This window comes from Hemitrygon akajei, unplaced genomic scaffold (genome assembly GCF_048418815.1).
Source record: "Hemitrygon akajei unplaced genomic scaffold, sHemAka1.3 Scf000124, whole genome shotgun sequence".
Lineage (NCBI taxonomy): Eukaryota > Metazoa > Chordata > Chondrichthyes > Myliobatiformes > Dasyatidae > Hemitrygon > Hemitrygon akajei.
Genome location: NW_027332010.1, coordinates 1,621,810 through 1,693,898, shown reverse-complemented (window position 1 = coordinate 1,693,898; position 72,089 = coordinate 1,621,810). Strand labels below are relative to the sequence as shown.

The 72,089-nt window shown below is 46.0% G+C and overlaps 1 protein-coding gene and 1 long non-coding RNA gene across 2 annotated transcripts; both read right to left on the bottom strand.

Annotated features, from left to right (window-relative positions):
• Positions 1 to 13,248: 13,248 nt before the first annotated feature.
• Positions 13,249 to 20,716, bottom strand: LOC140723674 (uncharacterized). Its single transcript, XR_012097945.1, has 2 exons — positions 20,614 to 20,716; positions 13,249 to 13,599 (listed from the first exon to the last, which is right to left on the bottom strand). It is a non-coding gene; the product is annotated as an uncharacterized lncRNA (long non-coding RNA).
• Positions 20,717 to 27,137: 6,421 nt separating this feature from the next.
• Positions 27,138 to 57,761, bottom strand: LOC140723672 (zinc-binding protein A33-like). The gene is made up of 8 exons (XM_073038238.1): positions 57,728 to 57,761; positions 37,564 to 37,625; positions 36,780 to 36,875; positions 36,136 to 36,369; positions 34,874 to 34,896; positions 34,668 to 34,786; positions 28,133 to 28,355; positions 27,138 to 27,144 (listed from the first exon to the last, which is right to left on the bottom strand). The coding sequence occupies exons 1-8, from the start codon at positions 57,759 to 57,761 to the stop codon at positions 27,138 to 27,140; spliced, it is 798 nt and encodes a 265-aa protein (XP_072894339.1).
• Positions 57,762 to 72,089: the final 14,328 nt, after the last annotated feature.

The following is a 72,089-nucleotide window of genomic DNA, read 5'->3' as shown; positions in this document are numbered from 1 at the left end:
TCGCTCCGAGGAGTAAAGGCCGAGTTCACTCAACCTGCGCTCATAAGGAATGATACCCAATCCAGGCAGCATCCTTGTGAATCTCCTCTGCACCCTTTCTATGGTTTCCACATCCTTCCCGTAGTGAGGCGTCCAGAACTGAGCACAGTACTCCAGGTGGGGTCTGATCAGGGTCCCATATAGCTGCAACATTACCTCATGGCTCCAAAACTCAATCTCACGGATGATTAAGGTCAATGCACCACTTGCCTTCCTGACCACAGAGTCAACCTGCGGAGCAGCTTTGAGTGTCCTATGGACTCGGACGCCAAGATCCCTCTGATCCTCCACACTGTCAATAGTCTTACAATTAATACTCTATCCGCCATTATATTTAACCTACCAAAATGAACCACTTCACAATTATCTGGTTTGTACTCGATCTGCCACTGCTCAGCCCAGTTTCGCATCCTATCAATGTCCCGCTGTAACCTCTGACAGCCCTCCACACTATACACAGCTCTTTGACACATACGGGGTGAGATGAATAGAACACACTCACCCCACCCCCCACCACTAGACTGCTGAGTTTGATGGCCACGCATTAGGGTTAGGGGTGGACCTGGACGAGCCCCCTGATGTTCTGCCTGTGACTGTCACTGAAGAAACTGGAGGGTTTATTCAATATGAAAATGTTTATTCATCACCACAGGCAGACATTTTCTTGGGGACCCTCTCATTAGAATGCGCCAAGCACAAACTACATCGAGAGTTTATATTCTTGAGGAGAGTGGCATCAGTAGGTGATTCAGTACAATTTCACAAGCTACAATGACACAATTTACTTCAATATTCAGTGTCTGACAAATGCTTCTGTCACAACCACGGATTCAGCAGCGCGGCAGATTCGGCAATTGCGCTCGCGAATATGCACGTGGCAGCCAATTATTATTTCATTGTGATCGTATTTAACTATATTCGTCCCGTCGTAGTTTTTGTCCGGACTTGAACCTAGGACACAGCAACACTTCCCTTTCAGCCTTGCCTGTGAAATTGGACTGTTGAGTCACCTGAATCTGAAGACTAGCGATCTTCGTTTAATTCTCACTTGTTCTTTTCAGCCGCGGTGTCGGCTTCGTTTTCCATTTGAGAGTTTTAGTTCACGGCCTGTTTGGCGAGCGTTTTTGTTTGCTTTTCCCTTTGATATTGTTGGCGTTAAAGTCTGTGCGCTGTCGAACTGTTTCAGTGTCTCTCGCTGCGCACTCTGGCCATGTCCGCACCGCTGTGACAGGTTCCTTTGAAGTTCATATTTACAGTGGAGCACAATTAATTGATAAGATAGCTGTCAGGTTCGGTCACCTTTGTTGGGACAAACTATCTCCTACCAATGGTCTAAATATTAAATCTTTAATTTAATCACATTCTGTCACCGCGGGGATTTCACGTGTCTGACGTAAATGGTTTGTAAATAATTACAACATGTTTATTTTTAAATCTGTTGAAACCTGTCCCTGTGGAGTCGCTAAATGGTTTTAAAAACCCCAGACAAGTGCTGCCTCAACATGTCATTCCGAGAGATCACCTGTGGCACAGACGGATCATTGGACAGAGACAATGTCTGCAATGTTGGATAGGTACCTGAGTGTGCAGAAAATATTGTTCGTGTTCATCGCCGTCATTGGAGTTCCTGGTGAGTGAGCAGAGCAATTCATGTTCGGTATTTCTGAGTGTTTACTGGTGTGAAGTTGTTTATGATCATTTAACAAGCTTTTAACTTGATGATCATTGTGTACATCTCCGTCAGAGGTATCGATCCTGTCAGTTCCATATTCTGATATTTTCTATTTAACGACAAGCGGAACTAAACCGCTGCGTGTCCTCTAACTCACGGGACCGACTCGAATGTTGTTCTTGCCTTTAACGGGACGTTGTACAGAGTTTCTCCAGTGCTGGGGGCAAGCAGCTCTCCGGGAGGGTGTGACGGGGAGGATTTCAGTGGAGCCTTTTCCAGAGCAGTCCCATTGCTGGGTACAGGCAGCTCCATAGAAAGGTGTGACAGGGTGGGTTTAAATGGGAATTTGTCCAGATTTTTCCCAGTGCTGGGGGCAGCACCTTCCAGGGAAGTTGTACCTCGGAGGGTTTTACATCGTGAAGTTCCCAGTTCCTGAGCTATTGATCAGAGAGAAACCCTGGTCCTGTGTTTTACGTCTCGTTACGAAGTCTGTCACAGTCCGATCCTACAGTCTGTTGGTCAATGATTGGGTCTGATCACCTGAACCAGTGTTGACGGATCTGCTAACGTGTGATATCGAACTGAACTGCGCTGTAGAATTAACCCATTAACACAGCCTCAGGTTACTAGCTTGTTCCTGCTTTCCCTCTGAGACCCGTCGGGAATCGGGGTCCCGCTTCGTCCGGACGAGGGATCTCGGACCGAAACTAGAGTTTGTTCAATTCCATGGAAGCTGCCTGACCTGCTGAGTTCCTCCAGTATTTTATGTGCGTTGCTCCCTTCTGTATCGCTTCTCGGCCCCGTCAGATGCTGAGTTTCCAGAGGCCTGGTCAGTCACGGTTAAATCAGTGAAACCGGCTCCATCAGCGACTGGAATCGGGATCAGCACCGATTGTGTTGATCGTGCAGTTCGTTTTTATCGCCGACGTTTGCCTACACAGCGACTTAACTCCACACTGAAGAGGGCAGTTTTAAGGGCAAGTTAGAGACAGTGTGACCCCTGTCTGATGTTGAATTAGAAACGGTTCACAGACTCTAGTACTCCTGATCTTCAGATGAAAACCGATCCGTTGTTAATTTCCGCAGAATGTGTTCAGTAATGTACAGTGTCTGTTCTTTGTCTCTCTCTCTCTCTCCAGTGAATTTATTGGCGATTGTGATCCTGTCCCGGGGAAAGTGCGGCCTCTCTACCTGCACCACTCGCTACCTGGTGGCCATGGCAGCGGCCGATCTGCTGACGGTTGTTACCGAGATCATTTTTTTTGAAATCAGTTGGTATTATTTCCGGTGGAGTTTTCTGGACATCACCCCTGTGTGCAGTGTTACCGAGGTACTGAGGTTCGCAGCCACACACTGTTCTGTCTGGTTCACCGTCACTTTCACCTTTGATCGGTTTGTCGCCATTTGCTGCCAGAAACTGAAAACAAAATATTGCACCGGGAAAACTGCGGCTGTGGTTCTAACAACAACCGGCGTACTGTTTTGTCTGAGAAACGTTCCCCGATACTTCACGCTGGAACCCAGAGTGATAATCGACAATGTACCGTGGCTCTGTGATCTCGTGGACAATGTTTTCACTGACCCCGGGTGGGTCGGATATGACTGGCTCGATGCGGTTTTCACCCCGTTCCTCCCTTTCGCTGTGATCCTGCTGCTCAACGCTCTGACAGTCAGGCACATTTTAGTGGCCAGTCGGGTCCGTAAGGGGCTGAAGGGTCAGAGCAAGGGGGAGAACCGCAGTGACCCGGAGATGAAGAGCAGGAGGAGGTCTGTGGTTTTACTCTTCACCCTCTCCGGCAGCTTCATCCTCCTGTGGATGACACGGTTTGTAAATGTCGTATATTATCAGGTCTCAGGAAAAGGATTCAATTTCAATGGCTCAGAATGGATCTTTCATTTATTTACGCGGTGACTCAGTCGAAATTCAGGGAGCAGGTGATCAGCGCGGTGAAATATCCGGTTACCTGGGTGTTGCAGTTCATTAATAAAGCCGCGTCCTGAGCACAAGCCGGAGGCGGCTGCAGTGTTTCCAGTCCGTGTCCAGCCCCTCACATTCACCGCGTGATCTCCCAGGTGTTATTCCCAGGCCGATTATCCCATCGTCCGGCAGCTGTGGGACATCAGCATATTTTGTGTGTGGGGTGGGGCAAATCGTCGTCCTGCAGGATCAGTATCTCATTGGACCTGGAAGATGAGAGTCGAAGAACTGTTCCGGAAGGCGCAAACCCATTGGTCATTGGATATTTGCATCTATTTCCATTCCCTTCTGCCATCCTCACAGTCCGACGTTCCACCATGTCTGCGGCGTATAGTACGATGCTAGTTGGCTATTCCAATATTATCACAACAGTCTCCGCTCTCCCTTGAATGATGGGCTAACGTGAAGAAATAGGGCGTGATTTGGACAAACGACGTTCGACACTCCCACTTCAAGGCGCTGATGCCGCCACCATCTGGACTGGAGTGTGGTGCGGAGAATTGGGAAATAAAACCCTCACCGATTCTATTGTTTTTCCATTTGAAAGGTAAGTTACCCCAGAGTCCCAGAGATCGTACGGAATGAAACGCAATATTGTGAATTAAATTAAAGTCACTCCCATTACTTCAGTAAGTTTTTAAATAAAATCTAACTACCCCCGAAGATTGTAATGAAAACTCCATTTGATTTATTTCTTTCTGATACGCTTCACACTGAATTAAAATGTGTTCAACTGTTTCATAATGATAAAACGTACACGGCCCAGAATGCTGTTTACCAACACGACAGGAGGTATGGTATTGTCAATTGGAAGACGAATCTTGTTTTAATCCCTTCTCCCATAAATCAAACACTTTTAAGCATTCTGTAATGGTGTCCCCCCTTGTGACCATTATCCCACTAGTCCCTTCATAAGCCTACAATTATTAACACTAAAACCCCCTTACCTGCTGATTTCCTAGGTGGAAGCTCTTTACCGACAGTTGAACTTTTTACAGCTTTTATACCTAAACAGTCAACCCGTTCACTCCCCTCAACCCCTCTATGTGCAGAGAGCCTTAAGAATTAGACATATAAACTAATACATTGAATAGGAAATAATGTTTAATGAGTTCCAACAGTAAATCTGATCTATTACTGAAGTAACCTGTTTTAAGACTCATCAAAACCGAAAAGGAATCTGAACGAATTATTAATTTATCTGGACAAATTTGCTTCATCCACTCTAAGCCGAAAACAGGTGGCAACCAATTTTGCCGTATGTTCTGATAAATTATAGGTAAGTCATTTCTCTGTCCTTTCCTGTAATTCAGTCAGAAAAAAAGGCTCCACCAACATTCCCGGTTAAATTATCTTTCGATCCGTCTGCAAAAATGGTTAAAATGACCGACCTTGTTAATGATGAATGGTTCACATATCATAATAATATTCCTTATTATACTGATGAGCTAACAGAATCTCAAACATGACAGCATCCTTGAACATTATTAAACTGTCCAACACAAAATCAACTGAAGTCATTAGTAAAACAGGGCGGGGTTACCGAGAACGCGACAGTGGGACATATTGCGTGAACCAACAAACCCATATTCCGAGCGTGATAAGAGCTCAGCCACCCAACACTAAAAACACTCTTCGTGACGTCACCACAGTCCACCAACACGCCTTTAACAGGATGATCTTTTCCTTGCCCCATCAAATTAATCCATGTTATCATCAAGTTCAGCCGCCGCAGTTGTCAGGGTGATTGTACAATTTCAAGCAGTGAGGCCTGATAGGACACGAATCTACTGCACCACAACACAATTTCAAAGCCCGTGTTCTGAATCACACAGAAGCATTTTAAAGTAGAAGATGAAGCTGATCCAATTAAACAAATATAAATGATCCAGAAAGATGTTCGTGTAACACCTCAAGAATACAGACATAGATACCTGAGAATATTTAATGCTCCTTTACATTTAACAATTATTTTACTGATATGGTGCCTCCGTGTCGGTTTATTATCCACCCACGACTAGAAGTCTCAGCACGGACTCGTCTTCAAGAGTTTGATCTTATAATTTCAGATCAATGGCAGGTCCACTAGTCCTGTTTGTAAAACACATAACTTGTGTTTAGCTACCGAAAGCTATTTGCCTATTGTGTAAATATACTAATTGTTAAATGCAGCCTCCATACACTTAAATTCAATTGTCTACCTCTAATCCAGAAAGCTCCTTCAACTGTACATAGTAATTTAACCACGCTATCTCAGAGAAAACAGCATCAATCAAAATATTATACAATAAAGAATTGCAAATACTGCCTTGTGGGATACCATTCTCGATCCCATAGAAACTAGAATGAATCTTTCCTACCTTTACTTGCAGAGACCGTCCAAATTAAAATAAACTCGGAAAAGATGATACAATCTCCCCTCCTGATGTCCATAATTTAATCAAAAGCCCTTCCTTCCGTAAATATCATCTGCCTTTTCAATATTAAAAACACTGCTATTACAACTTTATTTAACAGCACTTCAACAGTATCAGCATCGCCTTCCAAACATCAAACTCTACTTAATGTCATTCTACCCTTCCTAAATCCACTCTGATAAAACGATACATCACCTCTCTCTTCCAAAACATAATGCTAGATTAACAAACGTCCCGTAAGTTTACGTAATTGAGACGTTAACGATACAGGTCCATAACTACCAGGATCAGCGGGGAGCTATATCGTTAACGTCTCATATATGTGGTTAAAATTAAACACTTTAATGCCCCTACACATTGAATGAATTAATTCTGCTACAGATCCCACATATGTTCCATTCACATTCAAAAGTGGGACCTGTGCTGTCGGAGGGGGGAATCAGTGTTTCATCACCCTCCGTCTCTATCCAGTCTCCTTCGGATACGAGTCCTCCAGTCCAGGAAACAAAAGTCGTTAATCTTTACTGCTCCTTTCCAGGTTCATCACGTCCTTCCTGTGGCGGCGACCCGAGATACACACAGTACTCCGGCCGTGATTTCACCGGCATGGGACATTACCGCAGGGGAACAGGTCGTTCCGCTCACTGCGCTGTTCCGATCCAATTGAACTAGCGTTTCATGTTTTACTAATTTTGCAACACACATCTCCTTGAACCATTCTGAGACAGGTTTAGCATTACATAAGTGAATTGTTCTACAGTAGCAGTGTCGGGAAAAGGTAGAAAAGTACACGGAATTACAAACTAAATAAATAGTACATAAACAAGGACTAATGAGGCCGTGTTCCTCTGTTCACCTTAAACGCTCGCCCTCTAGTGTTAGACATTTGCTCCTCAGGCTGTCTACGCTGTTTGTGCCTCTCATATTCCTATAAACCTCGGCCCGCGTCCCTCAGCCTTTATCATTGCCGAGAAAATATCTCCAAATTGTCCAATCTCTCATTACCCTGCCGTGTCCTCGTAAACCTCTTCTAATCACCGTTCAAAACCTCCACATTTTCCCAACAGTGGAATGCAATACTCCAGAAGCTGTTCAGCTAGAGATTTATAAAACTGTAAAACAACTACCTGATACTGGAACTGTGCGCTTCCACTATAAAAGACAAGGAGGCCTTACATCGCCTTGAACAACCCACCATCGTGTGTACCCATTTCAGGGAGTTATAAATTAAGATCCCAAGATCCATCTGTATACCCAGAGAACAATCTCATCCCATGGCACAAGACCCTCAAACTCTCCCACCAAATACTGAATCTCTTATGCAGTTTTCCAGCGTAAAATATAATTTTGTATATAACTCTGACCAGAACTGAACATCTTCCTTCCCTTTCAGAATTGACATTGGCCCTTAGGCCCAACTCTTCCATACCTACCTGATGCCCACCTAAACTAATTCCACCTGCCGGCGTTTGACCCATCTCCTGCGGGACAGGAATTAGCTTGAATGTACGTCGCTGTCACATGACACATGGGTTGAAGGGTCCTTTCCCTGCTGTAAGTGTCAATGACTAAACCTCTCCCGTCCTGTTCTTATCCACAATATCTTTTCAGTTTGTATAAGTACAGGACCACTAAGGAGGTCGTGTTTAGTCAGCTAACGGGGGATATTTCCGGACAGCCTGGCGGGGTATAATTCAGATTATTCGGAGAGGCAGGGAATGAAATTACAGTGGACTTTACCAACATGTTTGTGTTGTATCTAGCCACAATGAAGATACCCGGAGAGCGGGAATAAATGTTATTCTCTTATTTAAGACCTGAAATGGATAATACTGGAGTAATGTAGACTGGTGAGTCTCATGTCTGGGGTAGGCAAGTTACTGCAGAGGATTCTTAGCGATAGAATATAGACTTAGTGAAACCCACAACAATAAGCAGTTCCGATTATCGTTAAGAACCCTCTGGCACTTCCAATTGTCTGGCCTAGTTTTCCTGTTTTCTGGCCTAGTCTCATCGACCTGCACCAGGACCAGAGCCTTTCATACCCCTCCCATCCATGTACCTATCCAAATGTCTGATTAAATATACTTACTCAGTTCGCCCGGCATTACCTCGTGCCTCACCTCTCCAGGACCAGAGCTGTTCATACCCCTCCCATCCATGTACCTATCCAAATGTCTGATTCAATATCCTTACTCAGTTCGCCCGGCATTACCTCGTGCCCCACCTCTCCAGCATCATTTTCCAGTGGTCCGGTATCGGCTCCCGCTTCTATTTTAAACATAGAACCGTATAGCTCAATACAGGCCCTTTGGCCCACAATTCTGTGCCGACCCTTAAACCTTGCCTCCCATATAACTCCTCACCTTAAATTCCTCCATATACCTCTATAGTAGGCTACTAAATTTCACTACAGACTCAGGCAGTGCATTCTACGCACCAAACACCTTCTGGGTAAAAAAAAACTTTTTTCTAATATTCCCCTTGAACTTCCCATCGCTTACCTTAAAGCCATGTCCTCTTGTATTGAGCAGTGGTGCCCTGGGGAAGAGCTGCTGGTTGTCCACTGTATCTATTTCTCTCAATATCTTGTTAACTCTATCATGTCTCCTCTCATCCTCCTTCTCTCCAAAGAGTAAAGCCCAGCTCCCTTAATCTCTGATCGTAATCTATACTCTCTAAACCAGGCAGCATCCTGGCAAATCACCTCTGTACCCTTTCCAATGCTTCGACATCCTCCCTATAGTGAGGCGACCAGAACTGGACACAGTACTCCAGGTGTGGCCTAACCAGAGTTTTATAGAACAGCATCATTACCCCATGACTCTTAAACTCTATCCCCCGTTTTATGAAAGCTTACACTCTCTAAGCTTTCTTAACTACGCTATCTACCTGTGATGCAACTTTCAGGGATCTATGGACACCGTAATTACCTTATTGAATAGACAGGTTGTGATGTGAAGTTAAAGTTGTATCGGGCATTAGGGAGGATACACTTGGTGTATTGTGTGCAGTTCTGGTCACCTATCAACAGGAAAATATCAGAGAGGTTGAAAATTGTAGCGAATCTTTATGATGATGCTCCCAGGGCTTGCGGATCTGAGTTTCACTGAAAGATTCAATCGGTCCAGTCACACCCAAACAGAGGCTTTTCACCCTCAGGGGCAAATTAAAGGTGTGAAGGTGGATCAATCACCTGGACCAGGTGGTGTACACTGCAGGGTTCTGAAAGAGGTGGCTGAAGAGACTGTGGAGGAATTAGTAATGGTATTTCAGGAATCAAGTGATTCTGGCATGTGTCAGAAGGAATGGAAAATTGGAAATATTCCTGCACTCTTCAGGAAGGGAAAGAATAAGAACAAAAGAAATTATAGGCCTGTTAGTCTGCCCGAGGTAGTTGGGGAGATGTTGGAGTCGTGGAGAATAAAGGGAACCATTTCTGGTTGGTGCCGGTAAATAGTGGTGTTCCACAGGGTCTCTGTTGGGACCGATTCTTTTCACGTTATATGTCAATGAGTTGGATGACAGAATTGATATCTTTGTGGACAAGTTTTCTGGATATTTGAAAGTTAAGTGGAGAGGCAGATAGTTTTGAGGAAGTAGCGAGGCTACAGAAAGAGTCAGACAGATTAGAAGAATGGGCAAAAAGTGACAGATGGAATATATTGTCAAAACTGTGTAGTCATTGTTAAAATAAATAGAAGGGAAGACTATATACCTGATGGACAGAAAATTATTAAAAAAAAATATGAGGCGCAATGAAATTTAGGAGTCCTTATGCAAGATTCTATGAAGGTTAATTTGTAGGTTGAGTCGGTGGTCAGGAAGGCAAATACGGTGTTAACATTCACTTAGAGAGGACGAGAATATAAAACCATGGATGTAATATTGAAGCTTCTTAAAGCACTGGCGAGGCCTCACTTGGAGTATTCTGATCAGTTTTAGATCTCATCTTAGAAAGGGTGTGCTGACATTGGAGAGGGTTCACAAGAGGTTCGCATAAATGATTCGTGGATTGAAAGCCTTGTCATATTAAGAGCCAATGGGGCTCTTCATTTGGTTTAAATCATGTGTAGAATCGCGTGATCTTGTGAACACAAACACACACACACACACACACACACACACACACACACACACACACACACACACACACACACACACACACACACACACACACACACACACACACACACACACACACACACACACACACACTGTCCACTGTCACATCTGCCTCCCCAGGTCTCCACTCTGTTCTGTGTTAGTTCAATATTCGGTTGGTTTCAATATGATTTCTTCCTCATTTTTCTAAACTTAACGAGTACAGGCCGAGAGTCATAAAACGCTCCTCATATGTTCACTCTTTTATTCCCTGTTCAATCTCCTCAAATGTATTGAGCAGTGTTACTAAATGTAACGTTTAAGAAACGAACCAGCAGCAATAGATTACACCTGGAGTCTGGTTTTGATGTTAAAACCACTATCTTTATTAGTAACTACTTGTAATATAGTAACTTAACCAAGATAAACAAAAGTTCACAATGTTCTGTGTGTATATGTGTAAATATAACTCCCAACTATTGAGCATGGGGGAATAAGGCTCAGAGTCTTGAGATGGTAAAGTAGGAAAGTTCAGTCATCCACGGAATAAATGATGGGGAAGAGATATTCGCAATGCACGTTGAACTGGAGAGAGAAGGCAAGTACCAAGTATTCCACAGGTTCCACGCTGGGAAAACGAGATAACAGCCGCCGTAGATCTTGTCCGTCATCGTTCCAAATCCACATACGAATTATCACCGAAAACGACCTGTCACAGGAATACCGTCTTCCAGAGGTCACCACACAACATACCCAGGTAAGGGTTAACACGTAAGTGGTCCCACAAGAGATCCCAAAATCCACTCCTGTGGATTATACGAAGTGACAATCACACATTCTGGAGCAAACTTGCTCCGGTAGTTCTTGTTCAAGTCTTGCGAAGACTGCCAGAGTAACTGTGTTCTCTCTCTCTCTCTCTCTCTCTCTCTCTCTCTCTCTCTCTCTCTCTCTCTCTCTCTCTCTCTCTCTCTCTCTCTCTCTCTCTCTCTCTCTCTCTCTCTCTCTCTCTCTCCCTCCCCCCTCTCCCTCCCTCCCTCCCTCCCTCTCTCTCCCTCCCTCTCTCTCTCTCTGCGTCTCTGTATTTTAATCTGCACACACCGCGACAGCCTGTCACTGACGTCATAGTCCCGCCTCACTCAGGCGCTTAAAGCGACAGTCCACAATAAACGGAACCTGCGGGTTGGTAACAGCAGAGACTCTCCGAGATCTCCCCTCTTCAGAATAAATCCCATGATATTGTGTATCCCTTACAAACAATGCAATGTTGTATAATTCCCTCAATTACACAACATTTATTGTATTGTGTTTCACACAGCTTGTTGTCCAGGGACTGGGTTCTAATCACGCTGGGAATATGGGTTTGTTGGATTATGCAATATGTCCCACTGTCGCGTTCTTGGTAACCCCACATTGATTTTCTCAATGCCTTTAGTTGATTTAAGGATACACAATTCAATGAAGTCTAAGGATTCTATACTGGTTGAGAATCTTGATTCGTCAATATATTGTGGAAAATTATGATGAAATCAAAACCGAACAGGCATCTGAACAAATTACAACTTTACATCAACAGATTTCCACCACCCACTGTAAGCCTAAATTGCGGGAAACAGATTCTACTATATATACTGATAAATGGTTGGTAAGTTGTTTCTTTATCATTACCTGTAATTCATGCACAAAAACAATCCCAGTTAAGTTGTAATTTGTTCAGATGCCTGTTCGGTTTTGATGAGTCTTAAAACAGGTAATTCTTGCAGTGGGACAGATTTATTGTTGGAAACTCATCAAACATTATTTCATACGCAGAGTATTTGTTGATATGTCCAATTCCTATGGGTCCCTGCACACAGCGGTTCAGTTACAAAAGCTGTTAAAATTTCAACTAGCACATCAGAAGCTAAGCTGTTGGTGGGTTAATAATTATATCGAGACTGGTGGGATAAAGGACATCAAATGAGACACCTTTACAGAATACATACCTGTTGGGTTTATGGGAGATCGGGGGTAAAACAAGAAGGCAAGTAATCACGTTGACACGACTTAGAATTTGGCATATTATGCATCGTTATTCCTTCGTTCGTGTTGGAAAACATTACTCTCTGTCGTTTAGTTTTCATTTTAAAAGCTTTCTTAAGTAATGGCAGTAATTTTAATTTAATTCACGGTGTTGTGTCTCGTTACGTACAATCTATAGGACTTTTGAGGGGTTATTTAGGTTTCATTTGAAAAAGGAAGCAGTGAGGGATTTATGTCCCAATTCTCTACACCACACTCCAGTACAGTTAGTGGAGTGTCCACCGTCATTTATACAAACCCCGGCCCTCGTTCTTCACGTTAGCCAATCATTCAAGGGGAAGGCGGAGACTGTTGTGATTGACAGTGGATTAGCCAACCAGCATCCGAATAGACCGTCGCCATTTTGTGGCGTCAGGCAGTTAGTTCGGTGGGCGGGAAATGGAATAGATGGACATATGTACAGACTAATGAGCGAGGGGAATCCGGAGTAGTTGTTTGACTGACATCTGACGGACCCAGTGAGGTTTCGACACTCCAGGACAATCCATTTACACTCCCCACCCCCTCCACCCACACTATCCTAATGTCCCGCCACTGCCGGTCAAAGGGACAATCCGCCCGGGAATAACACCTGGGAGATGAGGCGGTGAATGTGAGGAGCTGGAGCCCGGACCGGAGACACTGCGGCCGCCACTGCCGTGTGCTCAGGACGCGGCTTTATTAATGACCTGAAGCCCCGAGGTGACCAGATATTTCATCGGCTCATCACCTGATAACGTCTGACCGGCGCAATCCCCACGGAGACAGATTGTGATTACATTAATGAGTTAATATTTAGACCATATGTGGGAGTCAGTTGTTTCAACAAAGGTTGGGATCAATTGAATATGCTGCCAGTGTAAATTTGCCTTGAGACTCGTCACAGCTCCAAATCAGCACACAGCCCCACATATACATTAAGTGCAAGAATCATTTCAGGAAATGGCTGTCTCCATTAATAAAAATCAAAAACAGAGGTCAAAGTTCATATTGCATTTATTATTGAAGTCTGTATAAAGGGAAAAACCATGAGATTTGTAACACCTCGAAATCCACCGGTTCCCCCAAGTCAGTGTTCAGCCCCGAATCCGCCAACACACCCACTCTTCACATATCTGCAAATCGGTGTGCACCCACAAATCTGTGCTCACCGAAAAACCCACATTCAACCCTCCAGTCAGTGTGCACCCCAAAGCAACCGACACACCTGTTACCAGCTCCTGTTTCCTTAACTCTGAGTGTCACTTTCAGAGGCTGGAGCTGGTTTCTGAGTGACAGCCGAAGAGAGAGAGAATATTTAAGAACTGTGTTCACAAAACAGCTGCCTCCTCCTGAAAAGTAGCAAGAACAAAGTTTAAATTTCAAACACACGTCCACATGCATAGTCCCCATATTCCAGTTGACATCCCCTTAAATCTACGCTCCTTCCCAAACCATCCTCACTCCGGTGTCAGTGGGTGCCCGCAAATCCACCAACACCCCCATATTCACTGACAAACCCCTATGTCTGCGCAAATCCCTGTACACCACATATTCGCCAAAACATTTCTAAGTCAGCGCAATCCTCAAATCTGTGTGCACCCCTAAATCCGTACTCAGCCCGAACCTGCCAACAGGCACAAATCTACCAACGTAGCCCGACTTGTGCGCACTCCAAACCCGCTGGCTCCACCACATCTACATTAGATTATCCCAAAGCAAGAATCATTTCAACCAGATCTCAAAATATCTGCCTCCAATTTCAAAATATAGCAAGAACAGAGGGCGAAGTTCAGGTTGCATTTATTATTAAACAATATACCAATGAAACAACCTCGAGATAAAAAACACTTCAAAATCCACCGGGATTCCCATATCTGCAAATCTGTGTGCACTCCCAAATCTGTGCACTTCCGCAAACCCTAAATCAGTGTGCACCCCCAAATCAGTGTGCATCGACAAATCCATGCGCACCCAAACATACCGGCACCCCGAAATCCACCGACATACCCAGATCTGTGCGCACCCCAAACCCGCTGACATCCCACATGCACAATAGATTATGACAGAGCAAGAATGATTACAAACACTTCACAGAATAGCTGCCTCCAAGTTCAAATTTCATCGTGCATTTGTTCTTGAAGTATCTATAAATGAAACAGCCTTGAGATTCATTACACCCTAAATCGAACGATTCCCCAAATCCGCTGAGACACCCAAATCTGTGCGCAGCCCTAAATACTCCCAAATCCCCGTGCACCCTCAAATGCCCAAAGCAGTGTGACCCCCAAATTCACAGAAACCCCAAAATCCATATTCACCAACAGACCCTGAAACCTTCGCACATCCGCAAATCAATGTACAGACCCATTTTCATGTGAACCCCCAAACCCGCTGACATCCCCACAAGCACACTAGATTATCCCAGAGAAAGAATCATTTCAAACTGTTCACAAAATAGCTGCCTCCTTCTTAAAACGTTCAAAATGTAAACTGCAGTCATTTTTTTAAAGTATTTCTGTATGTCTGTGTGTTTATATGCTTCTTCATATGTGTCTGTCCGTCTTTTCATGTGTCTGTGTGTGTTTGTGTCAGAGACCAGCTCGCAGACGGCTCTCGGTCTTTGTCGTGACGGCGTAGCTACTGAGAACACACGGCTATCCTGTCTACTCCACATCCCCTCCCCCGCCTATTCTGTAGCACACAAAAAGGGAACAAACTGGCCTCTCCCGGAAACCACAAGCCTACACCTTCCAAGAAAACATTGTCACTGTCCAAACAACGAAGAGTTGTACAACATCAGACAATTCACTGTGCGAGTCAAACGTCATCACAGTGCGGAGTGGGGGATGTGGGGACGGGAGGGTGCCTGGGAAAACGAGCTGCAGTAAAGGAGGAATTGGGGAGAAGGCGAGAGGCAGGCGAAGCGTTGGGTAGAAAGGGAGAAAGAGACAACAAGGGAAAGGAGGAGGGAGTGTGTAGGGTAGTGAGGAATGTGCTGACGACAACGGTGTGTCAGTGGGGAAGGAAACGGATGAAGAGAGGAGAAAGTGTGTGGAAGAGAGGAAAACAGGTGAGGGGAGGAAGAGAAAGGATGAGGAAGTGGGAGACAAGAGATGGAGAGAAAGAGACAGTGAGGGAACGGGGAAGCAGAGGTGGCAAAAGTGGGAAGATGTGAAAATGGGGGCAGGAGAGTGGGGAGAGTTTGAGCCAAAGAGGAGGAAAGAGATACTTTTGGGAAGTGGGGTGAACGCCAATGTGAAGTTGAAGGGAGTGTGTGTGTGTGTGTGTGTGTGTGTGTGTGTGTGTGTGTGTGTGTGTGTGTGTGTGCGTGCGTGCGTGCGTGCGTGCGTGCGTGCGTGCGTGCGTGCGTGCGTGCGTGCGTGTGTGTGTGTGTGTGTGTGTGTGTGTACGTGCGTACGTGCCTACCTGTTTGCAAGTGGGTGTCTGTGTTTGTTTGTTTTCAACAACTTTACAATCCCTGGCTCTGATCGCCACACTCTGACCATGGATATCCAGTATCAATTCACTTCTGTCCCCAGCAGGAAATACGGAAAGCACATCGCTTGCTTCCCGACAACAGCCCCAACCAATTGCCCTTCATCAACACTTTATTTGGAGTCAGAGAGCACTATAACAAACAAGCAAACCCTTTTTCCCATTTAATCCGTACCGAATTGTTATTCTGCCGATTCCCATAACCGCAGCTGGACCATGGCCCTCAATACCCCTTCCGTCCATGTACCGATCCAAACTTCTCTGCAATGAAATCCATAACTTCCACTGACAGCTCTTCCCCCACCCTCACCACACTCTGAGTGAAGGAATTCCCACTGAGGTTCCTCTTAAATATTTCACCTTTCACCCTTAAACTGCGACCTCCAGTTCCCATCTCACCCAAACTCAGAGGAAAAATCCTGCCTGCATTTACCCTGTCAACAACACTCATAATTTTGTATAAATCTGCGAAATCCCCCTTCATTTTCCAACACTAAAGGGAATAAAGTCGTCAGCTTTTCCTAAAGCTCAAGTCCTCAAGTCCCAGCAAACGTATTGTAAATTTTCTCTGCACTCTTTCAATGTTGTTGATAACTTTCCTTCAGGCCGGTAACAAAAACTACACACAATACTCCAGATTAGGCCTGACCAATGCAGTAAATCCGAAACAGGGGATAACTTTACTGCACCACAACACAATCTCAAAGCCTGTGCTTGTTTCACACCCAAACATAATAAAGTTGAAGCTGAAGCTGATCTATAAACCACAAGTATAATCAAGAACAGATCCAATTAAACAACTGAGATTGGTCAACATATACTTTCATGTAACACCCTAGAATACCCGCAGGGATAACTGAGCATTTTTAATGTTTCTTTATATTCATCAATTATTTTCTTATCCGGTGCTTCCATGTCAGCTTATTATCCGTCCACATGCCTGGAAATCTTACCACTGACACCTTTTAAGGAGTTTGACCATATCAGTTCCTATCATTTCCAATCAAGTGCAGGTTCATTAATCCTGTCTGTAAAACACATAACTTGTCCCATCTATTTGCCGACTTTTCGACCTTATTAATTGCGAATGCATCCTATATACAGTAAAATTGAAATTTCTACCTCTAATCCATAAACCTCCATCATCTGCATACAGTGATTTACACACTCCAAAACCTGTCTCAGAGAAAAATATTATGAATTATAAAATAATAAATATTGCCTGTGGGATCCCAATCTCTATCTCATAACAACCTGAATATATCTTTTCCATCCATACCTGACACAAAACATTCAATTAAAACAATTCAAAGTTAGATAATAGCCCCTCCATCCACATTTCCACAATTTCATAAAATTTCTTTCCTTCCATAAATACCATCTGCCTTTTGAATAGTAAAAATACTGCTGTTACAACATCTATATTTAACTAGCTTTACTAATACCATCTTCCAAATATAAAAATGAATTCAATGTCATACTTGCCCATCCATACCTTTACAAGACGTAGAAATAGAAACAATCAGAAAAAATTGTACAATAGCCCTTTCAATTGCATTTACAAATATTAATCAAAAGTCAATCCTTCAATAAATATTATTTGCCTTTTCAATATCAAAAATATTGCTATTACAATATCTTTATTTAACTGTACGTTCCTAATATGATCTTCCAAACCCAAACTGATTCCAATGTTATTTAAGGCAGAGATTGCTAAGTATCTGAGTAGCCAGGCTATCAAAGGTTATGGTGAGAAGGCGGGGGAGTGGGACTAAATGGGAGAATGGATCAGCGCATGATAAAATGGCAGAGCAGACTCGATGGGCCGAATGACCGACTTCTGCTCCTTTGTCTGATGGTCTTATTCTACCGTTCCAAATTCCCCTCTGATAAAACGTGAAATTACCTCTTTTATCGAAAATATAATTCAAACACTCGATTACCATACATTCCACAAGTTTACATAAATGAGACTTTAATGATATTGGCCTACAAGAAGGAGGATCAGACGGGGAGATCCACGTTTTAGAATGGGAACTACTACAACCATGTTCCATGAGAAGAGTAGATGGCCAAACCTCCAAATACGATTCAGGAAGTTAATATTTTCACAAAAGAAAATTACACACATACCTGTTGAATCAAGATCTTCTGCAAGTTCATGATACATTTTATTCCCATTCACAACACTATACTCTGCCCCTTTCCTTATAAAACTGACAACACCACCCCTCTACCAACTAACCTGTCAAGCCAAACGACAATATAATCCTGCACAGGAATAAAACTTAAAATATGCAGGTTTCCTGAACAGATATAACATCGGAAGAATCTGACTAATCAGAAATAAACTGCTAAAAGTGTTGACCATGTAAAATCAGGCTTCTTGCATTTCACTTCAATATTTCAATCCCATTCCATATCTTCACAAGTAGACTGGGATGCAGAAACCCCCACAAATCAGAGCTTCATTTACAGCTTACCACATAACACCAGTTACACCTAGATACCTTTCTGCAGCTTTCACAATAATTTTAATTTCCTCAGCAGAATGAGATGTCTGATCAGTACAATTCACCACATCGGTTATAAACATCACAAACTTCATTTTATCCAGCAGTGAAGTATCTTTGGTGAGAGAACTGTGATGCCGGCATATATCCACTGACGTCACAGTCTGTTCTCTGAGTGGGATCGCTTTATCCAGTTTACCTGCTCTGCTTGCTGTACTTGTCCTTGAACAGGCCCTTCTGCTCACTGTGTTGTTCTGAACCCATTGAACTGGTCACTTCATGCCTTACTAAACCAATCCCTTCTGCCTACACAAGGAACACATCCCTCCATTCTCCACACATTCACGTGGTATCTAATAGCCTCTTTCACATCTGCCTCCACCACCACCCGATATTCACTCCAGACACCCACCACTATGGGAATGAAAAACAAAACTTGAAACGCAAATCTCCTTTAAACATCCTGAGTCAGGTTTTTAACATCATTGTCTTTTCTAATTGTTTTTTTTTACAGCAGCTATGCAGAGAAAAGATACAAAATTACACTAAATTACAAAATACTTCAATAGTGCAAAAAGGTCCAATGAGGGTGTGTTCCCCCTTTCTCCTGAAGTGCATGCCCTCTGGCATTGGACATTTCCTCCTCAGAGAAAAAATCCCGGCTGTCCACTCTGTCTGTGTCTCTCACATTCCTGTAAACGTCCGTCAGACCTCCCTCAGCCTCTGCCACTCCGGAGAAAATTACCGGAGATTGTCCAGTCTCACTTTATCCAGGCAGCATCCTATTAAGCCTCTTTCACTCACCATCCAAATCCTCCGCCTTATTCCTGTCTTCGAATGCAGTTCTCCAGATGTGGTTAAACTAGAGATTTATACAACTGCAACATAACTGCCTGACAATGGAACCACTATCTGGGAGTTATGAACTCGGATTCCAAGATCCCCCTGTAGATCAACACAGTCCAATCTCGCCCCATGAATACAACAGCAACGAGATAATGCTGAGGCTTTATAAGACAATAGTCAGGCCGCGTTAGACCCCATATCTCAGGCAGTATGTGTTGTCATTGCAGAGAGTCCAGAGGAGGTTCAGAAAGGTGATTTCGGGAATGAAGGGGTTAAAATATGAGGAGCACTTGGCAGCTTTGACCCTGTGCTCACTGGAACTCAGAAAAATGCGGGGGCATCTCATTGAAACCTACCGAATGTTGAAAGGACTGGATAAGGTGGATGTGGAGAAGGTATTTCCTGTGGTGGGGCACAGCCACAAAGTTGAGGGGCCACCTTTTCAAACAGAGGTAAGCAGCTTATTTGTTTTATTAGCCAAGGTGTATTGGATCTGTGGAATGCTCTGCCACAGACTGCGGTGGAGGCCGAGTGTCTGGGTCTATTCAAGGCGGCAGTTGATCGTTTCCTGATCGGTCAGGGCATCAAAGGATATGGCGGGAGGTCAGATATCTGGAATTGAGTGCGATCTGGGATCAGCCATGATGGAAAGGTGGCTGACTCAATGGGATGAAAGGCCTAATTCTGTTCCTATGCCTTATGGACTTATGAACACAAGCCCCCTCAATCATGATGAATCTCCTCTGCACTCTTCCAGCACAAAACATCCTTTGTACAGAATGCTAAGCGGAACTGAATGCAACTTTTCAAGAACGTTGTCAAGTCAGGCAGCATCTGTTGAGGGGAATAGAGTCGATGGTTGGGACAGAACCCCTCCTTACTGCTCTAACACAGGCCCTTCGGCCCAACCTTTCCATGCTGTCCTCCCATACATTTAAACTAATCCCTCTGCCTGTCTTGGACACAGAACACAGAAATCTACAGCACATTACAGGCTCTTCAGCCCACAATGTTGCACCGACCATGTAACCTACTCTAGAGACTGCCTAGGATTTCCTGATCGTATATCCCTCTATGTTTCTAAGCTCCATGAACCTATCTGAGAGTCTCTTAAAATATCCTATTGTATCCACCTCCACCATCGCTGCAGGCAGTGCATTCCATGCCCCACCACTCAAGAAACTTCCCCCTGACATTCCCTCAGTACCGACTTCCAAGCAGCTTAAAACTACGTCCCCTCGTGTTAGTCACTTCAAGCCTGGGAAAATGCCTCTGGTTATCCACATGGTCAAAGCCTCTCATCATCTTATTACAATTACTTATGTACAGGTTAGGAGAAATATAGCTTCAACATCTCCTCACAGCTCTTGAACTCAAACCCACGGTTGATGAAGGCCATCACACCAGACGCCTTCCTAACAACACTGCCAATCTCCACAGCAGCTTTGAATGTCGTATGGACATGGACCCCAAGATCTTTCTGACCCTCCACACTGCCAAGAGTCTTACCATTAATATTATATTCTGTGTTCAAATTTGACCTGCAGAAATGAATCTCTTCATCTGTGTTGAACTCCATCTGCCACTTCCCAGTTCTGCATCCGAGGCGAGGAAATAGATTGCTGAGCCTCTGGCTAGGATCAGTATGTCCTCATTGTCCACGGGAATGGTACCGGAGCATTGGAGGGAGGTGAATGTTGTCCCCTTGTTCAAAAAGGGTAGTAGGGATAGTTTGGATAATTATAGACCATTGAGCCTTACATCTCTCTTTTAATTTAATTTTTTATTGAAGGCACGACACAGTACAGAAAAAGTAATGCATTGCATTTTCCTCCATTTTGCTTTTATACCTTACCCCGAAACAACACCACAACGTCATCAGTGGGGCCTTCTGGGAGCTGTAGTCATTGTTCCTCGCTCGCTCCCTGTCAAAGCTTGTTCCGTCAGCCACCACAGACGTCACCGAAACAGACCCACCGAGGCGCGAAGGGGAATCACACCCGTCCTTGTGGGCGCCGAGGCCGGCGACGGCGACAGCGACAGGAGCGACTCGCTGATCTCCGCCATGGCGATGGACTGGAAGAGGAGTGGCTGTGCATGGGCCGATTTCTTCCAGCCTATCGTAGCTCGGACCTTACACTGACCCCTGCTGTCATTGGCTGTATTGCATGTCGCTCAAATGGGAACTCGGAGAGTGATTAGTTTATGCGAACGTCAGTCAGCCTTTCTGTCTTCATGAGTTTGGATTTGGATTGAAAACGGGACAGGAAGCAAATTGGGAGAAATGTGAGTTTTTATGTGATGGTGCATCAGTCTCCGAGTTACATTATTAACAATAAAAGGGCAAAGGCCGTGGTGAGGAAGTAGGTGATTTACTGGAGGTTATATGGAGATAATATTGGAAGGGATATCAAACTTGGAATTGTTTGGGATATGATTTAGAAAATGAGGGGATTTGTGCGGATCATAATATTCCAGTATTGATTAATGAGGGAAAAATGATTGTTACTGAAACAGGGAAGGTTGTGTTACTGGCTGGGTCATTTGCTGAGATTCAAAATCAGGATAATTTAAGTGAAGAAATTAAACAATGTAGGGATATATCTTTCAGTGAATACCCTGATGTGCTGGAAGTCAGCTGTAGCAATGATAGTATCACTGATGGAGAGATTTATTTGTATGAATTTAAGAAGTCTATTAATAATGCAGGACAGGTGTCCCCGGGAAAGAGTAATATTTGAAATTGTAATTGTATATAATTCTCTTCTGTGAAAATATTAAATGTTTGAAATGTGCATCTACGGTCCTCATGGAAATTGGAAATAGTAGTGCCTATTCTAAAACCTGGCAGATCCCCATTTGATCCTTCTCGTTAAGGGCCTATATCGTGAATGTCTCATTTATGTAAACTTATGGAATGTATGGTAATCAAGCGCTTGAGTTATATTTTGGAAAGAGTGGTGATAAAGTGTTTTATTAGAGTGGATTTTGGAAGGGTGAAATGACATTAAATTCAGTTTTAGGTTTGGAAGATGATATTCGGAAAGCACAATTAAATAAAGATGTTGTAATAGCAGTATTTCTTCATACTGAAAATTGAAATGATATGGCAGGAAGGAGTTTTGATTAAATTATGGAAATTTGGAGTGAGGGGAGATTGTATAATTTTTCTGAGTTTTTTTTGGATGGACTGTCCAAGTACCGGTCGGCATGTTATGTTTGTGTTTCTATGAGATAGAGAATGGGATCCCACAGGGCAGTATTTGTAGCCCTTCATTATTTAATGTTATGATTAATGATAATTTCTCTGAGATGGGATACCCTGGGTAAATCACAATATACAGATGACATAACTTTATAGATTAGAGGTATCAATTGCAATTTACAATTAATAAGTCAAACAGTGGGCAGATTGATGAGGATTTTAAGCTTTCAGTCGTTAAAACACATTACATGGTTTACAAACCGCATTAATAGACTTGCACTTGATTTTAAATTATATGATTAATATCTTGAGGAAGTGTCAGTGGTAAGATTTCTCAGTATGTGGATGGATAATAAGCTGATGTGGAAGCACCTATCAGTAAAATAATTGATAAATGTAAGGGAGCTTTAAATCTCCTCAAACATCTATGTGGGTATTCTTGGGTGCAACATGAAAATCTTTGTTGACCAATTATATTTGTTTAATTTGCTCTGTTCTTGATTATGTCTGTGTGGCTTATGGATCAGCTTCATCTTCAAATTAAAAATGTTTGTATGTGGTACAATTACAGGCTTTAAGATTGTTTTCTGGTGCAGTAATGTTGTCTCCTGTTCTGGCTTTACTGATTGCAATGGGACAATTGCCCTCAAAGTAACAGAGGTTCAAGTTGATGTCTCGGCCCGAAACGTCGACAGTGCTTCTCCCTACAGATGCTGCCTGGCCTGCTGTGTTCCACCAGCATTTTGTGTGTGTTGCTAGAGGTTCAAGTTGATGTCAACATTCTGGATTAATTTCAGAGGGCAAGGAAATGATCATCCTGTGTGCTGGCGAACGGTTGGGGACATCACAAGAAGAGTGTTTTTTGTTTTGGGTGGCTGGGTTCTTATCACGCTGGGAGTATGGGTGTATTTAATGATACAATATGTCCCACTGTAGCTTTCTCTGTAACCCCACCTTGTTTTTTCCAATGACTTCAGTTGATTTTAGGTTACACGATCGGATTCATTTCTGCCTGAGAGTCTGTTGGTTCATCAGTATATTAATGAGTTATTATCATACAGTAACCATTTTTACAGATAAATCCAAAGATAAGTTAACCGGGGATGTTGGTGTGGCTGTTTTTGTGTGCCTGAATTGCAGGTAATGATAAAGAAATGACTCATGTCATTTATCAGCATAGAAAGAAGAATTCTTTGCCAACAGTATAGGCTTGCAGTGGGTGGAGGAAATTGGTCCTTATAATTTGCTCAGAATACATTTCGGTTTTGATGAGTCTTAAACAGGTCCTTCTGGCAGTAGGTCAGATTGACTGTTGGAAACTTGTCAAACGGTATTTCATATATAAAGTTTGATTTATATGTCTGCACATCATGGGCCCTGCACATCACACTGTTGAGGGAAATGATGGGGTTGACTGTTTAACACCAAAAGCTGTTAAATGTTAAGCTGTGGATATAGACCTTCCACTTAGCAAATTAGAAGCTATAAAGAGTTGGTAGTGTTAAGAATTAGGGGCTTATGGCAAGACGTAGGATAATGGACATAAGGACAGACACCTTTACAGAATACATAAACCTGTTGGGTTTATAGAAGAAGGGCTTAAAACAAGGGAAGGAATAATATTGACATGACATAGAAATGCCCACACTATGCTTAATTATGCCTTGTATCTAATTGGAAAACTTCATTCTGTGTCGTGTACATTTTGTCATTATGAAACTGTCGAAACACATACAATTTCAATGTGAAGCGTATAAGGCTGAAGAAAAATCAAATGCAGTCTTCAGTACAATCTTTGCGAGGGTAGATAGTTTTCAGATAAAAACTTAATTAAATTATGGGACTGACTTTAATTTAATTCATAGTTTGAGCTGGAAAAGGCATGTAAGAATTGTGTTAAACCTAAGGAAATGACATATAGGGTAGCAAAGGTGCGTGGGATGTTTGATTATTGAGATGCTCTTAAAATCCAACAAAAGGCAACGAAAAAAGCCATAAGAATGGTCAAGCCGAAATATGAGGGCAAACTGGCCAATAATATAAATCAGGATACTAAAAGTTTAGTTTTCAGTTACATGAAGAGTGAAAGGGAGATGAGAGTTGATACTGGACCACTGGAAAATGATGCTGGTGAAGTAGTAATGGGGGACAAAGAAATGGCAGATGAACTTAAGGAACAATCTTCACTGTCTTTTCCGGTCAGCACCGCCCCCACTTGTCCCATTTAACCTGTCTCATTACGGGTGGACTTTAGGACCCGGGGGAGTTCAGGACCCGCCGCCTGCAGCTGCTGCTGAATCCCTGGTGTTTCTGTTCGGTTGACGGATGCGGTGAACGAGTTAAAATTAATCGATCGACAATTCTCATCTCGTGTTTATTTCACTCCATAGAACCATAGAACACTACAGCACAGAAAACAGGCCATTTGGCGCTTCTAGTCTGTGCGGAAACTTTATTCCGCTCGTCCCATTGACCTGCACCCAGTCCGTAACCCTCCAGACCTCTCCCATCCAGGTATCTATCCAATTTATTCTTAAAACTTAAGAGTGAGCCTGCATTTACCACGTCAGATGGCAGCTCGTTCCACACTCCCACCACTCTCTGAGTGAAGAAGTTCCTCCTCATGTTCCCCCTAAACCTTTCCCCATTCTCCCTAAAGCCATGTCCTCCCGTTTTTATCTTTCCTAATCTACGTGGAAAGAACCTACTCACATTTACTGTCTATACCCCTCATAATTTTATATACCTCTATCAAATCCCCCCTCATTCTTCTATGCTCCAAAGGATAAAGTCCTAACCTGTTCAATCTTTCCCTGTAACTCAACTCCTGAAGACCTGGCAACATCCTAGTAAATCTTCTCTGCAGTCTTTCAATCTTACTGATATCCTTCCTATAGTTAGGTGAGCAGAACTGCAAATAATACTCCAAATTTGTCCTCACCAATGTCTTATACAATCTCGCAATAACATCCCAACTCCTGTACTCAGTACTTTGATTTATGAATGCCAGGATGCCAAAAGCCTTCCTTACAACCCTGTTAACCTGTGACGCCACTTTCAGGGAATTGTGTACCTGAACTCCCAGATCCCTTTGTTTCTCCGCACTCTTCAGTTCCCTACCATTTACTGTGTATGTCCTACCTTGGTTTGTCCTTCCAAAATGCAACACCTCACGCTTGTCTGCATTAAATTCCATCTGTCATTTTCTGGCCCATTTTTCCAGTTGGTCCAGATCCCTGTGCAAGCTTTGAATGCCTTCCTCGCTGTCCACAACGCCTCCAATCTTGGTGTCAACAGCAAAATTTCTGATCCAATTGACCACATCTATATCATTGATATGGACAACAAACAACAATGGTCCCAGCACAGATCCCTGAGGCACACCACTAGTCACAGGCCTCCAGTCTGAAAAGCAATCATCCACTACCACTCTCTGTCTTCTCCCACACAGCCAATTTCGAATCCAGTTTACAACCTCTCCATGGATACCTAGTGTCTGAACCTTCTGAATTAACCTCCCATGTGGGACCTTGTCAAAGGCCTTACTAAAGTTCATGTAGGCAACATCCACAGCCTTTCCTTCATCTACTTTCTTGGTAACCTCCTCAAAAAATTCTACAATAGTTGTTAAACACGATCTACCACGCACAAAGCCATACTAACTATCCTTAATCACCTTTGGCTGTCCAAATACTTGTATATCCGATCTCTCAGAACACCTTCCAATAACTGACCTACTACTGATGTCAGGCTCACTGGCCTGTAATTACCTGGTTTACTATTGGAGCCTTTTTTAAACAATGGAATAACAAGAGCTACCCTCCAATCCTCCGGCACCGCACCCGTGGCTGAGGACATTTTAAATATTTCTGTCAGGGCCCCTGCAACTTCTACACTCGTCTCTCTCAAGGTCCGGGTAACTGTCAAGTCAGGCCTGGGGGATTTATCTACCTTTATTCGCTGTAAGGCAGCAAGCACCTCCTCCTCTTTAATCTACAAATGTTCCATGACACTACTGCTTGTTTTCCTTCCTTCCATATACACTATGCAAGTTTCCTGAGTAAATACTGATGCAAAAAAACTGTTTAAGATCTCCCCCATCTCGTGAGACTCCACACATAGACGACCACTCTGATCTTCTAGGGGACCAATTTTGTCCTTTACTGTCCTTTTACTCTTAAACTCACAAACTCCAAGTCATCTAGCCCTATTACAGTTTGGGAGTCCCAGTCAATATGTGGAATGTTAAAATCCCCTATTACAACTTCCTGTTTCTTACATTGGTCTACTACCTTTATACAGGTTTGCTCCTCCAATTCTCTCTGACTATTGGGGGGTCTATAATACACCCCTATTAGTGTGGTCACACCTTTCCTGTTCCTCAGCTCCACCCATATGACCTCTGTAGACAAGCCCTCCGGGCTGTCCTGTCTACGCACACCTGTGATATTTTCCCTGACTAGTAATGCCACTCCTCCCTCTTTCATCCCTCCCCCTCTATCACGTCTGAAACAACAAATAATTCTATCATGTATAAACCTTAGGTTGGAGGTTATCTTTTTGCATTAATGTATTAAAAATAAATTATGCATTCTACCAATGGAACCTCTTACTAAAGGATTCATATTCAAAATACTATCCAACAAATCAGATTCTTGCATATATGGGAACTTCGATAATTATTTTTGTAAAAAATATCTAACCTGAAGATATTGCAGTAAGTGTGTATGAGAGAGAGAATATTTGCTAATTACTCTTCAAAAGTCATCAATCGACCATCACAAAATAAATGAAAATAAAAATAAATAAATACAAAAGTACAGATCCCTTAATCACTAAAGATTAAACAAGTTTGGGAGAGAGAACTTAATATGACCTTTGTTAATGAAGATGGTCCATTCTTCTTTAATATGTGCCAATCAGTGTTTAATTCAATTTAAAATTGTTCACTGTTACTATTTAACAAAGGAGAGACTATCCAAAATATTTCCAAACATAGACAATTATTGCGATAGGTGTAAAACTGAAGTAGCCACTTTTTCACATATGTTCTGGTCATGTTCTTCATCCAAATCTTTTTGGAAATCTTTATTTTCTACAATTTCTAAAGCTCTGAAAATTAATTTACAACCTAATGTACAAACCTTTGATTTCTGTCTATACATGCAGTCCTCGCATGACCTTTATCCTCCTCCACCTCACTATCTGCTCTAACACTCTGGTTCCCCTCCCTCTGCAAATCTTTTTAACACCCCCCCACCCCCGAGCAGCACTGGCAAATCTACCCGCAAGGATGTTAGTCCCCCTCCAGTTCAGGGGCAAACCGTCCTGTCGGAACAGGCCCCACCTTCCCGGGAACAAAGCCCAATTGTCCAGAAACATGAAGCCCTCCCTCCTGCACCATCTCCTTAGCCACGTATTTAGCTGCACTCTCCGCACATTTATATTTACAGGGACTTTACTCCTGACGCCGGTCCCAGGACCCGACCCGTTTACAGACCCGGAGCGGATCCGGAGCAGATTCTCAGCCAGTGGTTTTGATCCCCTGTCGCGAAGAAAGGATAAAGTTTCCCCGTGAATTTATTCCCAGTGAGGGTGTGGAGATGGGACTTGGTCTCCGCGTTGTAAAATGAAACTGTCCTGGACTCGTAACTGAGATAAACTCCCACCCTCCCCGGGATGGGACCGGCAGGGAGACGGGACATGTGGGAGGTGGGACCACGGAACACGTCATAATCCTGATATAACATGTCATAACACCGCCCGATGACCCAGAATCCGGTCTCCTGACTCAGACTGAACCCTCCCTTCCTCTCCACAGACTCTGCGGCGACTCCCAGCCACCAGTCCCGAATCCCCGTCACCCCCACCTCCCAGTAATGTCTCCCCGATGTGAATCCCTCCGATCCCAGCACACAAGGCCAGCCTGCGAATCTCTTCCCTGTGTCAGGGAGATGCCTCCAGGTCCCGGTACATCTCACACTCTTCCGATCCTCAGACACCTTGAGACACGGATTCGCCGTTTCCACATTCAGGGTGACAGAGACTGGGGGGAGAAGCAGAGAATTAGAGAGTCCCCGGGGATCGGGGGGAGACTCGGGCAGCGCGGCCCTGGGAATCGGGGGGTGACTCGAGCAGCGAGGCCCCGGGGATCGGGGAAGGGGGGAGACTCGGGCAGTGTGACAACTAATCTCTCCCCAAGGGTTTTCCGCTGGACGGAGAGCAGAGAGACCCCTGGCCCTTGATTCCTCAGTCAGGGGAAACATCCTCCCTCACTCCTGCCTGTTGACCCCTGAAAGAATTTTGTCTTTCCATGAGATCTGCTCCCATTCTTCGAAACTGGGAACAGAGAACATAGAACAGTACAGCACAGGAACAGGCCCTTCATTCAATGTTCACATTCATTTGTGAGTGTGAAGTGGGGGAGTGTGATGGTTTGAGACAGTAAAGGAGCTGATAATGGGAACCAGTAGGGGAGAGATGAATGGCAGATTGAACCAGAACCAGGTGAGGGAGGGGTGGAAAGCCCCTGGGTGAACTGAGTGTGTAGACGTAATGAGAAGCTAGAGGGGGCAAAGATGGCAGATGAGGATGACTTTGTCCCCTTTCCCACAACCCCATCCCCCGCAGCCCCTCATTAGGACAGGGGATGAATTTGCAGGAACCCTTAAGCAACACAGGTCCTGATGAAGTGTTTCAGTCTGAACCGTCGACTGTTTACTCTTTTCCATAGAAACTTCCCGGCCTGCTGTTCCCCCAACAATTTGTGTGTGTTACTCTGCTTTAAATATACTCAATTATTTGGCCTCCACAGCTGCCTGTGGCAAATTCACTATCCTGTGGATAAAGGAATTCCTCCTCATCTCTGTCCTAAATGGACATCCCTATAGTCGGAGGCTGTGCTTACCGTTCTCGACCCACCCACATCCTCCCAACATCAACTCTCTCCAGACAGGTGTCAGAGAGATCTGGCGAGACCCTTCATCAGGACCTGTGTAGCTTGGATTACCAGCATCTGCAGATTTCCTCCTGTTTGATTTTTAAAGCAGAAGTTAATAACTGCCATCAGGGTCCTTTTACCCCTGCTATTTCTTAGCTCAACCCAGAAAGATTCTGCACCTTCCGATCCTATGTCACCTCTTTCTAATGATGTAATATCATTTATTACCAATAAAGCCATGCCAACCCCTCTGCCTACCTGCCTATCCTTCCGATAAACCATGTATCCTTGGACGTTCAGCTCTCAGAGACATGCATCCTTTAGCCACGTCTCAGTGATGGCCACAAAATTATACCTGCCAATCTGTAGCTGTACGACAAGATCATCCACCTTATTCCTTATGCTGTGTGTATTTAAGTATAACACCGTAAGTCCAGTATTTGGTACTTTTTGCATTGATTGCACTGCAACTCATCCCAGTGGCTGCAAATTTGCCCCATCACCTGCCTGTCCTTCCTGACATCTTTACTGCTCACTATCTTAGATTTATTTCTGTTTTCTCCCTCCTCCACTCTATCATTCCGGTTTCCCATCCCCCTGCCAAATTAGTTTAAACCCTCCCTAACAGCTCTATTAAACATTCCCACTATGGTCAGGTGTAACCCGTCCTTTTTGAACAGGTAATACTTCCCCCAGAAGAGATACCAATGATCCAAGAATCTGAAGCCATGCCCCCTGCACCAGTCTCTCAGCCACGCATTCATCTGCCTGATCCTACTATTCTTGCCCTCGCTAGCACGTGGCACAGGTAGCAATCCTGAGATTACTACCCTGGAGGTCCTGCTTCTCAGCTTCATTCCTAACTGCTGGAAATCTCTCTTCAGGACCTCCTCCCTTTTCCTCTCTATGTCATTGGTACCAACATGTACCAAGACAGCTGGCTGCTCGCCCTCTCCCTTCAGAATATCCTAGACCCGATCCAAGACATCCCGTACCCTGGTACCTGGGAGGCAACACACCATGCGGGTATCTCTACCAGGCTCACAGCATCTCCTGTCTGTTCCCCTGACTATGGAATCCCCTATGACTACCGCATTCCTCTTCTCCCTCCTTCCCTCCTGCACAACAGCGCCAGGCTCAGTGCCAGAGTCCCGGTCACCGTGGCCGTCCCCTGTCAGGTCATCCCCCTCAACAGCATCCGAAACGATATACTTGTTGCTGAGGGGGGCAGCCACAGGGGTGCTCTCCACTATCCGGGCATTTTCCTTCCCTCTCCTGACAGTCACCCAGTTTTCTGACCCCTGTAGCCCAGGGATGACTACCTCCCTGTAGCTCCTGTCTATCACCTCTTCATTTTCTCTAATAAGCAGTAGGTCATCAAGCTGCAGCTCCAGATCCCTAACACGGTCTCCGAGGAGCTGAATCTCGGTTCACCTGGTGCAGATGTGGCTATCAGGGAGGCTGGAGGTCTCCCAGGATTCCCACATCTGACACCCTGAACAAAGCACTAACCCTGCAGACATGCTACCTAATTCTACAGGAATGAAACAAAGAAAGATAGGTCTACTCACCCACTTACTTCGCCAAGCACACGGACTTTTTAAACCGTTAGCTAATGTGCCCTGCTGTTCCCTCGTCCGTCCAGGCCGATTTGCCAAGGGGAGAAAAAGAGTCGGTGCCTTGCTCTCGCCTCTTCCCGTTACCGCCTAAGCCCGTTGAGCCAAAGCCCTACACTCTGCTGCCACCCACTCCGCTGCCCGCTGTATAGGGTGGTCATCTTTTTAAACTCTCCGCGCTGTCCTGCGCAGTCTCGCCGTTCTTGTACCCGAAGTTTTTAAAAAAAACTGCTTTCCTTCAGAATTTAGCTCCCACGCCGCCCTTCTTGTCCCAATCTAATAAAACACATTCAGTCCTGTATTCATCAGCCTATTCCACACTGTCCACATGAAATTCAGCAAGGCCTTTGATGTCGATGATAGACCACACTTGGAGCATTGTCTGCATTTCTGGTTCCCGAATATGGGGAGGATGTCATTACACTGGACAGGAGGCTTCAGGAGGATGTTACCAGGACTGGGGGCTTGGGTTAAAAGCAGAGAGTGGATAAGCTTGGGCTATTCAGCTGTAGTGTAGGATGTTCAGGTATGACCCCTTATCAAGGTAAATTATTCATAAGGAGCATAAATAACGTTTCTTTTTCCAAGAAATGGGAGTACAGAACCAGAGGCCTCAGATTGAAAGTGAGACAGGAAATTTTTCTGAGTGGTCTATCGGGTAACATTCTCAGAGAGAGGGAGGTTGGTAAATGGAATTTGCCCTCAGACGCTGTAGAAACAGGTAAAAATAAAATATTTTAAAATAAATTTGGGCAGGTACACAGATGGGAAATGGTTAGAGGGATGGGGGGGGGGGCAAACAGACGCCAATGGGCCATGCTCAAGAAGACATCTTAGTCTTGCAGATTGATGAAGTGGTCCGTGGGTTCAACGCCCGTCAAACCCTCCCAGATCATCCTCCTGAGGAATCTGACCCCGGAGTCTATCTGTGAAGTGTTGATGTGACGTCACGTCAGAGGGCAGCTCAGTGCCACAGAACAGACAGACTGGGTAAGGACGGCAGATTTCAATCCTAAATGGGAATTTGTGCCTATTTCTGTGGCCGTGTGTCACACTCTGATAGTATGTGTGTGTGTGTGTGTGTGTGTGTGTGTGTGTGTGTGTGTGTGTGTGTGTGTGTGTGTGTGTGTGTTGTGTGTGTGTGTGTGTGTGTGTGTGTGTGTGTGTGTGTGTGTGTGTGTGTGTGTGTGTGTGTGTGTGTGTGTGTGTGTGTGTGTGTGTGTGTGTGTGTGTGTGTTGATTGTGGTAAATATCCGTGTAGTGTGTATACATATTGAAGCAGAGTGTGCACATTGAAGAATTTGTATGTTACAGTCTGTCATCACATGCTTGGTGTGTGTTGACAATGTGTCACACGTTGTTTAAATGAATAAATGACTGTCTCTGAAGAGATCGGTTTCCAGGTTACTGAGGGAAATAACAATGTACATTGCTGAGGCTCTGACTACAATCTGCCAGTCCTTCCTGTGTATGTGTGTGAGGGAGCTTTACCAGGCCGGTTATGCTGTGTGTGCTTCTCCCGAGATGAAATCTTGACCCATGTCAATGCTTGTTGGTGTGTCCGAGCTCATTCTCACAATGCTTCAATGTAGTTGGTCTGATCACCATAAGACATAGGAGCAGAATTAGGCCATTTGCCTATCGAGTCTGCTCCGCCATTCAATCATGGCTGATCCTTATTTTCCCTCCTCAGCCCCACTCCCTGGTCTTCTCCCCGTAACCTTTGATGTTGTGTCCAACCTAGAACCTATCAAGCTCTGCCTTAAATACACACAAGTTCCACAAATTCACCAGCCGCTGGCTCAAATTTCTCCGCATCTGTTTTAAATTGACGCCCCTCTATCTTGAGGCTGTGCCCTCTTGTCCTAAACTCCACCACCATGGGAAACATCCTTTCCACATCTACTCTGTCTAGGACTTTCAACATTCGAAAGGTTTCAATGAGATCCCCCCTCATCTTTCTAACTTCCAGCGAGTAGAGACACAGAGCTATCAAACGTTCCTCGTTATGATAACCCTTTCATTCCTGGAATCATCCTTATGAAATGAACCTTCTGCAATGCCAGCACACCTTTTCTTAGATGAGGAGCCCAAAACTGTTCACAATACTCAAGGTGAGGCTTCACCAGTGCCTTATGAAGCCTCAGCATCACATCCCTGCTCTTGAATTGAATGCTATCTAAACCACAGATTAAAAGCCAGGAGCAACAGGTTCCGAGACAGCTTCTTCAACCAGGCCATCAGACTGATTAACTCGTGCTGAGACAACTGTATTTCTATGTTATATTGACCAGCCTGTTGTACATATTATTCATCATATGTTATAATAAATTGCACATTGCACATTCAGACGGAGATGTAACGTAAAGATTTTTAATCCTCATGCACATGAAGGATGTAATATAGTCAAATCAATTCAAATCAATTTCTTGTTTATTTTTTTCATCCCAATCATTCTTTCAGTTCCTCTCTGTAGATATTTAAAAGCTTCCCAATCCTCTGTCTTCCTACTAATTTTTGTTTAGTTGTATTCCCTCTCTTTTGACTTTACATTAACTTGTCTTCCCTTGTCAGCCACGGTTTTACTATTTTGCCATTTGAGTATTTATATATTTTTGGAATACATCTATCCTTCACCTTCCTCATTTTCCCAGAAACTGACACCATTTCTGCTCTGCTCTCATCCCTGCCAGCATCTCCTTCCAATTTGCTTTTGTCCTCGCATCTGTCCACCCTATCTGACAGTCTGACTGCACGCTATCTTTGCATTTTACCATCAGTCCTCTCCCTTCACTCCAGTTCCCGACCCCCCGCCACCAAATTAGCTCAGACCCTCCCCGACAGCTCTATCAAACCTTTCTGTGAGAATATTGTTCTCCCTCGGGTTGAGGTGCGACCCATCCCTTTTGAGCAGGTCATTCCTCCACCAGAACAGATCCCAATGATCCAAGAACCTGAAGCCCTGTCCCCAGCACCATCTTCTCAGCCATGGTTTATCTGTCAAATTATCCTGTTTCTACCCTCACCAGCACGTGGCACAGGCAGCAATCCAGAAATCACAACCCTGGAGATACTGCTTCTGAGCTTTCTACCAAGCTAGCCAGATTCTATTTTCAGGACCTCTTTGCTTTTACTTCCAATGTCATTGTCACAAATTTACCAAAATATCTGGCTCTTTTCCCTCCCTCTCTAAAATGCTGCGGACACGATTCGAGGCGTCCCTGACCCTGGCACCCAGGAGGCAACATACCATTCGGGTGTCCCGTTCACATCAATAGATTCTCCTGTCTGTTCCCCTGATGATTCAGTCCCCGATCACGACCACTCCCCTCTTCTGCCTCTAACAACAGTGCGAGATGCTGATCCGGAAGGGGGAAGACCTGTGTCAGTCAGAGTCTGCACTCACAGGGCACATGAAGGACTTGTGTATTTTCCTGACAATCCCGGTCACCACACTGATACCTGCTTTTATTCCCTACAATATTATCATCAGTATTAAATTCCCAGTTCCTCTGGTAGATCCAAACTCATGTCCTGCTGTGTTAGTGTGTTTGCCTGGGATTGGAACACAGTGGTTCATTTGACAGTCCCGTGTATTGGTTGTATTGTGACCCTGTGCTGGTGTGTCCAGGGGTCTGACATCTCCAGCTGACCATGTGACAGTGATGCCTCCCAGTCGGTGGGGTTGATGTGAAATAAACTTCAGTTCCCCTTCAGCCCAGTATTACAGACAATCTTTGCCTCAAATTGAAACTAAACTGAGCTTCAGAAACAAGGAGTAATGAATCTTTGTAAGTTTTACCTCGATTAATAGCACCAAGCGTTTCTCTCAGCACTATGTTCAACAAATAGAGGTGATCAAATTTTTCAACTGGGAAGGTCTCATCTGTCACTGTCAATTCCTGGACATCGTCATTAATCCTGTAAATATTAAACTGCTGGTTATAAATTGCTATTCTGAACTATTTTACAAATCCATTCAGGGTTTCAGTAAAGAGCCTGTCCTACCTTCTGTTCCGACGAGCTTCCTCCTGAAATAAATAAAATACAAATCTGATTAGACTTGGACTTACTGCCCATATCCTGAATTTCATCCAAATCATTACAAGGTGTTGAAAATTCCCACTCCCACAGTCACTCACACACACGGACAATACAGAACCATGGGGTAAAATACAGGGAAAGTTTCTGAATGTCAGACCATTACTGAGAGGATGAAACTTACAGAGAAGTCGGGACAGGCTGTGCATTTTCATCTGGATATGATGTCAGTGTGATAGGATGGAGGAATTTAAGATCAGTGATGTATGTGATTGTGTCCGGGAGGCGAAAGTACCTCTATTTATGGGGAGACTTGTGGGGAGATGTAATTCCAGATGGATTTTAATAAATTCCACTAGAAATTTAGTGAAGAGGATGTGGAACTCGCTGCCACAGGAGTGGCTGAAATGGAACAGCAGAGATTGAATGTAATGAGGAGGCTGGATAAACACGTGAGGGACCAGGGAGTTCGGGGCACTGTTGCTGGTTGTGGTGAGTAGGTGGCAGGAGGATTGTGAAGCAGGGAAATTGAGAGGAGAAGATGGGCCGAATGGCCTGGTTATGTTTTGAACGACTGAACGTTCATTTGAATGTTATCTGTAAAAGTAAAGAGACAATAATAGTTTCCCTAATCTGATGGAAACCGGATACAGAAGATGAGTCTGATGTGTGGGTCAAATTCTTTGTTCTCACTGATTGACAAAGAGACCCTCACACCCACCGCACCAGACACACTCACAGCCTGTGACTGGAACTGGGTGTTAATGGGAGTTTTAGAGGATATTTAATGCAGTAATTAAGGAAACAGTCAGCAGCTCTGTGTTATGATCAGAGTAAATAATTTCAGAGAGATTTGCACTCTGTCCTGGGATGTACAGAAGTTGTGGAAGCCCAGTTTTGGGACAATAGGCAATAGACAATAGGTGCAGGAGTAGGCCATTTGGCCCTTCTAGCCAGCACTGCCATTCACTGTGATCATGGCTGATCATACACAATCAGTACCCCGTTCCTGCCCTCTCCCCATATCCCTTGACCCCGCTATCTGTAAGAGCTCTATCTAACTCTCTCTTGATAGCATCCAGAGACTTGGCCTTCACTGCCTTCCGTGTGAGGTCGCCAGAGCGACAATTGATTTGTTAGAATTGGCCGCTGTGCTGTGTTTATTTCAAATATACCACTGTTCATTTAGTGTCCTTTGAAAGAAAAAAAATTGAATTATAATTCCTCACCTTGAGAAACATCACACTGTCTTTTTGATCCATCTGTTCCTTTAATTTAGGGATTTCCTCCTGAATAATCCTTATATTCTCTTGAAGAGCTAGAAGATTTTTCTCCATTGGGTTGAGAATCCTCTTCTCTTCTTCCCTGAGATCCCTGAGTAAGCTCTGCTCTTTCTCAGTGATAAGCTGGCGCAGTTCAGCAAACTGGGATGTGATGTGGGACTGAAGGCTGTGTGACTGTTTCTGTCGAATGAAAGGTGAAGATTAATATAATGCATTGTTGTGCTCTGTTTCCTTTTGTCGTTAAGTTCGGTCTATTAGAGTCCATGCTACTTCTGAGAGCATTCCCGTCAACACGATTCCCTCACGTTTTCCTGAAACCGATTCTCACTTATTGACCCATAAACTCCCATCTGATTCACACACACCCTCCCCACCTTTACAGGGTTAATGGTAATTAGCCATTCATCCGGCATGTCCTTGGGATGTGTCGGAATCTCTCGTGGTCACAGGGGGAGCATGCAAACTCCACACAGACAGGAACAGAGGTCAGGATCGAACCCAGGTCACTGGAGCTGCGACACTCTGCTATTCTGCATTCAATAGAGCAAAACTCGACAGTAATATCAGAAATTCCGCTCAGGAAGCCTCACCTGAACTCCGGAAATCTTCTTTTTCAGTTGTTGCTCCTTTTCCTGGAAGTCTGATTTCTTTTTTGTGAGAGAGTCTAAGGAAGATTTTAGCTGATCCTGGAAGTCCGAGAGTGAAGGAAATAGAAACAAAGATGCATCAAAAGAAACAGGTAATCAAACCCAATTATCACACAAAATGCCGGAGGAACTCAGTGAGTCAGGCAGCATCTATTCAGGGGAAATAAACAGTCGGTGTTTCGGGATGAGACCCTTCATTAGGACTGGGAAGGAATGGGACAGAAGCCAGAATAAAAAGGTTGGGGACGAGAACCAGCTGACAGGTGACGGGTGAGTCAACGTGAGGGGGGACGTGGGGAAGGGTGATGAAGTGAGAAGCTGAGAGGGGACAGGTGGAAGAGGTAAAGGGCTGGAGAAGAAGGAATCTAATACGAGAGGACAATCGACCATGGAAGAAACGGGAGGAACTGGGCTGTTTGCGGCCCTGAATGGTGACGAGGGAGGAGTTAGAAGTGAGGTGTAGCACTTGTCCCGCTTGCAGGTGTCGGTGCCGGGAGGGAGATCAGTGGGGAGGAGCGAGTGGATCAGGGCGATACAGTACGTAGAGCGCGATCCGTATAGAGAGCGGAGAGTTGCGGGGTGCGGAGGTGGGCTCTGGGACGGAGAGATGCTAGAATCCCGTTGGAGATGGCGGAAGTTGCAGAGTGATGTGTTGGTTATGGGTCTCGTGTAATGGTATGTAGGACAAAGGAAATGTGTTAAGTATTTAATTAACGTTAGTTTTTACCTTGTAGAGTTTTACAGCTTCTTCAATCAGCACAAATCGATGCTCTCTGTGTTCCTGCGCAGCTGCACAGATCACACAGATCAGTGTCTTGTCCGTTTCACAAAACAGCTTCAGTTCTTCCTCATGTTCCTCGCAGTGACGTTTACTTCCCTTCCCTTTGGGATTCAGGTTTAGATTTCGAGCTTTTTCAGCCAGATTTGCTAAGGCCCGACTGGCCCTGAGGGTGCGGTCAGCAAACACCGCTCTACATTCCGGGCAGGAGTTTCTCTCCTCCCTTTCCCAACACTGTGTGATACAAGAGCGACAGAAGTTGTGTCCACACTCCAGTGACACCGGATCGGTGAAGAAATCCAGGCAGATGGGACAAATTGCCTCCTCGCTCAAACTCTCGGCCTGTCCTTTCGAAGCCATGTTAACTCCCAGCACTTCCTGATTCAGAATGCTTTCGTGTTCCGGGAGCTGCTGATCCCCTGCAGTACCGCGATTGTCCACTACGCGCGCTGCAGACTCGGGGAATCAAACAACACACACACAATGCTGGTGGAACACAGCAGGCCAGGCAGCATCTGTAGGGAGAAGCACTGTCGACCTTTCGGGCCGAGACCCTTCGTCAGGACAGCTGGTGTGGTATACTGCGTCCGGTCCTCCCGGTGTGGCCTTTTATATATTGGTGAGACCCGACGCAGACTGGGAGACCGTTTCGCTGAACACCTACGCTCTGTCCGCCAGAGAAAGCAGGATCTCCCAGTGGCCACACATTTTAATTTCACGTCCCATTCCCATTCTGATATGTCTATCCATGGACTCCTCTACTGTCAAGATGAAGCTGTCAGGTTGGAGGAACAACACCTGGGTAGCCTCCAACCTGATGGCATGAACATTGACTTCTCTCACTTCCGTTAATGCCCCTCCTCCCCTTCTTACCCCATCCCTGGCATATTTAGTTGTTTGTTTGTTTTTTATCTCTCTCTGACCATCACTCTGCCTGTTCTCCACCTCCCTCTGGTGCTCTCCCCCACCCCCTTTCTTTCTGCCTAGGCCTCCCGTCCCATGATCCTTTCCCTTCTCCAGCTCTGTATCCCTTTTGCCAATCACCTTTCCAGCTCTTAGCTTCACCCCACCCCCTCCGGTCTTCTCCTATCATTTCGCATTTCCCCCTCCCCCTCCTACTTTCAAATCTCTTACTATCTCTCCTTTCAGTTAGTCCTGATGAAGGGTCTCGGCCCGAAACATCGACAGTGCTTCTCCCTATAGATGCTGCCTGGCCTGCTGTGTTCCACCAGCATTTTGTGTGTGTTGCTTGAATTTCCAGCATCTGCAGATTTCCTTGTGTTTGCTCAGGGAATCAATAGACAATAGACAATAGGTGCAGAAGTAGACCATTCGGCCCTTCGAGCCTGCACCGCCATTTTGAGATCATGGCTGATCAACTACTATCAATACCCGGTTCCTGCCTTGTCCCCATATCTCTTGATTCCCCTATCCATAAGATACCTATCTAGATCCTTCTTGAAAGCATCCAGAGAATTGGCCTCCACTACCTTACGAGGCAGTGCATTCCAAACCCCCACAACTCTCTGGGAGAAGAAGTTTTTCCTTAACTCTATCCTAAATGACCTTCCCCTTATTCTCAAACCATGCCCTCTGCTACTGGACTCTCCCAGCATCTGGAACATATTTCCTGCCTCTATCTTGTCCAATCCCTTAATAATCTTATTTGTTTCAATCAGATCCCCTCTCAATCTCCTTAATTCCAGCGTGTACAAGCCCAGTCTCTCTAACCTCTCTGCGTAAGACAGTCCAGACATCCCAGGAATTAACCGCGTGAATCTACACTGCACTTCCTCTACAGCCAGGATGTCCTTCCTTAACCCTGGAGACCAAAACTGTACACAGTACTCCAGGTGTGGTCTTACCAGGGCTCTGTACAAATGCAAGAGGATTTCCTTGCTCTTGTACTCCATTCCCTTTGTAATAAAGGCCAACATTCCATTAGCCTTCTTCACTGCCTGCTGCATTTGCTCATTCACCTTCAGTGACTGATGAACAAGGACTCCTAGAACTCTTGGTATTTCTCCCTTACCTAACTCTACACCGTTCAGATAATAATCTGCTTTCCTGTTCTTACTCCCAAAGTGGATAACCTCACACTTATTCACATTAAACGTCATCTGCCGAGTATCTGCCCACTCACACAGCCTATCCAAGTCACCCTGAATTCTCCTAACATCCTCATCACATGTCACACTGCCACCCAGCTTAGTATCATCAGCAAATTTGCTGATGTTATTTTCAATGCCTTCATCCAAATCGTTGACGTAAATTATAAACACATGTGCTCCCAATACCGAGCCCTGTGGCACCCCACTAGTCACCACCTGCCATTCCGAGAAACACCCATTCACCGCTACCCTTTGCTTTCTATCTGCCAACCAGTTTTCTATCCATGTCAATGTCTTCCCCCCGATGCCCTGAGCTTTGATTTTACCCACCAATCTCCTATGTGGGACCTTATCAAATGCCTTCTGAAAATCGAGGTACACTACATCCACTGGATCTCCCCCGTCTAACTTCCTGGTTACATCCTCGAAAAACTCCAACAGATTAGTCAAGCATGATTTACCCTTGGTAAATCCATGCTGGCTCGGCCCAATCCTATCACTGCTATCTAGATATGCCACTATTTCATCCTTACTAATGGACTCTAGCTTCTTTCCCACCACGGATGTCAGGCTGACAGGTCGATAGTTCTCTGTTTTCTCCCTCCCTCCTTTCTTAAAAAGTGGGATAACATTAGCCATTCTCCAATCCTCAGGAACTGATCCTGAATGTAAGGAACATTGGAAAATGATTACCAATGCATCCGCAATTTCCAGGGCCACCTCCTTTAGTACCCTAGGGTGCAGAACATCTGGACCTGGGGATTTGTCAGCCTTCAGTCCCATCAGTCTTCTCATCACCGTTTCCTTCCTAATGTCAATCTGTTTCATTTCCTCTGTCACCCTATGTCCTTGGCCCATCCAAACATCTGGGAGATTGCTTGTGTCTTCCTTAGTGAAAACAGATCTAAATTACTCATTAAATTCTTCTGCCATTTCTCTGTTTCCCATAACAATTTCACCCAATTCATTCTTCAAGGGCCCAACATTGTTTTTAACTATCATCTTTCTCTTCACATACCTAAAAAAGCTTTTGCTATCTTCCTTTATATTCCTGGCTAGCTTGCGTTCGTACCTCATTTTTTCTCCCCGTATTGTCTTTTTAGTTAAGTTCTGTTGTTCCTTAAAACCTTCCCAATCATCTGTCCTCCCACTCATCTTAGCTGTGTCATACTTCCTTTTTTTTAATGCTATGCAATCTCTGACTTCCTTTATCAACAACTGTGGCCCCTTTCCCCCCTTTGAATTCTTCCTTCTCTGGGGGATGAACTGATTTTGTACCTTGTGCATTATTCCCAAGAATAGCTGCCATTGCTGTTCTACTGTCTTTTCTGCTAGGCTATCTATCCAGTCAACTTTGGCCAGCTCCTCCCTCATGGCTCCATAGTTTCCCCAGTTCAACTGCAACACTGACACCTCCTATCTGCCCTTATCCTTCTCAAATTGCAGATAAAAACATCATATTATGATCACTACCTCCTAATGGCTCCCTCACTGCAAGATCGATTATCAAATCCTGTTCATTACATGACACTAAATCCAGAATAGTCTTGTCCCTGTTCGGCTCTCGTACAAGCTGTTCCAAGAATGCATCCTGTAGGCCAGGGGTGTCAAACTCATTTTAGGTCACGGGCCGGATTGAGCAAAATGCAGCTTCATGCGGGCCGGATCAGTCAGACGCGTGCGAACGCAGCTTTCGTTGCCTCCGTTTTTTCAGCCTGCTCTCATGTGTCTCAGTCTCTGCTATAACTACAAAGTGTTTCACTTTACAAATTCCGTTTCTTATGAAGAAGACTGCCGAATAAACACTAAAAACCCTGAAAACCTGGTACCTGAATAAACTCAGCATTAGCCATATCATACGCCATAGGCGCTTCGATTACTGGGGCCAGCTTTAATAGATAGATAGATAGATAGATAGATAGATAGATAGATACTTTATTCATCCCCATGGGGAAATTCAACATTTTTTCCAATGTCCCATACACTTGTTGTAGCAAAAACTCATTACATACAATACTTAACTCAGTAATAATATGATATGCATCTAAATCACTAACTCAAAAAGCAGTAATAATAGCTTTAAAAAAAAAGTTCTTAAGTCCTGGCAGTTGAATTGTAAAGCCTAATGGCATTGGGGAGTATTGACCTCTTCATCCTGTCTGAGGAGCATTGCATCGATAGTAACCTGTCGCTGAAACTGCTTCTCTGTCTCTGGATGGTGCTATGTAGAGGATGTTCAGGGTTTTCCATAATTGACCGTAGCCTACTCAGCGCCCTTCGCTCAGCTACCGATGTTAAACTCTCCAGTACTTTGCCCACGACAGAGCCCGCCTTCCTTACCAGCTTATTAAGACGTGAGGCGTCCCTCTTCTTAATGCTTCCTCCCCAACACGCCACCACAAAGAAGAGGGCGCTCTCAACAACTGACCTATAGAACATCTTCAGCATCTCACTGCAGACATTGAATGACGCCAACCTTCTAAGGAAGTACAGTCGACTCTGTGCCTTCCTGCACAAGGCATCTGTGTTGGCAGTCCAGTCTAGCTTCTCGTCTAACTGTACTCCCAGATACTTGTAGGTCTTAACCTGCTCTACACATTCTCCATTAATGATCACTGGCTCCATATGAGGCCTAGATCTCCTAAAGTCCACCACCATCTCCTTGGTCTTGGTGATATTGATACGCAGGTAGTTTGAGTTGCACCATATCACAAAGTCCTGTATCAGTTTCCTATACTCCTCCTCCTGTCCATTCCTGACACACCCCACTATGGCCGTGTCATCAGTGAACTTCTGCACATGGCAGGACTCTGAGTTATATTGGAAGTCTGATGTATACAGGGTGAACAGGACCGGAGAGAGTACGGTTCCCTGCGGCGCTCCTGTGCTGCTGACCACCGTGTCAGACCTACAGTCTCCCAACCGCACATACTGAGGTCTATCTGTCAATGTCAAGTAGTCCACTATTCAATCCACCATGTGAGAGTCTACTCCCATCTCCGTTAGTTTGTGCTTTAAGATCTTGGGCTGGATGGTGTTAAAGGCACTAGAGAAGTCAAGGAATGTAATCCTCACAGCACAACTGACCCCATCTAGGTGAGAGAGTGATTTGTGCAGCAAATACGTGATTAGATATTATCTCGCGGGCCAAAGATAATTCCACCTCGGGCCGGATTTGGCCCGCGGGCCTTGAGTTTGACATATATGCTGTAGGCACTCTACAAACTCCTTATACTGTGGTCCAGCACCAACCTGATTCTCCCAGTTCACCTGCATGTTGAAATCCCCCATAACTACTGCGACATTACCTTTGCCACATGGCAATGTTAACTCCCTATTCATCTTGCACCCAATATCCATGCTACTGTTTGGTGGCCTGTAGACAACACCCATTTGGGTCCTTTTGCACTTACTGTTCCTCAATTCTATCCACACAGACTCTACTTCTCCTGACCCTATGTCCCCCCTTGCAAAGGACTGAATCTCATTCCTCACCAACAGGGCCACCCCACCCCCTCTGCCCACATTTCTGTCCCTACGATAGCACGTATACCCTTGTACATTCATTTCCCAGGTCTGATCTCCCTGCAGCCACGTCTCTGTTATCCCAACAACATCATAGTTACCCATTCGCACCTGGGCTTCAAGCTCATCCGCCTTATTTCTGACACTTCGTGCATTCAGATATAGAATTTTTCGCCAATGTCTCCTCTCTCTGTTTGAATCACTGCCTTTTGTGCTTAACCCAGCTCCCCGAACTCCCATCGGGCTACCTTCCTAAATTTACTTATTCTTTCAACACATTTAACTCCATGTTCCGTCAGACCATCCCTCTGTACATGTGTCCTCCTTATCACTTGTTCCGCCTCACCTTTCTCCACTACACACTTAATATTCTGGAACCGTGTAGTCCCCACCTGTCCTTTATTCTTCCTCTCGCTATCCTCTCTCACATTCTGGATTCCCGCCCCCTGCAAATTTAGTTTAACCCACCCCCCCAAGAAGCACTAGCAAACTTCCCTGCAAGATTGTTAGTACCGCTCCAGTTCAGGTGTAAACCGTCCCTTCGGAACAGATCCCACCTTCCCTGGAACAAAGCCCAATTATCTAAAAACCTGAAGTCCTCCCTCCTGCACCATCCTCTCAGCCACGTATTAATCTGTATAATCTTTCTGTTCCTTGCCTCACTCGCAATCTCACTCACTCCTGAGATTGTTACCCTGGGGGTCCTGCTCTGCAGCTTCGCACCTAACTCCCTGAACTCCCTACGCAGGACCCCCTCACTCATCCTACCCACGTCATTGGTCCCTACATGGACCACAACATCTGGATCCTTGCCCTCCCTCTCGAGAATAACCTGCACCCGATCTGAGATGTCTCGTACCCCGGCACCAGGGAAGCAACATACCATCCGAGACTCCCGATTTCCCCACAAAATCTCCTATCCGCCCCCCTGACTATAGAATCCCCTATCACTACCGCTCTCTTCTCTTCCCTCCTCCCCCGCCTAGTCGCGGGTCCAACCTCAGTGCCAGAGACAGGACCACTGCAACTTGTTCCTGGTAGGTCATCCCCACCAACAGTATCCAAAACGGTATACTTATTTTTGATGGGAACGACCACAGGGGTGCTCTTCTCTCTCTGTCTGCTCCCCCTGCCTCTCTTGACTGTCACCCATTTGCCTACCTCCTGTCTTTTCGGTGTGACTACCTCTCGATAACTCTTATCTATCTCTGCCTCTGCCTCCCGAATGATCCGTAGTTCATCCAGCTCCTGCTCCAATTCCCTAACTCGGTCTGATAGGAGCTGCAGCTGGATGCACCTATTGTAGGTATGGTCATCAGGGACAACTGTGTTGACCCTGACCTCCCACATACTGCATACGGAGCACACCACTGCTCTAACCGTCTCCCCCATTACCTGATCCCAGATTAGTCAGAATAAATGAAAAGCAGGCTTCTTGCCGAAGTCCTCTTGTGTCGAAGCCCGCTGAGCCAAAGCCCAGCACTCTGCTCCTGCGCACTCCGCTGCCCGCTCCTGAAAGTGGGTCTTTTTAAAGCTTTTTAACGCCCATGGTTTTGCTGAATGTGTTCAGTGGAAATTCTGGCCCTTTCTATGTGTAGTGTGGGATCAAAAACACATTAAACAGACAACAGATAACAAAACGCGGCCATGGTCTGTCTAAGCCCGGCTACGAGCGGAGGAGGGTTGGCCGTATGGCCAGCAACCCCATCTCTTAAAAACCCAGTGCGACAAAAACGTCAGCGGAATCTTCAAAGACCTTATCCCTGCGGATGGAAGGACCTTCCCCTGGAAGATGATTGAAGTCCTGCGCTGAAAGGAGAAGCCATGTCCCCCCTGGGGTGGTTCACTACTACAATAACTGTGAGGCTTCCTCAGCCAACCCGGCCAATCCCTGTCCAGTGTAGAGGATCCCTGTAGTCCCAATGGTGTCCCTGTAGTCTGGAATGTGTCAGTCGGCAGCATTCCTGTACGACTGGGGATCCCAAACATTTTTTTATGACAAAGACCAATACCAGTAACCGTGGACCCCAGGTTGGGAACCGCTGCTCTCCGGACATCTCGATGTGATGGCAGGCCAACAAGTTTCGAGCGTCTTCCCCTGAGTTGATGATCTTCCAGCAGCACTCGCTGTCCGTTTTCCTGCGCGTCCTGGGAACAGCCCGAGGATCAGTGAGCCTTCTGTCACGCAGCTGCTGTGGCACAGGCCCTTGCATCTTTCTCCACAGATCTTCGCCAGCCCACAGTCCGCAAAGAGGCGAGTGACCGTCTCGTCTCCACTGCAGTAATCTCGGGGCAGCGCGCTGTGGGAGTGATCTCCGGGCATGCAGCAAGGATCAGACTGGGAGGGCCCCTCTCGTCTCCACGGCAGTAATCTCGGGGCAGCGCGCTGTTGGAGTGATCTCCGGGCATGCAGCAAGGATCAGACTGGGAGGGGTCCTCTCGTCTCCACTGCAGTAATCTCGGGGCAGCGCGCTGTGGGTGTGATCTCCGGGCATGCAGCAAGGATCAGACTGGGAGGGGCCCTCTCGTCTCCACTGCAGTAATCTCGGGGCAGCGCGCTGTCGGAGTGATCTCCGGGCATGAAGCAATGATCAGACTGGGAGGGGCCCTCTCGTCTCCACTGCAGTAATCTCTGGGCAGCGAGCTGTGGGAGTGATCTCCGGGCATGAAGCAAGGATCAGACTGGGAGGGGCCCTCTCGTCTCCACTGCAGTAATCTCGGGGCAGCGCGCTGTCGGAGTGATCTCCGGGCATGCAGCAAGTATCAGACTGGGAGGGCCCCTCTCGTCTCCAGTGCAGTAATCTCGGGGCAGCGCGCTGTGGGAGTGATCTCCGGGCATGCAGCAAGGATCAGACTGGGAGGGAGCCTCTCGTCTCCACTGCAGTAATCTCGGGGCAGCGCGCTGTGGGAGTGATCTCCGAGCATGCAGCAAGGATCAGACTGGGACGGCTCCTCACGCCGCCAGGGATCACAGACGACATATTTAGGGGCTCGGCGATGTTCGGAACGTTGCAGGGAAGTGGCGCTGAGGTCAAAGATCAGCCATGTTCTGAGTGAGGGGCAGAACAGCGCAACGGGCCGAATGACAACGCCTGCTCCTGTTTCTTATTTTCTAAATCACGAGTTGACCTTTGCGCCTTGTTCTCCCTTGGCCTTCAGCCTGTCGGATTGCACAGGGGAGCGGTGAGAGCTCCGGAGATCCATCAGCAGCCGCTGCGGTTATTTCATGTTCTTGTTATTTATCGCTTTTTTGCATTTGCACAGTTTGTTACCTTCAGCACTCTGGCTGATCTTTCACTGCCTGCTTCTGTTATGGTAACTACCGGGTATTCTATATTTTTTCTAAGTATGTCCGCAGGGAAATGCTTCTCGGGGTTGTATGTGGTGACTTATCTGGACTCTGATAATAAAAATTTTTTTGCAATTTGAGTTTCGGGAAACTTGCTTTAATTCTGAGACTGACATCTCCAGCTCCCAGCAGCAGCCCGTCCTCACACACGCACAGCCAATCTGCGATCACCGTTGGGAGATGGGTGCTCCCATTGGCTGAGGGGTGTCAGTGGGCGGGACGCTGAGCGCTCGGCCGGGCCGGGGTTTGGAACCGGGACCGAGTGAGGCCGGAGACCGGGAGCTGCGCCTCGGGTTCCGGCTGCACCACCGGCGGGTCGTGAATCCTTTCGAAGGCAGAGCTGAAGAGACCGGCGGAGATTCCGTGAGATGTTTCAGCTACACGGAGGGCGCCCGGCCTTTCCCCGCCGAGGATCGGGGCCTGTTGTCTGAGTTGTCTCCCAGACCCGTCCCTTCCTGCTGGGAGACGGGAGCTGCGCCTCGGGTTCCGGCTGCACCACCGGCGGGTCGTGAATCCTTTCGAAGGCAGAGCTGAAGAGACCGGCGGAGATTCCGTGAGATGTTTCAGCTACACGGAGGGCGCCCGGCCTTTCCCCGCCGAGGATCGGGGCCTGTTGTCTGAGTTGTCTCCCAGACCCGTCCCTTCCTGCTGGGAGACGGGAGCTGCCCCGCAGCGGCTGCCAATGGATCTCCGGAGCTCTCACCGCTCCCCTGTGCAATCCGAACAGCTGAAAACCAAGGGAGAACAAGGCGCAAAGGTAAACTCGTGCTTTAGAAAATAAGTAACAGGAGCATGTCTGGCCACTCGGCCCGTTGCGCCTGTTCTACCCTTTCCTCAGAATAGTCCTTTCTTTTTAAATCTTTTTATTGATATTAAACAAACATAAATGAAACATGAATACAAAGAGCTTGAGAGTACATAATTAATAGGTTAAGGTATAAATACAAATAGATGATAATAACCTCCCAAACTCATAGTGGTTACAAAAAATGGAGAAAATAAGAAACCCTCCTCCCCAAAAAAATGAAAAAAATCCTAACCGACATGGGCCATTGCATTATATCAATTATACACAGTAGCGTCAATAACTCCGCACCTCCATCCAAATAATGAAGGACAATAAAAGTAAGGTTCAGGAAAAGTCAGTTTAGCTTATATGAAAATGTTGAATAAATGGTCTCCAAGTTTCTTCATATTTAACTGAAGGGTCAAAGACAACACCTGTAATTTTTTCTAAACTCGAACAAGAAATAGTTTGAGAAAACCACTGAAATATAGTTGGAGGATTAATTTCTTTCCAGTTCAATAGGATAGATCTTCTAGCCATTAATGTAACAAATGCAATCATCCGCTTGGCTGAGGGGGGATAAATGACTATTATCCACCATTGGTAAACCGAAAATTGCAGTAATAGGATGCGGTTGCAATTTGATATTCAGAACTGTTGAAATAATACCAAAAATATTTTTCAAATAATTTTGCAAACGGGGGCAAGACCAGAACATGTGGGTCAATGAAGCGACTTCAGAATGACATCTGTCACTGGTTGGATTAACATAAGAATAAAATCGAGCGAGTTTATCCTTGGGCATGTGAGCCCTATGAACAACCTTAAATTGTATTAGGCATGTTTAGCACAAATAGAAGAAGAATTGACTAATTGTAAAATTTTCTCCCACTGCTCTGTGGGTATAAGACAGTGAAGTTCTTTTTCCCATTCCTTCTGAATTATTTCTGATTCTCCTGGCTGTATTTTCCTGATCATATGATAAATGATAGCTACTTAACCCTTCTGGCAAGGATTCAGAGCTAGATTTTTTTCTGTAATGTTCATTGGACATAATGTCAGAAAATACTAACATTCAAGAAATTTCTAACTTGCAAGTATCTAAAAAAAAGAGTTTTCGGCTGGATAGCTGTTCAAAGGACATAAAACTGTTATCTAAAAATAGATCACGAAAACATGTTATACCTTTTGTTTTCCATAACACAAAGGCTAGGTCCATAAAAGAGGGCTGGAAAAAGAAGTTAGATATAATAGGGCTTGATTATTCAAGCCAAAGAATTTACGAAATTGAAACCATATTCTTTATGTATGATTAACTATAGGATCAGTTATTTGTTTATTCAGTTTAGATAAAGCAAAAGGAAGTGAAGATCCTAAAATAGAAAACAATGAGAAGTCTTGTACAGATTTACACTCCAAATTTCCCCATTGTGGACAAGGTACTATGACCGATTCTTGTGTCCAAAATATTAAATATTGAATATTAACTGCCCAATAGTAAAATCTCAGGTTTGGCAAAGCGAAACCACCTTCCTTCTTAGGCTTCTGTAAATATTTTCTACTCAATCTAGGATTTTTATTCTGCCACACATACAAGGATATTTTGGAGTCAATAATATCAATAAAAGATTTAGTTATAAAAATTGGTAATGCTTGGAATAAATATAAAAAATTGGGTAATACTATCATCTTGGTAGTATTAATTCGACCAACCAATGACAGAGATAATGGGGACCACCTGCTAACAAGTTGCTTGATTCGTTCAATTAAAGGTAAAAAACTAACTTTAAATAAACCCTTATGTTTCTTGGTAATTTTAATACCGAAATAAGTAAAATGATCTGTGACAACTTTAAATGGTAAGTGTTTATAAATAGGAACTTGCATATTTAATGGAAATAATTCACTCTTATTAAAATTCAGTTTGTAGCCAGGAAAGCTACTAAACTGAGCAAGCAAGGATGAAATAGCAGGAATAGATCTCTCAGGGTCAGACATGTATAGTAACAAATTATCAGCATATAATGATAACATGTAAGTCCCTTACCCACGGGTAATACCAAAAATATTAGGTGATTCACGAATGGCAACGGCTAAAGGTTCCAAAGCAATGTCAAATAATAGAGGACTTAAAGGGCAGCCTTGCCTCGTACCACGGGACAACTGAAAAAAAAGGAGATCTTTGATTATTGGTCAGAACCGAAGGCAAAGGTTTATAATACATTAATTTAATCCATGATAAAAATTTCAAGCTAAAATTAAAATTCTGCAACGTATTAAATAAATATAGCCATTCAACTCTATCGAACGCTTTTTCAGCATCTAAGGAAATGACATTCTGGTATTTCAGATGAAGAAGTATAAATTGTATTAAGTAATTTTCTAATGTTAAAAGATGAATAACAGTTTTTAATAAATCCGTTCTGATCATCAGAGATAATTTGAGGTATACATTTTCTAATCTAGTGGCCAAAATTTTGGTAAAAATCTTAGAATCCGTATTCAGCAAGGATATTGGCCAATAGGATGCACATTCAGAGGGGTCTTTATCTTTTTTAAGAATTGAAGAAATGGAGGCATCATAAAAAGATTGTGGTTATTTAACTACAGTTAACGCATCTTTAAAAAGTTTACAAAGCCAAGGAGCGAGTATAGAAGAAAACGATTTTAAAAATTCAGCAGTATAACCGTCCGGACCAGGGGCTTTACCTGAATTCATTGAAAAAGGGAGTGGGTTCTCCTTTCCAGACCCTGCCCGGGGACATGCCACTCCTCAGGGTTATATATAGAACCTCTCGGGCAGGGACAGGGAGTGGGTTCCCCTTTCCAGACCCTGACCGGGTACTTGCCTGCACACCTCAGGATTATATATGGAACCTCTCGGACAGGGACAGGGAGTGGGTTCCCCTTTCCAGACCCTGCCCGGGGACTTGTGCTACTCCTCAGGGTTATATATGGAACCTCTCGGACAGGGACAGGGAGTGGGTTCCCCTTTCCAGTCCCTGCCCGGGGACGTGCCACTCCTCAGGGTTATATATGGAACCTCTCGGGCAGGGACAGGGAGTGGGTTCCCCTTTCCAGACCCTGCCCGGGGACTTGTGCTACTCCTCAGGGTTATATATGGAACATCTCGGGCAGGGACCGGGAGTGGGTTCCCCTTTCCCAGGCAGACGCCCGAAGGTGACCGGGAGCCACCAGAGGGGCTGATGTCACTGAGGAAAGGGAACCCATTTGAATGACAGCCCGACTGCATGCGGATTTTGGTGAATTTACCCGATAACTCCAGAAAAAAGGAGAATCCCTTGCGTACTTTAGAGCTCGTTTTAAGGATACGTGAGAGTCCAATGCCGGCAAACCCCTGGACAGATCAGTATGTCCAGCTGGCAGTGCAGACTTTTCTAAACTGTCTCAGACAAAAGCCTGCCCACTCCTTTAAGTTAACTAATCTCAATTCGCTGTGTCAGACCTGGCCCCGGGTGACATAAATTCTGATGAATATGGAGAACAAATGACTCTTTAAAGGGACTGGGGAAAAGCGAGAGTGTGCACAGAGAACCGGTAGTGAGGAGATGGAGTTTAGGTCCTGACGAAGAACCCAGAACGGGTGGCAGGATCGTGCGGACGGTGCAGATGAAGAGGACACTTGGCTAAGGACAGAGACGGGGTTTGTAGAAAGATAGGACATTGGGCCAGAGATTGTCGCACTGCAATCACAGACAAGAATAATAAGGGGCAGGAAGAGACCCCGGATCACAGTAATTCTCGACAGAGTAACATATGTACTCTCCACAATCCGTTTGGTCCCGAATAGGGCAGGCCAGAGGGGACGGATCACAGTAATACTCGACAGAGTAACACATTTACTCTCCACAATCTCTTTGGTCCCAGAGAGGGCAGGCCAGAGGGGACGGATCACAGTAATACTCGACAGAGTAGCACATTTACTCTCCACAATCCCTTTGGTCCCAGATAGGGCAGGCCAGAGGGGACGGATCACAGTAATAATTGACAGAGTACCACATTTACTCTCCACAATCCCTTTGGTCCCAGAGAGGGCAGGCCAGAGGGGACAGATCACAGTGATACTCGACAGAGTACCACATTTACTCTCCACAATCCCTTTGGTCCCGGATAGGGCAGGCCAGAGGGGACGGTGATACAGGCGGCTGTGATCAGGCTCACCACACAGGCAGTCTCTTTTCTCACTGCTGCAATCAGGTAGAAGGTACAAGAGCCTCAGGACTCGCCCCACCAGGGTTAGGAACAGTTACTACACCTCAACCATCAGGCTGTGGAACAACACAGGATAACTCACACATCTGCTGTCCATAGAGATGCTCCCACAACAAATCGTCGTACTGGGACTGTCACAAAATGAGTGAAATAAGAGGTGGTTTGACTGAGACAGATCATATTCCTGTCTCAGAATTAGAGAAATACAATCTCACAGGATATTTACAGCGGAAGGGCTGGAATGATGTTTCCCATAAGGTGTGGAACCAGCGCTCACAGACTCAAAATCCGAGGACAACTCAGCATGTCTGAGATGAGGAGAAATTTCCTCACCCAGAGTGCAGTGAATCATTGCAATTAACTCCGCAAGATTTCTAAATTGAATGGACATATCCTGGGGCTCAGCGGTGATGGGAAGTTGCAGGGAAGTGGTGCTGAGGTCAAAAGTCAAGCATGTTCTGAGTGAAGGGCAGAAGAGGTGCAAGGGGTCGAATGGCCACACCTTCTCTATTTCTTATTTTCTGAAACACGAGTTTACCTTTGCGCCTCACTGTTTCTTGTCCTGTCAGATTGAACAGGGAGCGCTGAGAGCACCGGACATCTATCGGCAGCCGCTGCGGTTATTTCATGTTCTCATTGTTTATTTGCATTGGCGAAGGTTGTTGACTTCTGCACTCTGGTTGATTTTTCAGTGATCCAGACATAGTTACCGTTCTGTAGCTTTGCTCTGTATGTTTGTAGGAGTTGTATGTGGCGACTTATATGTATTCTGTTAGTTTTTGGAATAGTCGCTTGGGGAATCTGAGGTGGAGGAGTATTTGGGGCTTATTTAAAATTATACATAGATATTATCCAAACAGTGTTTATTTGACAAGGGTTAATTCTGATATTGAAACTAACTGTTCTTTTTGTGGTTTATATCCAGAGAATTTATTTCATCTGTTTTGGGATTGTGAATGTGTTAAAACATTTTGGGTTGTTGTTTGTCAATTTATAGATCAATATATTAACGTGGATTTAACTTTTTGTTTTGAAAATGTCTTATTTGGTTTTCTAATAATACCAAATCTCATCGGGATCATTTCTTTATCATAAATATTTTGTTAATTTACAGCAAATTTTATATCCATAAATGCAATCACAGCAATAAGAAACCTTCATTTATATTTTTTACATCAGACTTCAAACTATATGTTTATACTCTGAAAATATCCCATAAACAGAAAGCTGTAAAGACTGTACAAATCTGTCAACGTTTTGGGTTATCTCTGTTTGTATTGTTTCGTACCCCGTAACTGGGTCACTTACCAGCAAAGATAGAGAGGTCCGTTGAAGTCTGATGATACTATTTTTAAACAGTATTTATTAGTAAAAAGACGCAAAAATAATATCAATGCAAATATACAGATACTATACGTCGTCAATACTAAATCTAAAGGTGCGGGTATAATAATAATCAATAAGAAATAAGCTGTATCGTTGTCTAGGGGATAATGAATTGTCCGATGGAAATATATAGTTCGTTCAGTTCATACAGGCTGCAGCCGTTGGGGAGAGAGAGATTTAGAGAAAAACTTGCCGATTCCTTTTATGATATCAATCCTTCGAGAGTCGTTGGGAGTTGAGTTCCCCGTTGTTAGCTAAAAACCGTTTTTCCGTGGCAAAGGCCACCGATTCCGGGGCAAATGGATACGGACGCACGTGGCCTTCCACCGGCTTTCGCTATTACGGGATCGCTAGCGTTTCTTCTGGTGCGTCTGAGGGGCTGTTCCCCCAGACCCTCTTTTTATCCTGACTCACAGGGTCGCAGATGTCGATCAGGTTGGGATGATGCCATCCCTCCACCAACCTCCCCCTCGGTTCATTGCCTGGGGGGGGGGGGGCTTCGATGCATCATGCAGGATGCAATACACAAGTCCGTCTCCAAGAGACAATAGCCGGTATCAATGGGTCCGCCTTTCGGAGGCCAGGACACATTTCAACCCTTTTGTGGATTCTGCATGTCCTTCTCTCATTTCCTGTGTCCCCTGAACTGACTTAATAGTGATCTTGCGATTCTCACAAAGGAGGGGGCTACCCCATACCCTTCGGCCCCTCAGACCTGTGGCACATTCGTAACAGTATATTTAAAGTTAATAGTTATATATCTGTTGCTGCTTTTGTGTGATTCCCTGGCTTTGTTAGCATATGTTTAGTGTGTCTGTTTTTGTTTGTGTTCAATAAAAATTAAAAAAATATTAAAAAATAAAAATAAAATTTACTTTGAACTTTGAGCATCGGGGAACTTGCTTTGATTCTGAGAGCAAACAGTGACTGACATCTCCAGCTCCCGGCAGCAGCCCGCCCTCGGATACACTCAAAGCCAATCAGAAAATACCACTGGGAGATTCTTGCCTCCATTGGCTGAGGGGTGTCAGTGGGCGGGACGCTGGGCGGACCGAAGTTGCGAATCGGGAACGAGTGGACCCGGTGAGAGACCCGAGATTGGGAGCAGCTCCCCGGGTAAAGGCTGCAACAGCGGCCAGAGTTTTGAACCCTTCCGAGGGCGGAGGTGAAGATTCGGGCGGAGATTCCGTGAGATGTTTCAGCCGCACAGAGGGAGCCCGGTCTTTCCCCGCCGTGGATCGGGGCCTGTTGTCTGGAGTTTACTCCTAGACCTGTCTCCTGCTGCTGGGATACGGGAGCTGGCCCGCAGCGGCTGCCGACGGAACTCCGGCGCAGTGAGCGCTCCCCTGTGCAAAAGGACAGGCTGAAGATCAAGGGAGAACCAGGCGCAAAGGTAAACTCGGACTTTAGAAAAAGGAAACTGGAGCAGGCCATTCGGCCCTTTGCCTCTGTTCCGCCTTTCTCTCAGAACATGCCTGATCTTTGACCTCAGCGCCACTTTCGCGCAACGTTCCCAGCATCGCAGAGCCCCAAAATTTGTCCTTCGAATTCAGAAACCTTGTAGAGTAAATTCCAAAGATTCGCTGCCCTCTGGATGAGGAAATTTCTCCTCATCTCAGTCGTGCTGAGGTGAACTCGGATTCTGTGACCCCGGTTCCTCACCACAGCCAAAGGAGACATCATTCCTGCCTCTACCCTGTCAACGCCCTGTGAGACTGTGTCTGTCTCAGTCAGACGGCCTTTTATTTCTCTAATTTTGAGACAGGCCCGGTCAGTATAATCTCTCCGAGGACACTATCTCACCTCCTAAATCAATCCGGGAAATCTCTTCATTCCCTTCATCCCACAGGCTGACTCCAGGACGGAGACCAGACCTGTGCACAGTGTTCCATGTACGCTCTCACCAGGACCCCATATACCTTCAGAGGAGATCTTTATTCTTGTATTCAAACCTTCCTTCCCATTCAATGCTCTTCATTTAATATCAAACTCAAACAGTGAACAGACACAACACAGCCTCAGCCATGAATTTAAAGGGCAGGTGTTGCAACAGTTTGAGCTTCATACCGGGGGCCACAGAGCAAGCCGGGTGTCACAAAGGGCGGAATGTGGGAGTGTTGTATGTCTGAGCCCAGCTGTGTGTGTTTGTGTATCAGAATCAGGTTTAATATCACCGGCATGTGTAGTGAAATTTGTCAGCAGTACATTGCAATATCTAGGAATAAAAACCACAAATTACAGTAAGTATTTATAAAATTATACTTAAAATGTATTGCAAAAAGAGAAGGCAAATCCTGAGGAAGTGTTTATCGGCTGAAATGTGGTGAAATTTGTTCCTTTCTGTCTGCAGTACATTGCAATATTTAGTCATAAACACTACAGACTACAGTTAGTATGTGTAAAATTATATTTAGAATGTAGTGCAAAAAGAGAAGGAAAATACTGAGGGGGTGTTCATGGGTTCTTTGTCTATTCAGAAATCTGACAGTGGGGAAGAAGCTGTTCCTGAACCAGTGAGTGTGTCTTCAGTGTCCTGTACATCCTCCTTGATGGTAGCAATGAGAAGAAGACATGTCCTGGGTGATGGGGATCCTTAATGATGGATGTAACCTTTTTGTGGCATCATCTTTTGAATGTGTCCTGGATGCTGTGGAGCCCAGTGCCCATGAAGGAGCTGGCTGAGTTTACAACTTTCTGCAGCATTTTCTGATCCTGTGCAGTGGCCTCTCCACACCAGGCAGTGATGCAACCAGTTCGAATGCTCTCCACAGTACATCTGTAGAAATTTGCAAGTGTCTTTAGTGACAGACCGATTCCCCTCAATCTCCGAATGAAATATAGCCGATGTTGTGCCTTCATTGTACCTGCATCAATATGTTGGGCCCAGGATAGTTCCTCAGAGATGTTGACAGGCAGGAAATGGAAACTGCTCACCCTTTTCACTTCTGATCCAACGATGAGGACTGGTGTGTGTTCCCTCGACTTCCCCTTTCTGAATCCACAATCAATTCCTTTGTCTTCATGATGCTGAGTGCAAGGTTGTTGCTGTGACACCACTCAACTTGCTGATCTATCTCACTCCTGTACTCCTCCTCGTCACCATCTGAAATTCCAGCAACAATAGTTGTGTCGTCGGCAAATTTATAGATGAGCCTAGCCACACAGACATGGGTGTAGAGAGAGTAGAGCAGTGGGCTGAGCATGCATCGTTGAGGTGTGCCAGTGTTGATTGTCAGCAAGGAGGAGATGTTATTTCTGATCCACACAGACTGGGGTCTCCTGGGGAGGGTCCAGTTGCAGAAGGAGGTACAGAGGCCCAGTTTTTGGAGCTTGTTGATTACAATTGAGGGTCTGATTGTGTTGAACGCTGAGCTATAATCAGCAGCCTGACTTGTGTATTGTTATTGTCCAGGGATGATCTAAGCCTGTGGGTGAACTGTGTTTGTAGACGTAATGAGAAGGAGCAGAGGGTAAAGATGGCAGATGAGGATGACTTTGTCCCCTTTCCCACAACCTCATCCCCCACAACCCCTCATTAGGACAGGGGATGAATTTGCAGGAACCCTTAAGCAACACAGGTCCTGATGAAGTGTTTCAGTCTGAACCGTCGACTGTTTTCTCTTTTCCATAGAAACTTCCCGGCTTGCTATTCCCCCAACAATTTGTGTGTGTTACTCTGCTTTAAATATACTCAATTATTTGGCCTCCACAGCTGCCTGTGGCAGATTCACTATCCTGTGGATAAAGGAATACCTCCTCATCTCTGTCCTAAATGGACATCCCTATAGTCGGAGGCTGTGCTTACCGTTCTCGACCCACCCACATCCTCCCAACATCAACTCTCTCCAAACAGGTGTCAGGGAGATCGGGCCGGGACCTTCACCAGGACCTGTGTAGCTTGGATTACCAGCATCTGCAGATTTTCTCTTGTTTGATTTTTAAAGCAGAAGTTAATAAGTAAACTTCTTGATTAGTCAGAGTCTCAAAAGTGTTGTGGAGGTGGATGGAGAATAGGGTTGAGGGGGATAATAAATCAGCCATTCTTCTAAACTCCAGTGAGTACAGGCCCAGAACTATCAAACACTCCTCATATGTTAACTCTTTCATTCCCGGAATCATTATTGTGAACTGCCTGGAGCCTCTCCAATGCCAGCACATCTTTCTGATATAAGGGACCCAAAACTGCTCACAATACTCCAAGTGTGGTCTGACCAATGCCTTATAAAACATCAGCATTACATCCTTGCTCTTGTACTCTAATCCTCTCGAAATGCATGCTCACATTGAGTTTGCCAATCTTACCAATGACACAAATTGCAAGGTAACCTTGAGGGAATCCTGCACAAGGACACCCAAGTCCCTTTGCTCTTCTGATTTTTGAATTCTATCTCTTTTCAAAAATGTCTATGCCTTTAATCCTTCTACCAAAGAGCATGCACGACTTCCCTACTCGATAATCCATCTATCACTTATTTGCCCATTTCCTGATCTGTCTCTGACCTTCCCCAGATTCCGAGCTTCTGCAGCACTACTTGCCCCTTCACCTATCTTCATATCGTCTGCAAGCTTGGCCACAAAGGCAACAATTCTGTCATCCAAATAATTCCTTGTCTATCTTGGCTCTGTGTTCCTCAAAGAATTCCAACAGATTTGTCAGGTAAGATTTCCCCTTAAGGGAAGGCATGCTGTCTTTGCCCTATTTTATCATGTGCCTCCATTTACCCAAAAGCTCGTTCTTAATACTGGACTCCAACATCTTCCCAAGCACACCACATCCAGACTAACTCACCTATAATTTTCTTTCCCCAGCTGCTCTGCCTTCTTAAAGAGTGAAGGGACCTTTGCAATTTCCAGTCATCTTGAATGATCTAGTGATTCTTGAAAGATCATCACTAATGTCCCCATATTTTCTTCAGCTAACTCTTTCCAAACACTGAGGTGTAGTCCATCTGGTCCAGGACCTTCAGATCTTCAATCGTCCCACACAGTTTCTCCTCAGTAACAGCAAAAACACTCATTTATGTCCCCTGACACTCTCACATTTCTGACATACAGGTAATATCATTCATTGTGAGAACTGATGCAAAATATTAATTAAGTACCTCTGCCATGGCTTTTGTCACATTTCTCCTCTCCGGTGTCATTTTCTAGGGGCCCAATATCCACTCTCGCCTCTCTTTTACTCTTTAAATTTTTGTGTCCTCTTCAGTATTGTTGGTAAGCTTTCCCTCGGATCTCATTTTCACTCCTTATGGCTTTGTAATTGTTTTCTGTTGATTATTAAAACCTTCTCAATACTCAAACATCCGGCTAATTTTTGCCCTCCCTTTCGCTTTTATGCTGTCTTTGTCTTCCCTTGTCAAACACGATTACCTCATCCTCCCTATCTAATACTTGTTCATCATTGGGATTTATCTATCTGAATTGCCCCTGGAGCTCCAGTCTCTGTTATTCTGCAATCATCCCTGCTCGTGTCCCCTTCCAATCTACTTTGGTCAGCTCCTCCCTCATGACCCATCAGGGTCTTTTTACCCTTGCACTTTCGTAACTCTACCCGCAATGATTCTCCATCTTCCAATCCTATGTCACCTCTCTCGAAGGATTTCATTTCATTTCTTATCAACAGAGCCTCCCCGGCCTCTCCGCCTACCTACCTGCCTGTCCTTTGAATACAAGGTGTATCCTTTAAAGTTCAGCTTCAAGCCAGGATCTCCTTTCCACCACAACTCAGTGATGCCAACAACGTTGTAACTGCTAATCTCTACCTGTGCTATAACATCATCTACCTTATTCCGTATACTGGTGCATTGAAACACAACACCTTCAGTCCTGTATTCATCAGCCTATTCCACACTGTCCACATGAACTGAAGTAAGGCTTTTGATTTCAATGATGGACGACACTTGGGGGATTGTCTGCATTTCTGGTTCCCCGAACATGGGGAGGATGTCATTACACTGGACAGGAGGCTTCAGGAGGATGTTACCAGGACTGGGGGCTTGGGTTAAAAGCAGAAAGTAGAGAAGCTTGGGCTATTTAGCTGTAGTGTAGGATGTTGAGGGGTGACCCCTTATCGAGGTAAATACATTCATAAGAGGCTCAGATAAAGTGAGTCATTTTCTGAGAAATGGGGGTACAGAACCAGAGAGCTCAGATTGAATGTTAAAGGGAAATTTTATGAGGGATCTAAAGGGTAACATTCCCACAGAGAAAGAGGTGGGTAAATGGAATTTGCCAGCAGGCGCTGTAGAAACAGGTATAAATAAAATATTTTAAAATAAATTTGTACAGGTACATAGATAGGAAATGGTTAGGGGAATATGGGGCAAACACATACAAATGGACATGCTCAAGAAGACATCTTAGTCTTGCGGATTGATGAAGTGGGCCGTGGTTTGGACATCTGCCAAACCCTCCCAGATCATCCTCCTAAGGAATCTCTCCCCAGAGACTGTCTCTGAACTGTTGATGTGACATCATGTCAGAGGGTGTGTGTGTGTGTGTGTGTGTGTGTGTGTGTGTGTGTGTGTGTGTGTGTGTGTGTGTGTGTGTGTGTGTGTGTGTGTGTGTGTGTGTGTGTGTGTGTGTGTGTGTGTGTGTGTGTGTGTGTGTACACACTTGAGCAGAGAGACAGAGTATTTGAGGCTTTCCAGTTCAATTCAGGAATATTTCCAGTGATTGGTGTGCCTCGAAAAACGGGTCACAGTGTTGGGCCGACCATTCAGATTAGAACAAAATAATTTACCCAGCAGCCTGAGCTCACAACCCGCTCTTGCGTTTCAGAGTTACTTACAAATTGAAATGTACAATTTAAAATGTGCAAAGTAAATTTATTATCAAAGTATAGGCACATCACCATGTATAATCCTGGGATTTGATTATAATGTAAATTCAGTGAACTCAAGAACCATTATAAGATGAATGAAAGATCGCCCCCAACAGGACAAACAAAACAACCATGTGCAAAAGACAACAAAGTTCAAATACAAAAGAAATAAAACTAATAAATAACCCAGAAGTAAACATCAAGAACATGAGATGAAGAGCTGTTGATTGTGTCCATTGGTTGTGGGAATAGCAAAGTTTAAGGATCTGGTCTCATTTTAGAAAATTTTTTGGTTTAGCGAATTTTCATTATCATCTCCCATTCTCCTTAATTATTTTTTTTATCCCTTCCATGACTGACAAAGTCTTTAAGAATTGGGATGAACTAGGTATTAAGTGTTTTTGGAACTTGTTTATCTCAGGATCACTTGCATCATTTGACCAATTGTCAAATAAATTTGCACTCCCAAAATCACATTTTTACAGATAGCTTCAAATTAGAGATTTCTATGTTTCCAATTAGCTACTTTTCCTATAGGTCCTGATAAAAATTTACTGGACGCTCGTTTAAATTTAAAACGTTTTGTTAATGGTTCTATTACCGGTATCTATAACTTGTTGATTAATTCTAGACAAGACTTTTTAGATAAAATAAAAAAAAGCTTGGGAGGATGACCTAAATTGTCAGATTTCTGATGATAGATGGAATAAAATTCTTAAGCGGGTTAATAAATCATCTTTCTGTGCTCGTTATGCTCTTCTACAATTTAAAGTGGTTCATAGAGCTTACATTTCTAAACAGAAGCTCTCCAGTTTTTACCCGAATGTTTCTGCACTTTGTAATAAATTCAGCTCTGCTGATGCCTCTTTAATTCATATGTTTTGGTTTTGCCCTACAATTGAAAAGTTTTGGCGGGAAGTATTTCATACCTTCCCTCAACTTTTTAGGGTCCAATTTGACCCAAATCCCCTTACTGCCTAGTTTGGTATTATTGCAAATGAAGATATAACTTTAAATACCCCTAACCTACAGGTTTTAGTTTTTACCTCTCTTTTAGCAAGAAGAGCAATCTTGCTTAAATGGAAGGAGTCTACCCCTCCTACACATCTTCAATGGCTACGTGAAATTATGTCGTATTTAAATTTAGAAAAGATCCGCTGCTCAGTCTTAAATTCGAAACAATCTTTTTTATGATATTTGGGGACCTTTAACAGTGCACAGACCTTTATGTATATTTTTTATCTTCTCTTCTTAAGTGAATACTTTTTTTTCTAATTATCGATTGTCATCCATTAGTTTTTTTCTTTGGTAGTTGGTAGGGGGTTGACTTTTTTATATATATATATATATAAATTATTTTATGATGTATGAACTATCTTTAAATGTTTGATTACAGAGTGGTATAACTTTATGTGTTATGCTATAACATTTTGATCAATTTTATTACAATATATGAATGTACACAAGTTATGTTGAGATGTATCTATGTGTTACACTCTAAATGTTTTTTTTTCTTCTGAATAAAAGTATTGTAAAAAGAAAGAAAGACCTGTTGGTTGAGTGTAATAACTGTTCCTGAACCTGGGGTTGAGGCTCCTGAGGCTCATGCACCTTCTTCCTGATAGCAGCATTGAGAAGAGAGCATGGCCTGGGTGGTGGGGGTCCTTGATGATGGATGCTGATTTCCTGCGACAGCACTCCGCAGAGATGTGCTCAGTCGTGAGGAGAGTTTTACCCGTGATGTGCTGGGCCACACTACTGAGGACAGACAGTTCCTGCTTTCTTGTAATTGCACTTGTGTCCCGGGCTCGGGACAGATCCTCTGAAATGTTAATATTGTGGAATTTAAAGTTGCTGAACATCTCCACCGTTGAGCCCCGATGAGGATTGACTCATGGGTTCCTGTTTCCTCCTCCAAATTCCATAAACAGTTCATTGCTCTTGCTCTCATTGAATGAGAGGCTGCTCTTAGACCATAAGACCATGAGAGACAGAAGCAGAATTAGGCCATTTGGCCCATCAAAACTGCTCTGCCACTTCATCATGGTAAATCCATTTTTCCTCCCTCCCCATTTTCCTGCCTTCACCGCGTCTCCTTTCATGTCCTGACCGATCGAAATTCCATCAACCTCTGCCTTAGCAAAAGGAAAAGCAGCATCTGTCATCAGGGCAAGATGACGTGAGGCACCTCCCACTCCATACCCATCCATTTCTGTCCCTCCCCCTCCCCACTCTCTTGCCTACAAACCTGGCTTTCACTCCCTACCATTCTCTTCTCTCTCTCCCTCCCCTCCCTCAACTTTCTCAACTCTCTCCTCTCTCACACTCTCCTCCCCTCTTCCACACTCTCTCCCCACACTTCCCACTCTCTCCCAACTCTCTGCTTCACTCTTTCCTACCCAGTATACCCCATTCTCCTACTCTTGAACCCTCTCCCCACATTCTCTTTCTTTCACTCTCATCCCTCTCTTCCCTCCCTCTCCCCTTCCCTTTTCCCCTTTCTCCACCCCTCTCCAGTCTCCCCCACTCCCCCTCCCCCTTTCTCTCAGATCAATGATTCTGTGCTCTGTTTACACTTGTTTAGTAGATTGTTCGTATCACTTGTTCCTTCATCAATTCTTTCACTTTGTTTTAGACTTGGGATTGTGTTTTTCATTATATATTGTACTTCTCACTTACTGTAATCTAACAAACAATCCCGCAGTATCCTCGGACAGTTCCCACTCCCCACTGATCGAATCCTCTCATCATGCTGATCTCAGTCCGACACGTCCACTCTTTATTATTTTCCAAAGAGTTTGCCTGACCTGCTGAGTTCCTCCAGCATTGTGTGTGTGTTGTTCTCCGTTACACCTCCTCATCTCTGTCCCTTTCTTTTCCCATTTCCTGCACCTCTCTCCCTTCCTCCATTCTTACCCATCTCTCCCACGCGCTCTCACTCCCTCTGTCCCTCTCTCACCCGACTGTTCATTGCAGTCTCTCTGTCTCCCCCTTTATCACACTCTCTCTTACTCACACACAAACCTCTCCCCTGTATTACTCTTGCAATCACTCCCACACTCTCCTCCACTCCAGCCCTCTCCATCTCTCCCACCTCCACGCTGGTCCACTCCTTCCTTTCTCCCTCTCTCCTTCCCTCCCTCTCTATCACACCCCTGTTTCCGCTCTCCTGCTCTCCTTCTCTCGTTTGCTCAAATTTCACGTAAAATTGTTCTCCCTCTCTGCCTCCCCACCCTCTATCTTTGCTCACGTTCTTACCCTCCATCTTCCTTCTTCCCTCGGTGCCTCTCTTCAACCTCTATCACTGCACCCACTCGCTCATCCCACTCTTACCCTCTTCAACCTACTTACCCGCACTCTCCCATTCTCCCCCTATATTCTATGCTTTGTCTCTCCACATTTCTCTCCCTCACTCTCTTTCTCTCTTCACCACTGTCACATCTGTCCTTCGGCCAAGGAGAGAGGGAAAAGAGTTAGACGCAGATGGAGAGGGAGGAGTGAAACTGATCGAGTCAGCAATTGATTGTATCGGCATTGGCTTCGTTCAGTGACCCCAGCTCGAACTTGCTCCCCGACTGCATATCCTTCCCTCCATCCGTGCCTTCAAAGTACACTGAGAGAGAGAGAGAAAGAGGCAGAGAGAGAGAGAGGGAGAGAGAGACAGAGAGACGGAGAGAGGAAGAGAGGGAGAGAGACAGAGAGAGAGAGGAACAGAAAGAGAGAGAGACAGAGAGGGAGAGCAAGGGACAGAGAGAGAGAGCGAGAGAGATAGACAGAGAGAGAGCGGGTGGGGAGAGAGTGAGACAGAGAGAGGGAGAGGGAGAGAGAGGAACAGAGTGAGAGAGAGACAGAAAGAGAGGGAGGGAGAACGAGAGGGAGAGATGGAGAGAGGGAAAGAGACAGAGAGGCAGAGGGAGAGGAACAGAGAGAGAGACAGAGAGAGGGAGAGGGAGACAGACAGAGAAAGAGGGTGGGGAGAGAGTGAGGGAGAGAGACAGAGAGAGAGAGAGGGACAGAGAGACAGAAAGAGAGCGAGAGGGAGAGATGGAGAGAGGGAAAGAGACAGAGAGAGGCAGAGAGGGTGGGGAGAGAGTGAGACAGGGAGAGAGAGGAACAGAGAGTGAGAGGGACAGACAGAGAGAGAGGGAAAGATGGAGAGAGACAGAGACAGGCAGAGAGAGAGGAACAGAGAGGGAGACAGAGAGAGGGTGGGGAGAGAGTGAGATGGAGAGAGACAGAGACAGAAGGAGAGGGAGAGAAAGAGAGAGAGAAACAGAGTGAGAGAGAGACAGACAGAGGGAGAGATGGAGAGGGAAAGAGAGAGAGAGGGAGACAGAGACAGAGAAAGAGAGGGAGACAGAGAGAGAGGGTGGGGAGAGAGAGTGAGTGAGAGAGGGACAGAGAGAGAGACAGGCAGAGACAGACAGAGAGAAATAGAGAGAGAAAGAGAGAGATTGAGAGAGAGTGAGAGAGGGAGACAGACAGAGAGGGGAAGAGAGAGAGGGTGTGGAGAGAGTGAGAGAGACAGAGAGAGAGAGAGAAAGAGAGAGTGAGTGAGTGAGTGAGTGAGAGAGAGGCAGCGAGAGTGATGGAGAGAGCGTGAGACAGAGGGAGAGAGGAAGTGTGAGAGAGGGAGAGACAGAAAGCGAGGGAGAGAGACAGAGAGAGCGGAACAGAGAGTGAGAGGAACAGGGAGTGAGAGAGACAGACAGAGAGGGAAAGCAAGAGAGAGAGTGAGAGAGACAGAGACAGGCAGAGAGAGGGACACAGAGAGAGGGAGAGAGACAGAGAGAGAGGGAGAGACACAGGGAGAGCGAGATACATAGAGAGAGAGAAGGAGAGAGACAGGCAGAGAGAGAGAGAGGGTGGGGAGAGAGTGAGAGGGAGAGGGAGAGAGAGACAGAGAGAGAGGGAGAGACAGAGAGGGGGAGAGAGAGAGAAAGGGAGTGAGACAGAAAGAGAGTGAGAGAGACACAGAGAGGGGGAAGAGAGGCAGAGAGGAAACGTGGGAGAGAGAGGCAGAGGGAGAGAGGAAGAGAGAGAAGGAGAGAGGGAGAGAGAGGGAGAGCGAGATACAGAGAAAGAGAGAGAGGGAGAGACAGAGAGACAGGCAGAGACAGAGAGGGTGGGGAGAGAGTGAGAGGGAGAGAGAGAGGGAGAGAGAGATAGAGAGAGGGGGGGAGAGAGGTAGAGAGAGAGGAAAAGAGGGAGAGAGAGACAGATAGAGAGGAAGAGAGAGAAGGAGAGAGAGGAACAGAGAGTGAGGGAGACAGAGAGAGAGGGACATGGAGAGAGAGAGGAACAGGGAGTGAGAGAGAGAGAGGGGCGGAGAGAGGGAGAGAGTCAGAGAGGGTGTTGGAGAGAGAGTGAGACAGAGAGAGAGACAGAGAGAGAAGGAGAGAGGGAGAGAGAGAGGGAGAGTGGGAGAGACAGAGAGAGGAACAGAATGAGAGAGAGAGGAACAGAGATAGTGACAGAGATAGTGGGAGAGCAAGAGAGAGAGAGTGAGAGAGACAGAGAAAGGCAGAGAGCGAGGAACAGAGAGAGAGGGAGAGAGACAGAGAGAGAGGGAGAGACACAGGGAGAGCGAGATACATAGAGAGAGAGAAGGAGAGAGACAGGCAGAGAGAGAGAGAGAGGGTGGGGAGAGAGTGAGAGGGAGAGGGAAAGAGAGACAGAGAGAGAGGGAGAGACAGAGAGGGGGGAGAGAGAGAAAGGGAGTGAGACGGAAAGAGAGTAAGAGAGAGACAGATAGGGGGAAGAGAGGCAGAGAGGAAACGTGGGAGAGAGAGGCAGAGGGAGAGAGGAAGAGAGAGAGAAGGAGAGAGGGAGAGAGAGGGAGAGCGAGATACAGAGAGAAAGAGAGAGAGGGGGCGACAGGAGACAGGCAGAGACAGAGAGGGTGGGGAGAGAGTGAGAGGGAGAGGGAGAGAGACAGAGAGAGAGAGAGAGAGAGAGAGAGAGAGAGAGAGAGAGAGAGAGAGAGAGAGAGAGAGAGAGAGAGGGGAGAGAGAGAAAGGGAGTGAGACAGAAACAGAGTGAGAGTGAGACAGAGAGAGGGGGAGAGAGGCAGAGAGAGAGGAAAAGAGGGAGAGAGAGACAGATAGAGGAACAGAGAGTGAGAGAGACAGAGAGAGAGGGACAGAGATTGAGAGAGAGAGGAACAGGGAGTGAGAGAGAGAGGGGCGGAGAGAGGGAGAGAGACAGAGAGGGTTTTGGAGAGAGAGTGAGACAGAGAGAGAGGCAGAGAGAGAGGAGAGGGAGAGAGAGAGGGAGAGTGGGAGAGACAGAGAGGGAGAGAGACAGAGAGAGAGGAACAGAATGAGAGAGAGAGAGGAACAGGGAGTGAGAGAGACAGATAGAGTGGGAGAGCAAGAGAGAGTCAGTGAGAGAGACAGAGAAACAGGCAGAGAGCGAGGAACAGAGAGGGAGAGAGAGACAGAGAGAGGGAGAGCGAGATACACAGAGAGAGAAGGAGAGAGACAGAGAGACACGTAGAGAGAGAGGGTGGGGAGAGAGTGAAAGAGAGAGGGAGAGGGAGAGACAGAGGGGGAGAGAGTGAGACAGATGAACAGAGAGTGAGAGAGACTGAGAGAGAGAGGGACAGAGTGAGAGAGAGAGGATCAGGGAGTGAGTGAGAGACAGACAGAGAGGGAGGGCAAGGGAGAGAGTGAGAGAGACAGAGGCAGGCAGAGAGAGGAACAGAGAGAGAGGGAGGGAGACAGAGAGAGAGGGTGGGGAGAGAGTGAGAGAGAGAGGGAGAGACAGAGAAAGAGAGGGAGACAGAGAGAGGGAGAGAGACAGAGAGGGTGAGAGACAGAGAGAGAGTGGGGAGAGAGTGAGAGACAGAAAGAGAGAGAGAGAGGGAGAGCGAGTGAGAGGAACAGAGAGTGAGAGAGACAGACAGAGAGAAAGAGAGTGAGACAGAGAGAGAAAGAGAGAGAGAGAGAGAGGGGCGGAGACAGAGAGAAGGAGAGGGTGGGGTGAGAGGGGAGTGGGAGGGAGAGAGGGAGAGAGACAGCAAGAGAGAGAGAGGGTGGGGAGAGATTGAGAGAGGAACAGTGGGAGAGAGAGATAGAGAGAGAGAAACAGAGAGAGAGGGAGAGGAACAGAGTGAGAGAGAGAGACAGAGAGAGGGAGAGATGGAGAGAGAGGGAGAGCGAGATACAGAGAGAGAGAAGGAGAGACAGGCAGAGAGAGGGTGTGGCGAGAGTGAGAGACAGACAGAGAGAGAGAGAAAGAGAGAGTGAGTGAGTGAGTGAGAGAGAGGCAGAGAGAGTGATGGAGAGAGCGTGAGAGAGAGGGAGAGAGGGAGAGAGAGAGGGAGAGACAGAGAGCAAGGGAGAGAGACAGAGAGCGTGGAACAGAGAGTGAGAGAGGAACAGGGAGTGAGTGAGAGACAGAGAGGGAAAGCAAGAGAGAGAGTGAGAGAGACAGAGAGACAGGCAGAGAGAGAGGAACAGAGAGAGGGAGAGACAGAGAGGGGGAGAGAGAGAGAAAGAGAGTGAGAGAGACAGAAAGAGAGACATTGAGGGGGGAGAGAGGCAGAGAGGAAACGTGGGAGAGACAGAGGGAGAGAGGAAGAGAGAGAGAAGGAGAGAGAGAGGGAGAGACAGAGAGACAGGCAGAGACAGAGAGGGTGGGGAGAGGGAGAGGGAGAGAGAGACAGAGAGGGAGAGAGAGAGAGAGGGGAGAGAAAGAGAAAGGGAGTGAGACAGAAAGAGAGTGAGAGTGAGACAGAGAGAGGGGGAGAGAGGCAGAGAGAGAGAGGGAAAAAGGGAGAGAGACAGAGAGAGAGGAACAGAGAGTGAGAGAGACTGAGAGAGAGAGGGACAGAGAGTGAGAGAGAGAGGAACAGGGAGTGAGACAGACAGAGAGGGAGGGGAAGAGAGAGAGTGAGAGAGACAGAGGCAGGCAGAGAGAGAGGAACAGAGAGAGAGGGAGAGAGGGAGAGAGAGGAGCGAGATACAGAGAGAGAGAAGGAGAGAGTCAGAGACAGGCAGAGAGAGAGAGAGGGTGGGGGAGAGAGAGAGGGAGAGAGAGACAGAGAGGGGGAGAGAGAGAAAGGGAGAGAGAAAGAGTGAGACAGAGAGAGGGGAGAGAGGCAGAGAGAGAGAAGGAGAGAGAGGGGGAGAGTGGGAGAGGCAGAGAGAGGGAGAGAGACAGAGAGAGAGGAACAGAGTGAGAGAGAGAGATGAACAGGGAGTGGGAGAGACAGAGAGAGTGGGAGAGCAAGAGAGAGAGTGAGGGAGACAGAGAAACAGGCAGAGAGAGAGAGAGGGAGAGCGGGGAGAGCGAGATGCACAGAGAGAGGAGAGACAGACATGTAGAGAGAGAGGGTGGGGAGAGAGTGAAAGGGAGAGAGACAGAAAGAGAGTGAGGGACAGAAAGAGAGAGAGGGGGGGAGAGAGGCAGAGAGAGAGGAAAAGTGGAAGAGAGAGACAGAGAGAGAGGGAGAGAGGAAGAGGCAGGCAGGAGAGAGGAACAGAGAGAGAGGGAGAGAGACAGAGAGGGTGGGGAGAGAGTGAGAGAGAGAGAGCGAGAGAGAGAGGGAGAGTGAGTGGGAGAGAGACAGAGAGAGATAGAGAGAAACAGAGGGAGAGAGATAGAGAGAGGGGTGAGAGAGGAACAGAGTGAGAGAGACAGAGACAGAGAGAGGGAGAGAGAGAGGGAGAGAGCGAGGGAGGGAGACATAGAGAGAGAGGGAAGACAGAGAGACAGAAAGAGAGAGACAGTGAGAGGGAGAGAGGAACAGTGAGAGAGAGAGAGAGACAGAGGCAGAGAGAAAGAGAGGGAGACAGAGAGGGAGAGAGACAGGGTGGGGAGAAAGTGAGAGAGAGGGAGTCAGAGAGAGAGGGAGAGACAGATGAAGACAGAGGGAGAGGGAGTGAGAGATTGAGTGAGAGGGAGAGAGAGACAGAGAGAGAGGGGGGGAGAGAGGCAGAGAGGGAGGAAAAGTGGGAAGAGAGAGAGAGAGAGAGAGAGAGAGAGAGAGAGAGAGAGAGAGAGAGAGAGAGAGAGAGAGAGGAGAGAGAGAGAGAGAGAGAGAGGGGGGGACAGAGACTGACAGAGAGAGGAACAGGGAGTGAGAGAGAAGAGAGAGTGGGGCGGAGAGAGGGAGAGAGACAGGGTGTTGGAGAGAGAGTGAGACAGAGAGAGAGGCAAAGAGAGAGAGGGGTAGAGAGAGGGAGAGACAAAGAGAGAGAGAGGATGGGGAGAGAGGGAGAGGGAGGGAGAGAGACAGAGAGGGAGAGAGAGGAACAGTGAGAGAGAGGGTGAGAGACAGGGAGAGAAGGAGAGCAAGATACAGAGAGAGAAGGAGAGACACGCAGAGAGAGAGAGGGTGGGGAGAGTAGGAGAGAACGAGAGAGAGACAGAGAAAGAGAGGGAGACAGAGAGAGGGAGAGAGACAGAGAGGGTGAGAGACAGAGAGAGCGCGTGGGGCGAGAGTGATTGATAGAAAGAGAGACAGAGAGAGAGGGGGGAGAGGCAGCGAGAGAGGAACAGAGACAGAGAGAGAGGAAGAGAGAGAGAGAGAGGGAGACAGAGAGAGGAACAGAGAGAGAGAGAGAGTGAGAGAGGAAGAGAGTGAGAAGGAGAGGGAGAGAGAGGGAGAGACCGATGAAGACAGAGGGAGAGGGAGTGAGAGATTGACAGAGAGGGAGAGGGAGACAGAGAGAATTGAGAGAGGGGGACAGAGAGAAGGAGAGAGAGTGAGAGAAAGAGAGGAAGAGGGAGTGAGAGAGACAGAGAGAGAGGGAGGGCAAGAGAGAGAGTGAGAGACAGAGAGACAGGCAGAGAGGAATAGAGAGAGAGAGGAGAAGAGACAGAGAGAGAGGGTGGGGAGAGTGAGAGAGAGAGGGAGAGAGAGATAGAGGGAGAGAGACAGGGAGAGAGAGAGGTTTGGGAGAGAGTGAGAGACAGCGAGACAGGCAGAGAGTGAGAGGAACAGAGAGAGAGAGAGAGAGGGAGAGCGAGATACAGAGAGAGAGAAGGAGAGAGACAGAGACAGGCAGAGAGAGAGGGTGGGGAGAGAGTGAGGAGAGGGAGAGAGAGACAGAGAGGGGAGAGAGAGAAAGGGAGAGAGACAGAGAGAGGGAGAGAGAGGAAATGTGGTAGAGAGAGGGAGAGTGAGAGAGATAGAGGGAGAGAGACAGAGAGACAGAAAGAGAGGGGAGGGAGAGCGAAAGAGAGAGAGAGAGACAGAGACAGGCAGAGGGAGAGAGGGAAAGAGACAGAGAGACAGGCAGAGAGAGAGACAGAGAGGGTGGGGAGAGAGTGAGACAGGGAGAGGGAGAGAGAGAGAGACAGAGAGACGGAGAGTGGGGAGCAGAGAGTGAGAGAGGAACAGAGAGGGAGAGAGAGAGGGAGGCAGAGAGAGGGAGAGGGAGAGAGACAGAGAGAGAGAGGGACAGACATAGAGGGAGAGATGGAGAGAGACAGGCAGAGAGAGAGGAACAGAGAGGGAGAGAGAGAGGGAGAGAGACAGAGGGTGGGGAAGAGTGAGGGGGGTTACAGAGAGAGAGGGAGACAGAGAGAGAGAGGCAAACAGAGGGAGAGAGACAGAGAGGGTGAGAGACAGAGAGAGCGCGTGGGGAGAGAGTGATTGATAGAAAGAGAGACAGAGAGAGGGGGGGAGAGGCAGCGAGAGAGGAACAGTGGGAGAGAGACAGAGAGAGAGGAAGAGAGAGAAAGAGAGAGGGAGAGAGAGAGAGGGAGAGAGAGAGAGGGAGAGACAGAGAGAGAGGGAGACAGAGAGAGGAACAGAGAGAGACAGAGAGAGAGTGAGAGAGGAAGAGAGTGAGAAGGAGAGGGAGAGAGAGGGAGAGACTGATGAAGACAGAGGGAGAGGGAGTGAGAGATTGACAGAGAGGGAGAGGGAGACAGAGAGAATTGAGAGAGGGGGACAGAGAGGAGAGAGAGTGAGAGAGAGAGAGGAACAGGGAGTGAGAGAGAGAGAGAGGGAGGGCAAGAGAAAGAGTGAGAGACAGAGAGACAGGCAGAGAGGAACAGAGAGAGAGAGGAGAAGAGACAGAGAGAGAGGGTGGGGGAGAGTGAGAGAGAGAGGGAGAGAGAGATAGAGGGAGAGAGTCAGAGAGACAGAAAGAGAGAGAAAGGCATAGAGAAAGAGAGGGAGACTGAGAGGGAGAGAGACAGGGAGAGAGAGAGGGTTGGGAGAGAGTGAGAGACAGCGAGACAGGCAGAGAGAGAGAGGAACAGAGAGAGAGAGGGAGAGCGAGATACAGAGAGAGAGAAGGAGAGAGACAGAGACAGGCAGAGAGAGAGGGTGGGGAGAGAGTGAGAGGGAGAGAGAGACAGAGAGGGGGAGAGAGAGAAAGGGAGAGAGACAGAAAGAGTGAGACAGAGAGAGGGAGAGAGAGAGGAAATGTGGTAGAGAGAGGGAGAGTGAGAGATAGAGGGAGAGAGACAGAGAGACAGAAAGAGAGGGAGGGAGAGCGAAAGAGAGAGAGAGACAGAGAGACAGGCAGAGGGAGAGAGGGAAAGAGACAGAGAGACAGGCAGAGAGAGAGACAGAGAGGGTGGGGAGAGAGTGAGACAGGGAGAGGGAGAGAGAGACAGACAGAGAGACGGAGTGGGGAGCAGAGAGTGAGAGAGGAACAGAGAGGGAGAGAGAGAGAGGGAGGCAGAGAGAGGGAGAGGGAGAGAGACAGAGAGAGAGAGGGACAGATAGAGGGAGAGATGGAGAGAGACAGGCAGAGAGAGAGGAACAGAGAGGGAGAGAGAGAGGGAGAGAGACACAGGGTGGGGAAGAGTGAGGGGGGTTACACAGAGAGAGAGGGAGACAGAGAGAGAGAGGCAGACAGAGGGAGAGAGACAGAGACAGAGAAAGAGAGAGACAAACAGAGTGAGAGAGAGACAGACAGAGGCAGAGATGCAGAGAGGGAAAGAGACAGAGACAAAAAGAAAGAGAGAGAGATGCACAGAGAGGGTGGGGAGAGAGAGTGAGCGACAGAGGGATAGAGAGAGACAGGGAGAGACAGACAGAGAGAGAGATGGAGAGAGGGAAAGAGACAGAGACAAAGAGAAAGAGAGAGAGATGCACAGAGAGGGTGGGGAGAGAGAGTGAGCGACAGAGGGATAGAGAGAGACAGGGAGAAACAGACAGAGAGAAAGAGAGAGTGAGAGAGAGAGGGAGAGAGACAGAGAGAGGGAGAGGGAGAGGGAGGGAGTGAGAGAGTGAGAGAGGGAGACAGACAGAGAGGGGAAGAGAGAGAGGGTGTGGAGAGAGTGAGAGAC

Coding starts and splice junctions, on each gene's coding strand:
- LOC140723672 (XM_073038238.1), bottom strand. CDS start 57,761: ATGTTGGAGTCCAGTATTAAGAACGAGCTTTTGG. Junction 36,370..36,779: donor AGAAGATTTCCGGAGTTCAG/GTGAGGCTTCCT, acceptor TTCATTCGACAG/AAACAGTCACACAGCCTTCA. Junction 34,787..34,873: donor GAAGCTCGTCGGAACAGAAG/GTAGGACAGGCT, acceptor TAATATTTACAG/GATTAATGACGATGTCCAGG.